The sequence below is a fragment of the Phyllobates terribilis genome, unplaced genomic scaffold (assembly GCF_046119375.1).
Source record: "Phyllobates terribilis strain yellow unplaced genomic scaffold, ASM4611937v1 Scaffold_1__5_contigs__length_1240528914, whole genome shotgun sequence".
In the NCBI taxonomy this organism is placed as follows: Eukaryota; Metazoa; Chordata; class Amphibia; order Anura; family Dendrobatidae; genus Phyllobates; species Phyllobates terribilis.
Window position 1 is genome coordinate 744,821,640 of NW_027362761.1, and position 71,472 is coordinate 744,893,111.

The 71,472-nt window shown below is 41.5% G+C and overlaps 13 non-coding genes across 13 annotated transcripts; all 13 read left to right on the forward strand.

Annotated features, from left to right (window-relative positions):
* The first annotated feature begins 7,703 nt into the window (after positions 1–7,703).
* On the forward strand, positions 7,704–7,789 carry TRNAR-UCU (transfer RNA arginine (anticodon UCU)). Its single transcript is given in 2 exon segments — positions 7,704–7,740; positions 7,754–7,789. It is a non-coding gene; the product is annotated as a tRNA-Arg (tRNA).
* Positions 7,790–9,446: 1,657 nt separating this feature from the next.
* On the forward strand, positions 9,447–9,532 carry TRNAR-UCU (transfer RNA arginine (anticodon UCU)). The gene is given in 2 exon segments: positions 9,447–9,483; positions 9,497–9,532. It is a non-coding gene; the product is annotated as a tRNA-Arg (tRNA).
* Positions 9,533–12,955: 3,423 nt separating this feature from the next.
* On the forward strand, positions 12,956–13,041 carry TRNAR-UCU (transfer RNA arginine (anticodon UCU)). Its single transcript is given in 2 exon segments — positions 12,956–12,992; positions 13,007–13,041. It is a non-coding gene; the product is annotated as a tRNA-Arg (tRNA).
* A 1,668-nt stretch (positions 13,042–14,709) lies between these two features.
* TRNAR-UCU (transfer RNA arginine (anticodon UCU)) lies at positions 14,710–14,795 on the forward strand. The gene is given in 2 exon segments: positions 14,710–14,746; positions 14,760–14,795. It is a non-coding gene; the product is annotated as a tRNA-Arg (tRNA).
* Positions 14,796–22,194: 7,399 nt separating this feature from the next.
* Positions 22,195–22,280, forward strand: TRNAR-UCU (transfer RNA arginine (anticodon UCU)). Its single transcript is given in 2 exon segments — positions 22,195–22,231; positions 22,245–22,280. It is a non-coding gene; the product is annotated as a tRNA-Arg (tRNA).
* Positions 22,281–23,951: 1,671 nt separating this feature from the next.
* TRNAR-UCU (transfer RNA arginine (anticodon UCU)) lies at positions 23,952–24,037 on the forward strand. The gene is given in 2 exon segments: positions 23,952–23,988; positions 24,002–24,037. It is a non-coding gene; the product is annotated as a tRNA-Arg (tRNA).
* Positions 24,038–27,450: 3,413 nt separating this feature from the next.
* Positions 27,451–27,536, forward strand: TRNAR-UCU (transfer RNA arginine (anticodon UCU)). The gene is given in 2 exon segments: positions 27,451–27,487; positions 27,501–27,536. It is a non-coding gene; the product is annotated as a tRNA-Arg (tRNA).
* Positions 27,537–30,949: 3,413 nt separating this feature from the next.
* TRNAR-UCU (transfer RNA arginine (anticodon UCU)) lies at positions 30,950–31,035 on the forward strand. Its single transcript is given in 2 exon segments — positions 30,950–30,986; positions 31,000–31,035. It is a non-coding gene; the product is annotated as a tRNA-Arg (tRNA).
* A 12,057-nt stretch (positions 31,036–43,092) lies between these two features.
* TRNAR-UCU (transfer RNA arginine (anticodon UCU)) lies at positions 43,093–43,178 on the forward strand. Its single transcript is given in 2 exon segments — positions 43,093–43,129; positions 43,143–43,178. It is a non-coding gene; the product is annotated as a tRNA-Arg (tRNA).
* A 3,412-nt stretch (positions 43,179–46,590) lies between these two features.
* Positions 46,591–46,676, forward strand: TRNAR-UCU (transfer RNA arginine (anticodon UCU)). Its single transcript is given in 2 exon segments — positions 46,591–46,627; positions 46,641–46,676. It is a non-coding gene; the product is annotated as a tRNA-Arg (tRNA).
* Positions 46,677–48,348: 1,672 nt separating this feature from the next.
* On the forward strand, positions 48,349–48,434 carry TRNAR-UCU (transfer RNA arginine (anticodon UCU)). Its single transcript is given in 2 exon segments — positions 48,349–48,385; positions 48,399–48,434. It is a non-coding gene; the product is annotated as a tRNA-Arg (tRNA).
* A 1,671-nt stretch (positions 48,435–50,105) lies between these two features.
* TRNAR-UCU (transfer RNA arginine (anticodon UCU)) lies at positions 50,106–50,191 on the forward strand. The gene is given in 2 exon segments: positions 50,106–50,142; positions 50,156–50,191. It is a non-coding gene; the product is annotated as a tRNA-Arg (tRNA).
* A 13,836-nt stretch (positions 50,192–64,027) lies between these two features.
* Positions 64,028–64,113, forward strand: TRNAR-UCU (transfer RNA arginine (anticodon UCU)). Its single transcript is given in 2 exon segments — positions 64,028–64,064; positions 64,078–64,113. It is a non-coding gene; the product is annotated as a tRNA-Arg (tRNA).
* The last annotated feature ends 7,359 nt before the right edge of the window (positions 64,114–71,472 follow it).

The window sequence follows — 71,472 nt, forward strand, 5'->3', positions numbered from 1 at the left end:
CTTATTTTGCATCCAGTTTAGAAATTCTTGATTTATGTATGTTATCAGTACATAAAAGAGAAATGACAAATACTCTTTAATGCTGAGTTTTTTTTCTGATGTCTCTATCAGAGTGAACTAACTGAGGCTATGGTTTAGGATTCCTGAACTTACAAATTGGAAGTCACATTTAGATTTGAGCTCAGCAAAGAACATAGAGGGAGCAGCTACTAACAGCTCCATGTCCCAAAGGATAGCAGATAGGGCACAATTTGTTATTGCCTATTTTTGGTCTAGTGTTTGATGTTCTGTTACTTGTTTTCACTAGTCCAAGATTCTTTTTTTAATTTGAACAATTTTAAAAATCTTTTTGTATGTATTTGCCTGATATTTCTTTATGATCTCTATTGTGGGTTGGATTTGGGGTTTCTAGATATTTTTGGCTGATTTATCAACTATTGCTTAAAAAAATGCAGAATTTGGTGCAAGCATACTCCAGTCCATCCGCAGAGTGATTATATGTATGCATGACTTCTGGTATAAATTTTGCACCATTATGTGAAACGTGGACATTTTTTTTGCTAAAAAGTCACCAAAAAGGTCAAAGATAAGAACAGAGTGATATCAGCTGGCTTGTCCTCATGAACACTTTCTCCTGAGCTAACGAGATCACTGAAATCATGTAATCAGGTCAATTTTTGGAGAGCTTAAATTCAGTGGAAATGAGGTTTTTGTGAATAAGTTAATTTTTATGGCAAGAAATGAGTTTGCAAATGTTCGCAGTTCGTTTGATCTCTATTCATAATAAACTAGAGTTACACAAATCACCACTGTTAATACTGAAGCAGTAAACTTTGTGGAAACTAAATTTTATATCAGTCTGAACACTTTGGGCCATTATTGTTGAGTCCTTGTTATTCTTTGAAAAACTGCAAAAGGAAAAAATGAGCAAAGGAAAAACATCTAATTAATGGTATAGGTGCCTGCTGAAATCAGGATATATAGCAGGAGCACTGCAGAAAATTTCCTAGCAATTATTTGGACTAAAACACATGTTTTCTGATAGTCTTTTCACATGGCTAAAATAATTTCTTTTGTATTGACTCCTATCCTTCCCAATCCAGTGGTCCATTAGCGTACAACGACACTTATGTTCTAAACAATTTTTCTTCCCATAAGTTCCAGAGGGCCAGTGGTTACTGCATTGAAGCAATAGAAATTAATAAAGCTGATCGCTTGAGAGATAGAAACCAAAAAAAGCTACCCCTTCCTTGGTCTTGCATACATTTCAATGCCACACTTTAGCAACACGGAACTAGCATTAATATGAATAGATCTTTTTTTTAAAACATTTGCATTTTCTTGTTGACAAGTTTTACTTTTACATATAAGAAGACTAAAGCAAAGTTTCAAAGAGAACAGGAATCTTACTGTTGTCAAGTCATCATCAGGAAAAAGGTTTGTCTAGACTAGACAGAACACCCACCTCATTCAGGAGACTTGTGGCTCTGTGGAGCAATGGATAGCGCATTGGACTTCTAGGGAACTGATGTGATTCAAAGGTTGTGGGTTTGAGTCTCACCAGAGTCCTATTTTGTAGCTTGCGTGACATTAATACTTTGTCTCAGTTGATGTTAGAAAGATGAAAAAGAAAAAAATTAGCAAATCTGGGCTTCATACTAACGTTTAGAGCATTGTTCCAGGACTGAAACTTCACTGGGGTCTACTTCCTACAGAAGACTAATAGGATGACTCAATTTTGTTGACTTTTAACCGGTTCCCGACCGCCCACTGTAGATAAACGTCGGCGCTTGCCGGGCTCTGTGCAGCGCCGACGTTTAAAAACGGTGGGTGGTCTCGCAGTGCTCAGGACCCCCAGGGTCATGCAAGCACTGCGATTCCGGTGCAGAGCGTTAGCTCTGACAGGGTACATCATCGAGATCTGATTAGATCAGGTCCCAGTGATGTTAACCCTTTGCTGTCTTCTATATGCTGTGATCTATAGTGATCGCGGCATATAGGAGACAGCAGGAAGAGAGGGGGTCGTCTTACTTACCTCGGAAGACCTCCGTTTCGTTTGAGGACCTGGGGTTGCTATGGCAGCTGGAGGTCACATGACCGCCTCCAGCTCTGCCATATATGGTGTCCTTCCTGTCTGGCTTCAGCCTGTATGTAGCTGATACCAGACAGGAGACTCTGACTGAAACAGTCAGGGAAGATCTCATGTAATGTAATATATGTCTATTACATTACATGAGATCAGTGATCAGAAAAATAAAAATTAATGTCCCATACAGGGACTAAGTAAAAATGTAAAAAAAAAGTAAAAAAAAAGTTTTTAAACTATTAAAAAAAAAATCACAAAATAAATAAAAATAAATAAATAAAATATTAAACCAATAAATCCGTAAATTATTACAAAACCAAAAAAAGTACACATATTTAGTATCGCCGCGTCCGAAACAACCCGAGCTATAAAACTGTCACACTAATTAACTCCTTCTGTGCACACCGTAATAAAAATAAATAAAAAACGAAGCAAAAAAATATGCTTTTTCATCATATCGCCAAACAAAAAGTGGAAAAATATGCGATCAAAAAGCAGAATAGAAATAAAAATGGTACCGCTGAAAACGTCATCTTGTTCCGCAAAGAAAAAGCCGCCATACAGCTCCATCTGCCGAAAAATAAAAAAGTTATAGCGCTCAGAATAAAGCAATGCAAAAAAAATATTTTTTTTCTATAAAATTGTTTTATTGTGTAAAAGCGCCAAAACATAAAAAAATACAGTAAGTGTAGTATCGCTGTAAACGTACTGACCCGAAGAATAACGCTGCCTGATCACTTTTACCACACGCAGAACGGCATAAAAAAAAACTCAAAAAACAATTCCTGAAGTGTTTGTTTTTGTTAACATTACCTCCCAAAAAACGGAATAGAAAGCGATCAAAAAATGTCACGTGCCCAAATATGGTTCCAATAAAATTGTCAACTCGTCCCGCAAAAAACAAGCCATCACATGACTCTATCGGCCGAAATATGGAAAAATTATAGCTCTCAAAATATGGTGATGCAAAAACTAGATTTTGCAAAAAAAGCGTATTTTAGTGTGTGACAGCTGTCAGTCATAAAAACCCGATATAAATCTGGTATCTCTGTAATCGCACCGACCCGAAGAATAAAGTAATCTAATCAGTTATATCACACGAGGAACGGCATAAAAAATAAATAAAACAAATATTATTCACCTGCTACTGATTTGTTTATTATGTCTCCCAAAGATCCCAGTAAGGCTCTGCTCACATTTATCCTGTGCTCTGCGCTGAGCACTTACACCAGAGTTTCCGTGTAAATCTCTGAAATACGTGATTCAGCCAGAACCCATGATGGAAGATTCCCTGTAATGAGGCAGATATAGGCCACTGTGGATGCCGTCTAGCCTGGGATCCCACGGTGTCATTTGTTTTAGGCGTGCATAAAAGTGCGGTTGGCCACAGTTTTGTGCACTTCTGAAAAAAAGGACACCACTAAACAGAGGCCAGACGGAGTCCAGAGTAACTCTGCTGCCTCATTACAGTGAATGGATCCCGCAGGGGTTTCATCTGAATTACACCACTTGGAAAATTAGATGGAAACCCCGATGTAAGTGCTCAGCCTAGAGCGCCGGATAAATGTTACGTAAAATGTTCCCAATAAAAGCTTCAACTCAGTCCTCAAAAAAAGCTAGTCCCCACTCAGGTCCATCATCTGTTAAAAATATAAGGGACTTCCAAGTTACTGGTAGCAGAAAGGCTCTGGAAAAGCAAAATGGTCCTTGCCCCCCAAAAGAAATTCAGAAAATTTTGTGCTCCCATATCCAAATGCCTATTCTACAATAATTTGTTCTCCAATTGTCAAATAGCGCTCCTTCCCCCTCAAATCTCACCGTATAGCTAAGTGGTACGATACAGCCACATATGGGGTATTGACACTTTTAGAAGAAATTGTGTGACACATTTCGGCACCATTTTTACCCATTGCCCTGTGTGAAAATGTAAAATCTGAAGGTAAAACATTTTTTTGTGGTAAAAATATAATTATGCTTTTTTCACTGCCCAATGGTATAAATTTAAAAATTAAAAAATGCTCACTACTTCCCTAGATGAATTCCTTGAGAGGTGTAGTTTACAAAATGGGGTCACTTGTGGGGGTTTCTGCTGTTTTGGCATGTCAGGGGCTCTCAAATGTGACATGGTGTCTGCTGCCTATCCCAGCCAACATAGCGCTTCTTTCTCTTCCGAACCCTGCCGTACACCAAAGCAGTGGTTTTCCCCCACATATGGGGTATCGGCGTACTCAGGAGAAATTGTACAACAAATTTCATGGTGCAATTTATCCTGTTACCCTTATGATAATGCAAAATTAGGGAATGAAAAACATTTTTTATGGGAAAAATGTGAAAATTTTATTTTTACGGCTCAATATTATAAACTTCTGTGAAGCAGCTGGGGGTGCAAGGTGCTCACCACACATCTAGATAAGTTCCCTAAGGGGTCTAGTTTCCAAAATGGTGGCACTTGTGGGGGGTTTCCACTGTTTAGGCACATTAGGGGCTCCCCAAATGTGACATGGCGTCCGCTAATTATTCAAACAAATTTTACATTCAAAAAGTCAAATGGCGCTCCTTCCCTTTCAAACCTTGCCATGTGCCCAAACAGTAATTTGCCTCCACATATGGGGTATCGGCGTGTTCAGGAGAAATTGCACAACAAATTTCGTGGTGCAATTTATCCTGTTACCCTTATGATAATACAAAATTAGGGAATGAAAAACATTTTTTGAGGGAAAAATGTGAAAATTTTATTTTTACGGCTCAATATTATAAACTTCTATGAAGCAGCTGGGGGTGCAAGGTGCTCACCACACATCTAGATAAGTTCCCTAAGGGGTCTAGTTTCCAAAATGGTGGCACTTGTGGGGGGTTTCCACTGTTTAGGCACATTAGGGGCTCCCCAAATGTGACATGGCGTCCGCTAATTATTCAAACAAATTTTACATTCAAAAAGTCAAATGGCGCTCCTTCCATTTCAAACCCTGCCATGTGCCCAAACAGTAATTTGCCTCCACATATGGGGTATCAGCGTGTTCAGGAGAAATTGCATAACAAATTTCATGGTGCAATTTATCCTATTACCCTTATGATAATGCAAAATTAAGGGATGAAAAACGGTTTTGTGGGAAAAATGTGAAAATTTTATTTTTACAGCTCAATATTATAAACTTCTGTGAAGCACCTTGGGGTTCAAGGTGCTCACCACACATCTAGATAAGTTCCCTAAGGGGTCTAGTTTCCAAAATGGTGTCACTTGTGGGGGGTTTCCATTGTTTAGGCACATCAGGAGCTCTCCAAACGCAACATGGCGTCCGCTAATTATTCAGACAAATTTTACATTCAAAAAGTCAAATGGCACTCCTTCCCTTCCAAACCCTGCCGTGCGCCCAAACAGTGGTTTTCCCTCACATATGGGGTATCAGCACGCTCAAGAGAAATTGCAAAAAAAAATTTGGGTTCCATTTTTTCATGTTACCCCTGTGAAAATAAAAAAATTGGGTCTAAAGTAACATTTTTGTGAAAAAAGTTAAATGTTAATTTTTTTCTTCCACATTCCAAAAATTCCTGTGAAGCACCTGAAGGGTTAATAAAGTTCTTGAATGTGGTTTTGAGCACCTTGAGGGGTGCAGTTTTTAGAATGGTGTCACTTTTGGGTATTTTCTGTCATAAAGACCCCTCAAAGTGACTTCAAATATGATGTGGTCCCTAAAAAAATGTTTTTGTAAATTTTGTTGGAAAAATGAGAAATCGCTGGTCAACTTTTAACCCTTATAGCTCCCTAACAAAAAAAAATTTGGGTTCCAAAATTGTGCTGATGTAAAGTAGACATGTGGGAAATGTTATTTATTAACTATTTTGTGTGACATAACTCTCTGATTTAAGGGCATGAAAATTCAAAGTTTGAAAATTGCAAAATTTTCAAAATTTTCGCCAAATTTCCGATTTTTTCACAAATAAACGCAAGTGATATCAAAGAAATTTTACAACTATCATGAAGTACAATATGTCACGAAAAAACAATCTCAGAATCAGGGGAATACGTTGAAGCGTTCCAGGGTAATTACTTCATAAACTGGCAGTGGTCAGAATTGAAAAAATTGTCCCGGTCACGAAGGTAAAAACAGGCTCTGGCGCGAAGTGGTTAAAATAACTTATTTTGCATCCAGTTTAGAAATTCTTGATTTATGTATGTTATCAGTACATAAAAGAGAAATGACACAAACTCTTTAATGCTGAGTTTTTTTTCTGATGTCTCTATCAGAGTGAACTAACTGAGGATATGGTTTAGGATTCCTGAACTTACAAATTGGAAGTCACATTTAGATTTGAGCTCAGCAAAGAATGTAGAGGGAGCAGCTACTAACAGCTCCATGTCCCAAAGTATAGCAGATAGGGCACAATTTGTTATTGCCTATTTTTGGTCTAGTGTCTGATGTTCTGTTACTTGTTTTCACTAGTCCAAGATTCTTTTTTTAATTTGAGCAATTTTAAAAATCTTTTTGTATGTATTTGCCTGATATTTCTTTATGATCTCTATTGTGGGTTGGATTTGGGGTTTCTAGATATTTTTGGCTGATTTATCAACTATTGCTTAAAAAAATGCAGAATTTGGTGCAAGCATACTCCAGTCCATCCGTAGAGTGATTATATGTATGAATGACTTCTGGTATAAATTTTGCACCATTATGTGAAACGTGGACATTTTTTTTGCTAAAAAGTCACCAAAAAGGTCAAAGATAAGAACAGAGTGATATCAGCTGGCTTGTCCTCATGAACACTTTCTCCTGAGCTAACGAGATCACTGAAAGCATGTAATCAGGTCAATTTTTGGAGAGCTTAAATTCAGTGGAAATGAGGTTTGTGTGAATAAGTTAATTTTCATGGCAAGAAATGAGTTTGCAAATGTTGGCAGTTTGTTTGATCTCTATTCATAATAAACTAGAGTTACATAAATCACCACTGTTAATACTGAAGCAGTAAACTTTGTGGAAACTAAATTTTATATCAGTCTGAACACTTTGGGCCATTATTGTTGAGTCCTAGTTATTCTTTGAAAAACTGCAAAAGGAAAAAATGAGCAAAGGAAAAACATCTAATTAATGGTATAGGTGCCTGCTGAAATCAGGATATATAGCAGGAGCACTACAGAAAATTTCCCAGCAATTATTTGGACTAAAACACATGTTTTCTGATAGTCTTTTCACATGGCTAAAATAATTTCTTTTGTTTTGACTCCTATCCTTCCCAATCCAGTGGTCCATTAGCACACAACGACACTTATGTTCTAAACAATTTTTCTTCCCATAAGTTCCAGAGTGCCAGTGGCTACTGCATTGAAGCAATAGAAATTAATAAAGCTAATTGCTTGAGAGATAGAAACCAAAAAAAGCGACCCCTTTCTTGGTCTTGCATACATTTCAATGCCACACTTTAGCAACACGGAATTAACATTAATATGAATAGATCTTTTTTTTAAAACATTGGCATTTTCTTGTTGACAAGTTTTACTTTTACATATAAGAAGACAAAAGCAAAGTTTCAAAGAGAACAGGAATCTTACTGTGTCAAGTCATCATCAGGAAAATGGTTTGTCTAGACTAGACAGAACACCCACCTTCTTCAGGAGACTTGTGGCTCTGTGGCGCAATGGATAGCGTATTGGACTTCTAGGGAACTGATGTGATTCAAAGGTTGTGGGTTCAAGTCCCACCAGAGTCATAGCTTGCGTGACATTAATACTTTGTCTCAGTTGATGTTAGAAAGATAAAAAATTATAAAAATGTGGGCTTCATACTAACATTTAGAGCATTGTTACGGGACCAAAACTTCACTGGGGTCTGCTTGCTACAGAAGACTAATAGGAAAACTCAATTTTGTTGACTTTTAAAAAAACTTATTTTGCATCCAGTTTAGAAATTCTTGATTTATGTATATTATCAGTACATAAAAGAGAAATGACAAAAACTCTTTAATGCTGAGTTTTTTTTCTGATGTCTCTATCAGAGTGAACTAACTGAGGCTATGGTTTAGGATTCCTGAACTTACAAATTGGAAGTCACATTTAGATTTAAGCTCAGCAAAGAACATAGAGGGAGCAGCTACTAATGGCTCAATGTACCAAAAGATAGCATATAGGGCACAATTTGTTATTGCCTATTTTTGGTCTAGTGTTTGATGTTCTGTTACTTGTTTTCACTAGTCCAAGATTCTTTTTTTAATTTGAGCATTTTTAAAAGTCTTTTTTGTATGTATTTGCCTGATATTTCTTTATGATCTCTATTGTGGGTTGGATTTGGGGTTTCTAGATATTTTTGGCTGATTTATCAACTATTGCTTAAAAAAATGCAGAATTTGGTGCAAGCATACTCCAGTCCATCCGTAGAGTGATTATATGTATGCATGACTTCTGGTATAAATTTTGCACCATTATGCGAAACGTGGACATTTTTTTTGCTAAAAAGTCACCAAAAAGGTCAAAGATAAGAACAGAGTGATATCAGCTGGCTTGTCCTCATGAACACTTTCTCCTGAGCTAACGAGATCAATGAAATCATGTAATCAGGTCATTTTTTGGAGAGCTTAAATTCAGTGGAAATGAGGTTTTTGTGAATAAGTTAATTTTCATAGCAAGAAATGAGTTTGCAAATGTTGGCAGTTCGTTTGATCTCTATTCATAATAAACTAGAGTTACACTAATTACCACTGTTAAAACTGAATCAGTAAACTTTGTGGAAACCAAATTTTATAACAGTTTGAACACTTTTGGCCATTATTGTTGAGTCCTAGTTATTCTTTGAAAAACTGCAAAAGGAAAAAATGAGCAAAGGAAAAACATCTAATTAATGATAAAGGTGCCTGCTGAAATCAGGATATTAGGAAGGAGCACTACAGAAAATTTCCCAGCAATTATTTGGACTAAAACACATGTTTTCTGATAGTCTTTTCACATGGCTAAAATAATTTCTTTTGTATTGACTCCTATCCTTCCCAATCCAGTGGTCCATTAGCGTACAACGACACTTATGTTCTAAACAATTTTTCTTCCCATAAGTTTCAGAGGGCCAGTGGTTACTGCATTGAAGCAATAGAAATTAATAAAGCTGATCGCTTGAGAGATAGAAACCAAAAAAAGCTACCCCTTTCTTGGTCTTGCATACATTTTAATGCCACACTTTAGCAACACGGAATTGACATTAATATGAATAGATCCTTTTTTTAAAACATTGGCATTTTCTTGTTGACAAGTTTTACTTTTACATATAAGAAGACAAAAGCAAAGTTTCAAAGAGAACAGGAATCTTACTGTGTCAAGTCATCATCAGGAAAATGGTTTGTCTAGACTAGACAGAACACCCAACTCAATCAGGAGACTTGTGGCTCTGTGGCGCCATGGATAGCGCATTGGACTTCTAGGGAATTGATGTGATCCAAAGGTTGTGGGTTCAAGTCCCACCAGAGTCGTATTTTGTAGCTTGCATGACATTAATACTTTGTCTCAGTTGATGTTAGAAAGATGAAAAAGAAAAAATTATAAAAATCTGGGCTTCATACTAATGTTTAGAGCATTGTTCCAGGACTAAAACTTCACTGGGGTCTACTTGCTACAGAAGACTAATAGGACGACTCAATTTTGTTGACTTTTAAAATAACTTATTTTGTATCCAGTTTAGAAATTCTTGATTTATATATGTTATCAGTACATAAAAGAGAAATGACAAAAACTCTTTAATGCTGAGTTTTTTTTCTGATGTCTCTATCAGAGTGAACTAACTGAGGCTATGGTTTAGGATTCCTGAACTTACAAATTGGAAGTCACATTTAGATTTGAGCTCAGCAAAGAACATAGAGGGAGCAGCTTCTAATGGCTCGATGTACCAAAAGATAGCAAATAGGGCACAATTTGTTATTGCCTATTTTTGGTCTAGTGTTTGATTTTCTGTTACTTGTTTTCACTAGTCCAAGATTCTTTTTTTAATTTGAGCAATTTTAAAAATCTTTTTGTATGTATTTGCCTGATATTTCTTTATGATCTCTATTGTGGGTTGGATTTGGGGTTTCTAGATATTTTTGGCTGATTTATCAACTATTGCTTAAAAAAATGCAGAATTTGGTGCAAGCATACTCCAGTCCATCCGTAGAGTGATTATATGTATGCATGACTTCTGGTATAAATTTTGCACCATTATGTGAAACGTGGACATTTTTTTGCTAAAAAGTCACCAAAAAGGTCAAAGATAAGAACAGAGTGATATCATCTGGCTTGTCCTCATGAACACTTTCTCCTGAGCTAATGAGATCACTGAAATCATGTAATCAGGTCAATTTTTGGAGAGCTTAAATTCAGTGGAAATGAGGTTTTTGTGAATAAGTTAATTTTCATGGCAAGAAATGAGTTTGCAAATGTTGGCAGTTCGTTTGATCTCTATTCATAATAAACTAGAGTTACACAAATCACCACTGTTAATACTGAAGCAGTAAACTTTGTGGAAACTAAATTTTATATCAGTCTGAGCACCTTGGGCCATTATTGTTGAGTCCTAGTTATTCTTTGAAAAACTGCAAAAGGAAAAAATAAGCAAAGGAAAAACATCTAATTAATGGTATAGGTTCCTGCTGAAATCAGGATATATAGCAGGAGCACTACAGAAAATTTCCCAGCAATTATTTGGACTAAAACACATGTTTTCTGATAGTCTTTTCACATGGCTAAAATAATTTCTTTTGTATTGACTTCTATCCTTCCCAATCCAGTGGTCCATTAGCGTACAACGACACTTATGTTCTAAACAATTTTTCTTCCCATAAGTTCCAGAGGGCCAGTGGTTACTGCATTGAAGCAATAGAAATTAATAAAGCTGATCGCTTGAGAGATAGAAACCAAAAAAAGCTACCCCTTTCTTGGTCTTGCATACATTTCAATGCCACACTTTAGCAACACGGAACTAACATTAATATGAATAGATCTTTTTTTTAAAACATTGGCATTTTCTTGTTGACAAGTTTTACTTTTACATATAAGAAGACAAAAGCAAAGTTTCAAAGAGAACAGGAATCTTACTGTGTCAAGTCATCAGGAAAATGGTTTGTCTAGACTAGACAGAACACCCACCTCATTCAGGAAACTTGTGGCTCTGTGGCGCAATGGATAGCGCATTGGGCTTCTAGAGAACTGATGTGATTCAAAGGTTGTGGTTTCGAGTCCCACCAGAGTTGTATTTTGTAGCTTGCGTGACATTAATACTTTGTCTCAGTTGATGTTAGAAAGATGAAAAAGAAAAAATTATAAAAATCTGGGCTTCATACTACCGTTTAGAGCATTGTTCCAGGACTAAAACTTCACTGGGGTCTACTTGCTACAGAAGACTAATAGGACGACTCAATTTTGTTGACTTTTAAAATAACTTATTTTGCATCCAGTTTAGAAATTCTTGATTTATGTATGTTATCAGTACATAAAAGAGAAATGACAAAAACTCTTTAATGCTGAGTTTTTTTTCTGATGTCTCTATCAGAGTGAACTAACTGAGGCTATGGTTTAGGATTCCTGAACTTACAAATTGGAAGTCACATTTAGATTTGAGCTCAGCAAAGAACATAGAGGGAGCAGATACTAATGGCTCGATGTACCAAAAGATAGCAGATAGGGCACAATTTGTTATTGCCTATTTTTGGTCTAGTGTTTGATGTTCTGTTACTTGTTTTCACTAGTCCAAGATTCTTTTTTTAATTTGAGCATTTTTAAAAGTCTTTTTTGTATGTATTTGCCTGATATTTCTTTATGATCTCTATTGTGGGTTGGATTTGGGGTTTCTAGATATTTTTGGCTGATTTATCAACTATTGCTTAAAAAAATGCAGAATTTGGTGCAAGCATACTCCAGTCCATCCGAAGAGTGATTATATGTATGCATGACTTCTGGTATAAATTTTGCACCATTATGCAAAACGTGGACATTTTTTTTGCTAAAAAGTCACCAAAAGGTCAAAGATAAGAACAGAGTGATATCAGCTGGCTTGTCCTCATGAATACTTTCTCCTGAGCTAACGAGATCAATGAAATCATGTAATCAGGTCATTTTTTGGAGAGCTTAAATTCAGTGGAAATGAGGTTTTTCTGAATAAGTTAATTTTCATGGCAAGAAATGAGTTTGCAAATGTTGGAAGTTCATTTGATCTCTATTCATAATAAACTAGAGTTACACTAATTACCACTGTTAAAACTGAAGCAGTAAACTTTGTGGAAACCAAATTTTATATCAGTTTGAACACTTTTGGCCATTATTGTTGAGTCCTAGTTATTCTTTGAAAAACTGCAAAAGGAAAAAATGAGGAAAGGAAAAACGTCTAATTAATGGTATAGGTTCCTGCTGAAATCAGGATATATAGCAGGAGCACAACAGAAAATTTCCCAGCAATTATTTGGACTAAAACACATGTTCTCTGATAGTCTTCTCACATGGCTAAAATAATTTCTTTTGTATTGACTCCTATCCTTCCCAATCCAGTGGTCCATTAGCGTACAATGACACTTATGTTCTAAACAATTTTTCTTCCCATAAGATCCAGAGGGCCAGTGGCTACTGCATTGAAGCAATAGAAATTAATAAAGCTGATCGCTTGAGAGATAGAAACCAAAAAAAGCTATCCCTTCCTTGGTCTTGCATACATTTCAATGCCACACTTTCGCAACACGGAACTAGCATTAATATGAATAGATCTTTTTTTTAAAACATTTGCATTTTCTTGTTGACAAGTTTTACTTTTACATATAAGAAGACTAAAGCAAAGTTTCAAAGAGAACAGGAATCTTACTGTTGTCAAGTCATCATCAGGAAAATGGTTTGTCTAGACTAGACAGAACACCCACCTCATTCAGGAGACTTGTGGCTCTGTGGCGCAATGGATAGCGCATTGGACTTCTAGGGAACTGATGTGATTCCAAGGTTGTGGGTTCGAGTCCCACCAGAGTCATATTTTGTAGCTTGCGTGACATTAATACTTTGTCTCAGTTGATGTTAGAAAGATGAAAAAGAAAAAATTATAAAAATCTGGGCTTCATACTACCGTTTAGAGCATTGTTCCAGGACTAAAACTTCACTGGGGTCTACTTGCTACAGAAGACTAATAGGACGACTCAATTTTGTTGACTTTTAAAATAACTTATTTTGCATCCAGTTTAGAAATTCTTGATTTATGTATGTTATCAGTACATAAAAGAGAAATGACAAAAACTCTTTAATGCTGAGTTTTTTTTCTGATGTCTCTATCAGAGTGAACTAACTGAGGCTATGGTTTAGGATTCCTGAACTTACAAATTGGAAGTCAAATTTAGACTTGAGCTCAGCAAAGAACATAGAGGGAGCAGCTACTAATGGCTCGATGTACCAAAAGATAGCAGATAGGGCACAATTTTTTATTGCCTATTTTTGGTCTAGTGTTTGATGTTCTGTTACTTGTTTTCACTAGTCCAAGATTCTTTTTTTAATTTGAGCATTTTTAAAAGTCTTTTTTGTATGTATTTGCCTGATATTTCTTTATGATCTCTATTGTGGGTTGGATTTGGGGTTTCTAGATATTTTTGGCTGATTTATCAACTATTGCTTAAAAAAATGCAGAATTTGGTGCAAGCATACTCCAGTCCATCCGTAGAGTGATTATATGTATGCATGACTTCTGGTATAAATTTTGCACCATTATGCGAAAAGTGGACATTTTTTTTGCTAAAAAGTCACCAAAAGGTCAAAGATAAGAACAGAGTGATATCAGCTGGCTTGTCCTCATGAACACTTTCTCCTGAGCTAACGAGATCAATGAAATCATGTAATCAGGTCATTTTTTGGAGAGCTTAAATTCAGTGGAAATGAGGATTTTCTGAATAAGTTAATTTTCATGGCAAGAAATGAGTTTGCAAATGTTGGCAGTTCATTTGATCTCTATTCATAATAAACTAGAGTTACACTAATTACCACTGTTAAAACTGAAGCAGTAAACTTTGTGGAAACCAAATTTTATATCAGTTTGAACACTTTTGGCCATTATTGTTGAGTCCTAGTTATTCTTTGAAAAACTGCAAAAGGAAAAAATGAGGAAAGGAAAAACGTCTAATTAATGGTATAGGTTCCTGCTGAAATCAGGATATATAGCAGGAGCACAACAGAAAATTTCCCAGCAATTATTTGGACTAAAACACATGTTCTCTGATAGTCTTCTCACATGTCTAAAATAATTTCTTTTCTATTGACTCCTATCCTTCCCAATCCAGTGGTCCATTAGCGTACAACGACACTTATGTTCTAAACAATTTTTCTTCCCATAAGATCCAGAGGGCCAGTGGCTACTGCATTGAAGCAATAGAAATTAATAAAGCTGATCGCTTGAGAGATAGAAACCAAAAAAAGCTACCCCTTCCTTGGTCTTGCATACATTTCAATGCCACACTTTAGCAACACGGAACTAGCATTAATATAAATAGATCTTTTTTTTAAAACATTTGCATTTTCTTGTTGACAAGTTTTACTTTTACATATAAGAAGACTAAAGCAAAGTTTCAAAGAGAACAGGAATCTTACTGTTGTCAAGTCATCAGGAAAATGATTTGTCTAGACTAGTCAGAATACCCACCTCATTCAGGAGACTTGTGGCTCTGTGGCGCAATGGATAGCGCATTGGACTTCTAGGGAACTGATGTGATTCAAAGGTTGTGGGTTCGAGTACCACCAGAGTCGTATTTTGTAGCTTGCGTGACATTAATTTCTTGCCTCAGTTGATGTTAGAAAGATGAAAAAGAAAAAATTATAAAAATCTGGGCTTCATACTAACGTTTAGAGCATTGTTCCAGGACTAAAACTTAATTGGGGTCTACTTGCTACAGAAGACTAATAGGACGACTCAATTTTGTTGACTTTTAAAATAACTTATTTTGCATCCAGTTTAGAAATTCTTGATTTATGTATGTTATCAGTACATAAAAGAGAAATGACAAAAACTCTTTAATGCTGAGTTTTTTTTCTGATGTCTCTATCAGAGTGAACTAACTGAGGCTATGGTTTAGGATTCCTGAACTTACAAATTGGAAGTCACATTTAGATTTGAGCTCAGCAAAGAACATAGAGGGAGCAGCTACTAATGGCTCGATGTACCAAAAGATAGCAGATAGGGCACAATTTTTTATTGCCTATTTTTGGTCTAGTGTTTGATGTTCTGTTACTTGTTTTCACTAGTCCAAGATTCTTTTTTTTAATTTGAGCATTTTTAAAAGTCTTTTTTGTATGTATTTGCCTGATATTTCTTTATGATCTCTATTGTGGGTTGTATTTGGGGTTTCTAGATATTTTTGGCTGATTTATCAACTATTGCTTAAAAAAATGCAGAATTTGGTGCAAGCATACTCCAGTCCATCCGTAGCGTGATTATATGTATGCATGACTTCTGGTATAAATTTTGCACCATTATGCGAAACGTGGACATTTTTTTTGCTAAAAAGTCACCAAAAGGTCAAAGATAAGAACAGATTGATATCAGCTGGCTTGTCCTCATGAACACTTTCTCCTGAGCTAACGAGATCAATGAAATCATGTAATCAGGTCATTTTTTGGAGAGCTTAAATTCAGTGGAAATGAGGTTTTTCTGAATAAGTTAATTTTCATGGCAAGAAATGAGTTTGCAAATGTTGGCAGTTCATTTGATCTCTATTCATAATAAACTAGAGTTACACTAATTACCACTGTTAAACTGAAGCAGTAAACTTTGTGGAAACCAAATTGTATATCAGTTTGAACACTTTTGGCCATTATTGTTGAGTCCTAGTTATTTTTTGAAAAACTGCAAAAGGAAAAAATGGGGAAAAGAAAAACGTCTAATTAATGGTATAGGTTCCTGCTGAAATCAGGATATATAGCAGGAGCACAACAGAAAATTTCCCAGCAATTATTTGGACTAAAACACATGTTCTCTGATAGTCTTCTCACATGGCTAAAATAATTTCTTTTGTATTGACTCCTATCCTTCCCAATCCAGTGGTCCATTAGCATACAACCACACTTATGTTCTAAACAATTTTTCTTGCCATAAGTTCCAGAGGGCCAGTGGCTACTGCATTGAAGCAATAGAAATTAATAAAGCTGATCGCTTGAGAGATAGAAACCAAAAAAAGCTACCCCTTTCTTGGTCTTGCATACATTTCAATGCCACACTTTAGCAACACGGAACTAACATTAATATGAATAGATCTTTTTTTTAAAACATTGACATTTTCTTGTTGACAAGTTTTTCTTTTACATATAAGAAGACTAAAGTAACGTTTCAAAGAGAACAGGAATCTTACTGTGTCAAGTCATCATCAGGAAAATGGTTTGTCTAGACTAGACAGAACACCCACCTCATTCAGGAGTAGTGTTGAGCCACCCCCGTAGTGTTCGGGTTCGGTTCGGTTCGTCGAACACCGGGATGTTCGAGGAACTGTTCGTCGAACTGTTCGTCGAACACCTTAGAACACCGTCGAACACCGTTAAAACCAATGGCAGGCAAACAAAAACACATAGAAACACATAGAAAACACGTGCAAAGGTGTCCAAAAGCTGACAAACTGCTCAGAAGACACTCTCTTTAAAAAAGCCGGCCGGCAAATTCAGCAGCGGCATACACCGGTACCCGACAATTTAGACAAGAAGGAATAGAGCATCACACATAGATTAGATAGATAGAAACATGTCAGTCACACATATAAGAAGCACAGTGACAGTTGGTTACTGCACTTGTCATTTAGTGTAAAGGATTTATTAAAAAAAATATTAGTGTTTTCATGCACCGTCTCTTTAAAAAAGCCGGCCGGCAATTCAGCATCTGTACCCGACAATTTAGAACAGAAAGAATAGAGCTTCACACATAGATTAGATAGATAGAAACATGTCAGTCACATATATAATAAGTACAGTGATAGTGTTGCTTACTGTACTTGTCATTTAGTGTAAAGGATTTATTTAAAAAAATAATAGTGTTTTCATGCACTGTCTCTTTAAAAAAGCCGGCCGGCAATTCAGCAGCGGTACCCGACAATTTAGAACAGAAAGATAGAGCATCACACATAGATTAGATAGATAGAAACATGTCAGTCACATATATATGAAGTACAGTGATAGTGTTGGTTACTGTACTTGTCATTTAGTATTAAAATAAAGGATTTATTATTAAAAAAATTGGCGTAGGGTTCCCCTTAATTTTAGGCTCTAGCGGAGGTTAAGCAGACGGCTGGGGCAGATGTTTGAAGCCTGGGAAGGGGGTAATACCCACGGAGCTTCCCAGGCTACTAATATCAGCCCCCAGCTGAATACATAGCCTTTACTAGCTATTAAAATGGGGGACCCCCCCAAAAAAAATGACGTGGGGTCCCCCCTAATTTAATAGCTAGCAAAGGCTAGGCAGACAGCTGGGGGCTGATATTAATAGCCCAGGAAGGGAGCCATGAATATTGGCCCCCTCCCAGGGTAGAAACACCAGCCGTCAGCCGCCCCAGAAATGGCGCATTCATAGGATGCGCCAATTCTGGCACTTAGCCTCGCTCTTCCACGCTGCCCTGGTGCGGTGGCAGGGGGTAATAGGGTTGGGGTTGATGTCAGCTTATAATGCCAGCTGACATCAAGCCCAGGTTAGTAATGGAGAGGCGTCTATAAGACACCCCCATTACTAACCCCATAGTCAAAGTTAAAAAAAACACAAACACCCAGAATAAAGTCCTTTAATTGAAATAAAGACACAATCCTTTATTGTTCTAAATTAAACCATACTTACCATCACGCCCATTCCAGCTGAAGCCAACGATCTCCTGCAATAAAAGAAAAATAATAAAGCAACCTCATCCTTACCTTTCCATGGTTCCCACGACAGCTTCAGCTCTGCTACATCGAGATGACAGGCTGGACCGCAGCAGAACGCTGCCATCCAGCCTGTCATCCCGCAGACACTGAGAAGCGCATGCTTGCTTGCGCTGCTCAGCGTCTCTCTGTGACGACATCCAGATGAGCCGAGTTCATGTCCAATGAACTCGGCTCACCTCATGCACGTCACTGACAGCGTGGGAAAATTCTCACGCTGAAGCGCTGATTGCAGGAGATTTTTCCCACGCTGTCAGTGACGTGCAGGAGGTGAGCTGAGTTCATTGGACATGAGCTCACCTCATGCACATCACTGACAGCGTGGGAGAATTCTCCTGCACTCAGCACTTCAGCGTGAGAATTTTCCCACGCTGTCAGTGACGTGCATGAGGTGAGCCGAGTTCATTGGACATGACCTCGGCTCATCTGGATGCCGTCACAGCGAGACAGTGAGGAGCGCAAGCATGCCTGCGCTTCTCAGTGTCTGCGGGATGACAGACTGGATGGCAGCGTTCTGCTGCGGTCCAGCCAGTCATCTCGATGTAGCAGAGCTGAAGCTGTCGTGGGAACCATGGAAAGGTAAGGATGAGGTTGGTTTATTATTTTTCTTTTATTGCAGGAGATCGTTGGCTTCAGCTGGAATGGGTTTGATGGTAAGTATGGTTTAATTTAGAACAATAAAGAATTGTGTCTTTATTTCAATTAAAGGACTTTATTCTGGGTGTTGTGTTTTTTTTAAATACTTTACTAGAAATTCATGGCGGTCATGTCTAATACTGGCGTGACCCCATGAATTTTGGGCTTGGGGCCAGCTGATAATACCAAGCTGGCCCTAACCCCTTTATTACCCAGTGAGCCACCGCACCAGGGCCCTGGATGAGTTGGGTACAGCGCCAGAAGATGGCGCTTCTATGAACGCGCCATTTTCCGGGGTGGCTGCGGACTGCAATTTGTAGCGGGGGGGGCCCAGAAAGCTTGGGCCTCCCTGCGCTGCAGATTCCAGCCCCCAGCTGCCTAGTTGTACCTGGCTGGACACAAAAATAGGGCGAAGCCCCACGTACTTTTTTTTAAATTATTTCATGAAATTCATGAAATAATTAAGAAAAAAAGGCCTTCCCTATATTGTTGTGTCCGGCCAGGTACAAATAGGCAGCTGGTGGTTGGGGGCAGCCCGTTCCTGCCTGCTGTACCTGGCTGGACACAAATATAGTGCGAAGCCCCACTTCAATTTTTTTTAATTATTTCATGAAATTCATGAAATAATTAAGAAAAAAAGGGCTTCCCTATATTGTTGTGTCCGGCCAGGTACAAATAGGCAGCTGGTGGATGGGGGCAGCCCGTTCCTGCCTGCTGTACCTGGCTGGACACAAATATAGTGCGAAGCCCCACTTCAATTTTTTTAAATTATTTCAGGAAATTCATGAAATAATTTAAAAAAAATTGACGTGGGGCTTCGCACTATATTTGTGTCCAGCCAGGTACAGCAGGCAGGAATGGGCTGCCCCCAACCACCAGCTGCCTATTTGTACCTGGCCGGACACAACAATATAGGGAAGCCCTTTTTTTCTTAATTATTTCATGAAATAATTTAAAGAAAATTGACGTGGGGCTTCGCCCTGTTTTTGTGTCCAGCCAGGTACAACTAGGCAGCTGGGGGCTGGAATCCGCAGCGCAGGGAGGCCCAAGCTTTCTGGGCCACCCCCGCTGCAAATTGCAGTCCGCAGCCACCCCGGAAAATGGCGCGTTCATAGAAGCGCCATTTTCTGGCGCTGTACCCAACTCATCCAGGGCCCTGATGCGGTGGCTCACTGGGTAATAAAGGGGTTAGGGCCAGCTTGGCATTATCAGCTGGCCCTAAGCCCGAAATTCATGGGGTCACGCCAATATTAGACATGACCACCATGAATTTCTAGTAAAGTATTTAAAAAAAACACAACACCCAGAAAAAAGTCCTTTAATTGAAATAAACACACAATTCTTTATTGTTCTAAATTAAACCATACTTACCATCACGCCCATTCCAGCTGAAGCCAACGATCTCCTGAAATAAAAGAAAAATAATAAAGCAACATCATCCTTACCTTTCCATGGTTCCCATGACAGCTTCAGCTCTGCTACATCGAGATGACAGGCTGGACCGCAGCAGAACGCTGCCATCCAGCCTGTCATCCCGCAGACACTGACAAGCGCAGGCTTGCTTGCGCTCCACAGTGTCTCTCTGTGAGGGCATCCAGATGAGCCGAGTTAATGTCCAATGAACTCGGCTCACCTCATGCACGTCACTGACAGCGTGGGAAAATTCTCCTGCACTCAGCGCTTCAGCGTGGGAGAATTCTCACACTGAAGCGCTGAGTGCAGGAGAATTCTCCCACGCTGTCAGTGACGTGCAGGAGGTGAGCTGAGTTCATTGGACATGAGCTCACCTTATGCACGTCACTGACAGCGTGGGAGAATTCTCCTGCACTCACCGCTTCAGCGTGAGAATTTTCCCACGCTGTCAGTGACGTGCATGAGGTGAGCCGAGTTCATTGGACATGAACTCGGCTCATCTGGATGTCGTCACAGAGAGACGCTGAGCAGCGCAAGCAAGCCTGCGCTTCTCAGTGTCTGCGGGATGAGAGGCTGGATGGCAGCGTTCTGCTGCGGTCCAGCCTGTCATCTCGATGTAGCAGAGCTGAAGCTGTCGTGGGAACCATGGAAAGGTAAGGATGAGGTTGCTTTATTATTTTTCTTTTATTGCAGGAGATCGTTGGCTTCAGCTGGAATGGGCGTGACGGTAAGTATGGTTTAATTTAGAACAATAAAGGATTGTGTCTTTATTTCAATTAAAGGATTTTATTCTGGGTGTTTGTGTTTTTTTTAACTTTGACTATGGGGCTAGTAATGGGGGTGTCTTATAGACGCCTCTCCATTACTAACCTGGGCTTGATGTCAGCTGGCATTATAAGCTGACATCAACCCCAACCCTATTACCCCCTGCCACCGCACCAGGGCAGCGTGGAAGAGCGAGGCTAAGTGCCAGAATTGGCGCATCCTATGAATGCGCCATTTCTGGGGCGGCTGACGGCTGGTGTTTCTAGCCTGGGAGGGGGCCAATATTCATGGCTCCCTTCCTGGGCTATTAATATCAGCCCCCAGCTGTCTGCCTAGCCTTTGCTAGCTATTAAATTAGGGGGGACCCCACGTCATTTTTTTGGGGGGGTCCCCCATTTTAATAGCTAGTAAAGGCTATGTATTCAGCTGGGGGCTGATATTAGTAGCCTGGGAAGCTCCGTGGGTATTACCCCCTTCCCAGGCTTCAAACATCTGCCCCAGCCGTCTGCTTAACCTCCGCTAAAGCCTAAAATTAAGGGGAACCCCACGCCAATTTTTTTAATAATAAATCCTTTATTTTAATACTAAATGACAAGTACAGTAACCAACACTATCACTGTACTTCATATATATGTGACTGACATGTTTCTATCTATCTAATCTATGTGTGAAGCTCTATTCTGTCTGTAATAAATTGTCGGGTACCGCTGCTGCATTGCCGGCCGGCTTTTTTAAAGAGACGGTGCATGAAAACACTATTATTTTTTTTGATAAATCCTTTACGCTAAATGACAAGTACAGTAAGCAACACTGTCACTGTACTTCGTATATATGTGGCTGACATGTTTCTATCTATCTAATCTATGTGTGAAGCTCTATTCTGTCTGTTATAAATTGTCGGGTACCGCTGCTGAATTGCCGGCCGGCTTTTTTAAAGAGACGGTGCATGAAAACACTATTATTTTTTTTGATAAATCCTTTACGCTAAATGACAAGTACAGTAAGCAGCACTTTCACTGTACTTCGTATAAATGTGGCTGACATGTTTATATCTATCTAATCTATGTGTGAAGCTCTATTCTTTCGGTTCTAAATTGTCGGGTACAGGTGTATGCCGCTGCTGAATTGCCGGCTTTTCATGTTTCACTGTTGGCACTGTTCCCATCGATTTGGGCAATCACTGTAATGCCACAACCACCATGGCTGTGGCATTACAGTGAGTGGCAGACAATCCCTGCATGACTGGTGCTCTAAATAGCGCCAGACATGCAGGACACGCTTTTGGTGCACGAACAGTTATCGAACATAACCTCGAACAGCCGAATTTTTTGCAAATCGTTCGGGTTCGTCGAACAACTCGAACACCGCCCAAAACAGCTCGAATTTGAGATTGGCGAACAGTTCTAGTCGAACACCGCTCATCTCTATTCAGGAGACTTGTGGCTCTGTGGTGCAATGGATAGCGCATTGGACTTCTAGGAAACTGATGTGATTCAAAGGTTGTGGGTTCGAGTCCCACCAGAATCATATTTTGTAGCTTGCGTGACATTATTACTTTGTCTCAGTTGATGTTAGAAAGATGAAAAAGAAAAAATTATAAAAATTTGGGCTTCATACTAACGTTTAGAGCATTGTTCCAGGACTAAAACTTCACTGGGGTCTACTTGCTACAGAAGACTAATAGGACAACTCAATTTTGTTGACTTTTAAAATAACTTATTTTGAATCCAGTTTAGAAATTCTTGATTTATGTATGTTATCAGTACATAAAAGAGAAATGACACAAACTCTTTAATGCTGAGTTTTTTTTCTGATGTCTCTATCAGAGTGAACTAACTGAGGCTATGGTTTAGGATTCCTGAACTTACAAATTGGAAGTCACATTTAGATTTGAGCTCAGCAAAGAACATAGAGGGAGCAGCTACTAATGGCTCGATGTACCAAAAGATAGCAGATAGGGCACAATTTGTTATTGCCTATTTTTGGTCTAGTGTTTGATGTTCTGTTACTTGTTTTCACTAGTCCAAGATTCTTTTTTTAATTTGAGCATTTTTAAAAGTCTTTTTTGTATGTATTTGCCTGATATTTCTTTATGATCTCTATTGTGGGTTGGATTTGGGGTTTCTAGATATTTTTGGCTGATTTATCAACTATTGCTTAAAAAAATGCAGAATTTGGTGCAAGCATACTCCAGTCCATCCGTAGAGTGATTATATGTATGCATGACTTCTGGTATAAATTTTGCACCATTATGCGAAACGTGGACATTTTTTTTGCTAAAAAGTCACCAAAAAGGTCAAAGATAAGAACAGAGTGATATCAGCTGGCTTGTCCTCATGAACACTTTCTCCTGAGCTAACGAGATCAATGAAATCATGTAATCAGGTCATTTTTTGGAGAGCTTAAATTCAGTGGAAATGAGGTTTTTCTGAATAAGTTAATTTTCATGGCAAGAAATGAGTTTGCAAATGTTGGCAGTTCATTTGATCTCTATTCATAATAAACTAGAGCTACACAAATCACCACTGTTAATACTGAAGCAGTAAACTTTGTGGAAACTAAATTTTATATCAGTCTGAACACTTTGGGCCATTATTGTTGAGTCCTAGTTATTCATTGAAAAACTGCAAAAGGAAAAAATGAGCAAAGGAAAAACATCTAATTAATGGTATAGGTGCCTACTGAAATCAGGATATATAGCAGGAGCACTACAGAAAATTTAACAGCAATTATTTGGACTAAAACACATGTTCTCTGATAGTCTTTTCACATGGTTAAAATAATTTCTTTTGTATTGACTCCTATCCTTCCCAATCCAGTGGTCCATTAGCATACAACCACACTTATGTTCTAAACAATTTTTCTTGCCATAAGTTTCAGAGGGCCAGTGGCTACTGCATTGAAGCAATAGAAATTAATAAAGCTAATTGCTTGAGAGATAGAAACCAAAAAAAGCTACCCCTTTCTTGGTCTTGCATACATTTCAATGCCACACTTTAGCAACACGGAACTAACATTAATATGAATAGATCTTTTTTTTAAAACATTGGCATTTTCTTGTTGACAAGTTTTTCTTTTACATATAAGAAGACTAAAGTAAAGTTTCAAAGAGAACAGGAATCTTACTGTGTCAAGTCATCATCAGGAAAATGGTTTGTCTAGACTAGACAGAACACCCACCTCATTCAGGAGACTTGTGGCTCTGTGGTGCAATGGATAGCGCATTGGACTTCTAGGGAACTGATGTGATTCAAAGATTGTGGGTTCGAGTCCCACCAGAGTCGTATTTTGTAGCTTGCGTGACATTAATACTTTGTCTCAGTTTATATTAGAAAGATGAAAAAGAAAAAATTATAAAAATCTGGGCTTCATACTAACGTTTAGAGCATTGTTCCAGGACTAAAACTTCACTGGTGTCTACTTGCTACAGAAGACTAATAGGACAACTCAATTTTGTTGACTTTTAAAATAACTTATTTTGAATCCAGTTTAGAAATTCTTGATTTATGTATGTTATCAGTACATAAAAGAGAAATGACACAAACTCTTTAATGCTGAGTTTTTTTTCTGATGTCTCTATCAGAGTGAACTAACTGAGGCTATGGTTTAGGATTCCTGAACTTACAAATTGGAAGTCACATTTAGATTTGAGCTCAGCAAAGAACATAGAGGGAGCAGCTACTAATGGCTCGATGTACCAAAAGATAGCAGATAGGGCACAATTTGTTATTGCCTATTTTTGGTCTAGTGTTTGATGTTCTGTTTCTTGTTTTCACTAGTCCAAGATTCTTTTTTTAATTTGAGAATTTTTAAAAGTCTTTTTTGTATGTATTTGCCTGATATTTCTTTATGATCTCTATTGTGGGTTGGATTTGGGGTTTCTAGATATTTTTGGCTGATTTATCAACTATTGCTTAAAAAAATGCAGAATTTGGTGCAAGCATACTCCAGTCCATCCGTAGAGTGATTATATGTATGCATGACTTCTGGTATAAATTTTGCACCATTATGCGAAACGTGGACATTTTTTTTGCTAAAAAGTCACCAAAAAGGTCAAAGATAAGAACAGAGTGATATCAGCTGGCTTGTCCTCATGAACACTTTCTCCTGAGCTAACGAGATCAATGAAATCATGTAATCAGGTCATTTTTTGGAGAGCTTAAATTCAGTGGAAATGAGGTTTTTCTGAATAAGTTAATTTTCATGGCAAGAAATGAGTTTGCAAATGTTGGCAGTTCATTTGATCTCTATTCATAATAAACTAGAGCTACACAAATCACCACTGTTAATACTGAAGCAGTAAACTTTGTGGAAACTAAATTTTATATCAGTCTGAACACTTTGGGCCATTATTGTTGAGTCCTAGTTATTCACTGAAAAACTGCAAAAGGAAAAAATGAGCAAAGGAAAAACATCTAATTAATGGTATAGGTGCCTACTGAAATCAGGATATATAGCAGGAGCACTACAGAAAATTCAACAGCAATTATTTGGACTAAAACACATGTTCTCTGATAGTCTTTTCACATGGTTAAAATAATTTCTTTTGTATTGACTCCTATCCTTCCCAATCCAGTGGTCCATTAGCATACAACCACACTTATGTTCTAAACAATTTTTCTTGCCATAAGTTTCAGAGGGCCAGTGGCTACTGCATTGAAGCAATAGAAATTAATAAAGCTAATTGCTTGAGAGATAGAAACCAAAAAAAGCTACCCCTTTCTTGGTCTTGCATACATTTCAATGCCACACTTTAGCAACACGGAACTAACATTAATATGAATAGATCTTTTTTTTAAAACATTGGCATTTTCTTGTTGACAAGTTTTTCTTTTACATATAAGAAGACTAAAGTAAAGTTTCAAAGAGAACAGGAATCTTACTGTGTCAAGTCATCATCAGGAAAATGGTTTGTCTAGACTAGACAGAACACCAACCTCATTCAGGAGACTTGTGGCTCTGTGGCGCAATGGAATTCTAGGGAACTGATGTATTCAAAGGTTGTGGGTTTTATTCCCTCCAGAGTCATATTTTGTAGCTTGCGTGACATTAATACTTTGTCTCAGTTGATGTTAGAAAGATGAAAAAGAAAAATTTAGCAAATCTGGGCTTCATACTAACGTTTAGAGCATTGTTCCAGGACTAAAACTTCACTGGCGTCTACTTCCTACAGAAGACTAATAGGACGACTCAATTTTGTTGACTTTTAAAATAACTTATTTTGCATCCAGTTTAGAAATTCTTGATTTATGTACGTTATCAGTACATAAAAGAGAAATAACACAAACTCTTTAATGCTGAGTTTTTTTTCTGATGTCTCTATCAGAGTGAACTAATTGAGGCTATGGTTTAGGATTCCTGAACTTACAAATTGGAAGTCACATTTAGATTTGAGCTCAGCAAAGAACATAGAGGGAGCAGCTACTAACAGCTCCATGTCCCAAAGGATAGCAGATAGGGCACAATTTGTTATTGCCTATTTTTGGTCTAGTGTTTGATGTTCTGTTACTTGTTTTCACTAGTCCAAGATTCTTTTTTTAATTTGAGCAATTTTAAAAATCTTTTTGTATGTATTTGCCTGATATTTCTTTATGATCTCTATTGTGGGTTGGATTTGGGGTTTCTAGATATTTTTGGCTGATTTATCAACTATTGCTTAAAAAAATGCAGAATTTGGTGCAAGCATAATCCAGTCCATCCGTAGAGTGATTATATGTATGCATGACTTCTGGTATAAATTTTGCACCATTATGTGAAACGTGGACATTTTTTTTGCTAAAAAGTCACCAAAAAGGTCAAAGATAAGAACAGAGTGATATCAGCTGGCTTGTCCTCATGAACACTTTCTCCTGAGCTAACGAGATCACTGAAATCATGTAATCAGGTCAATTTTTGGAGAGCTTAAATTCAGTGGAAATGAGGTTTTTGTGAATAAGTTAATTTTTATGGCAAGAAATGAGTTTGCAAATGTTGGCAGTTTGTTTGATCTCTATTCATAATAAACTAGAGTTACACAAATTACCACTGTTAATACTGAAGCAGTAAACTTTGTGGAAACTAAATTTTATATCAGTCTGAACACTTTGGGCCATTATTGTTGAGTCCTAGTTATTCTTTGAAAAACTGCAAAAGGAAGAAATGAGCAAAGGAAAAACATCTAATTAATGGTATAGGTGCCTACTGAAATCAGGATATATAGCAGGAGCACTACAGAAAATTTAACAGCAATTATTTGGACTAAAACACATGTTCTCTGATAGTCTTTTCACATGGTTAAAATAATTTCTTTTGTATTGACTCCTATCCTTCCCAATCCAGTGGTCCATTAGCATACAACCACACTTATGTTCTAAACAATTTTTCTTGCCATAAGTTTCAGAGGGCCAGTGGCTACTGCATTGAAGCAATAGAAATTAATAAAGCTAATTGCTTGAGAGATAGAAACCAAAAAAAGGTACCCCTTTCTTGGTCTTGCATACATTTCAATGCCACACTTTAGCAACACGGAACTAACATTAATATGAATAGATCTTTTTTTTAAAACATTGGCATTTTCTTGTTGACAAGTTTTTCTTTTACATATAAGAAGACTAAAGTAAAGTTTCAAAGAGAACAGGAATCTTACTGTGTCAAGTCATCATCAGGAAAATGGTTTGTCTAGACTAGACAGAACACCCACCTCATTCAGGAGACTTGTGGCTCTGTGGTGCAATGGATAGCGCATTGGACTTCTAGGGAACTGATGTGATTCAAAGATTGTGGGTTCGAGTCCCACCAGAGTCGTATTTTGTAGCTTGCGTGACATTAATACTTTGTCTCAGTTTATGTTAGAAAGATGAAAAAGAAAAAATTATAAAAATCTGGGCTTCATACTAACGTTTAGAGCATTGTTCCAGGACTAAAACTTCACTGGTGTCTACTTGCTACAGAAGACTAATAGGACGACTCAATTTTGTTGACTTTTAAAATAACTTATTTTGCATCCAGTTTAGAAATTCTTGATTTATGTATGTTATCAGTACATAAAAGAGAAATGACAAAAACTCTTTAATGCTGAGTTTTTTTTCTGATGTCTCTATCAGAGTGAACTAACTGAGGCTATGGTTTAGGATTCCTGAACTTACAAATTGGAAGTCACATTTAGATTTGAGCTCAGCAAAGAACATAGAGGGAGCAGCTACTAATGGCTCGATGTACCAAAAGATAGCAGATAGGGCACAATTTGTTATTGCCTATTTTTGGTCTAGTGTTTGATGTTCTGTTTCTTGTTTTCACTAGTCCAAGATTCTTTTTTTAATTTGAGAATTTTTAAAAGTCTTTTTTGTATGTATTTGCCTGATATTTCTTTATGATCTCTATTGTGGGTTGGATTTGGGGTTTCTAGATATTTTTGGCTGATTTATCAACTATTGCTTAAAAAAATGCAGAATTTGGTGCAAGCATACTCCAGTCCATCCGTAGAGTGATTATATGTATGCATGACTTCTGGTATAAATTTTGCACCATTATGCGAAACGTGGACATTTTTTTTGCTAAAAAGTCACCAAAAAGGTCAAAGATAAGAACAGAGTGATATCAGCTGGCTTGTCCTCATGAACACTTTCTCCTGAGCTAACGAGATCAATGAAATCATGTAATCAGGTCATTTTTTGGAGAGCTTAAATTCAGTGGAAATGAGGTTTTTCTGAATAAGTTAATTTTCATGGCAAGAAATGAGTTTGCAAATGTTGGCAGTTCATTTGATCTCTATTCATAATAAACTAGAGCTACACAAATCACCACTGTTAATACTGAAGCAGTAAACTTTGTGGAAACTAAATTTTATATCAGTCTGAACACTTTGGGCCATTATTGTTGAGTCCTAGTTATTCACTGAAAAACTGCAAAAGGAAAAAATGAGCAAAGGAAAAACATCTAATTAATGGTATAGGTGCCTACTGAAATCAGGATATATAGCAGGAGCACTACAGAAAATTCAACAGCAATTATTTGGACTAAAACACATGTTCTCTGATAGTCTTTTCACATGGTTAAAATAATTTCTTTTGTATTGACTCCTATCCTTCCCAATCCAGTGGTCCATTAGCATACAACCACACTTATGTTCCAAACAATTTTTCTTCCCATAAGTTTCAGAGGGCCAGTGGCTACTGCATTGAAGCAATAGAAATTAATAAAGCTAATCGCTTGAGAGATAGAAACCAAAAAAAGCTACCCCTTTCTTGGTCTTGCATACATTTCAATGCCACACTTTAGCAACACGGAACTAACATTAATATGAATAGATCTTTTTTTTAAAACATTGGCATTTTCTTGTTGACAAGTTTTTCTTTTACATATAAGAAGACTAAAGTAAAGTTTCAAAGAGAACAGGAATCTTACTGTGTCAAGTCATCATCAGGAAAATGGTTTGTCTAGACTAGACAGAACACCGACCTCATTCAGGAGACTTGTGGCTCTGTGGCGCAATGGAATTATAGGGAACTGATGTATTCAAAGGTTGTGGGTTTTATTCCCTCCAGAGTCATATTTTGTAGCTTGCGTGACATTAATACTTTGTCTCAGTTGATGTTAGAAAGATGAAAAAGAAAAATTTAGCAAATCTGGGCTTCATACTAACGTTTAGAGCATTGTTCCAGGACTAAAACTTCACTGGCGTCTACTTCCTACAGAAGACTAATAGGACGACTCAATTTTGTTGACTTTTAAAATAACTTATTTTGCATCCAGTTTAGAAATTCTTGATTTATGTACGTTATCAGTACATAAAAGAGAAATAACACAAACTCTTTAATGCTGAGTTTTTTTTCTGATGTCTCTATCAGAGTGAACTAATTGAGGCTATGGTTTAGGATTCCTGAACTTACAAATTGGAAGTCACATTTAGATTTGAGCTCAGCAAAGAACATAGAGGGAGCAGCTACTAACAGCTCCATGTCCCAAAGGATAGCAGATAGGGTACAATTTGTTATTGCCTATTTTTGGTCTAGTGTTTGATGTTCTGTTACTTGTTTTCACTAGTCCAAGATTCTTTTTTTAATTTGAGCAATTTTAAAAATCTTTTTGTATGTATTTGCCTGATATTTCTTTATGATCTCTATTGTGGGTTGGATTTGGGGTTTCTAGATATTTTTGGCTGATTTATCAACTATTGCTTAAAAAAATGCAGAATTTGGTGCAAGCATAATCCAGTCCATCCGTAGAGTGATTATATGTATGCATGACTTCTGGTATAAATTTTGCACCATTATGTGAAACGTGGACATTTTTTTTGCTAAAAAGTCACCAAAAAGGTCAAAGATAAGAACAGAGTGATATCAGCTGGCTTGTCCTCATGAACACTTTCTCCTGAGCTAACGAGATCACTGAAATCATGTAATCAGGTCAATTTTTGGAGAGCTTAAATTCAGTGGAAATGAGGTTTTTGTGAATAAGTTAATTTTTATGGCAAGAAATGAGTTTGCAAATGTTGGCAGTTTGTTTGATCTCTATTCATAATAAACTAGAGTTACACAAATTACCACTGTTAATACTGAAGCAGTAAACTTTGTGGAAACTAAATTTTATATCAGTCTGAACACTTTGGGCCATTATTGTTGAGTCCTAGTTATTCTTTGAAAAACTGCAAAAGGAAGAAATGAGCAAAGGAAAAACATCTAATTAATGGTATAGGTGCCTGCTGAAATCAGGATATATAGCAGGAGCACTACAGAAAATTTCCCAGCAATTATTTGGACTAAAACACATGTTTTCTGATAGTCTTTTCACATGGCTAAAATAATTTCTTTTGCATTGACTTCTATCCTTCCCAATCCAGTGGTCCATTAGCGTACAACGACACTTATGTTCTAAACAATTTTTCTTCCCATAAGTTCCAGAGGGCCAGTGGTTACTGCATTGAAGCAATAGAAATTAATAAAGCTGATCGCTTGAGAGATAGAAACCAAAAAAAGCTACCACTTTCTTGGTCTTGCATACATTTCAATGCCACACTTTAGCAACACGGAACTAACATTAATATGAATAGATCTTTTTTTTAAAACATTGGCATTTTCTTGTTGACAAGTTTTTCTTTTACATATAAGAAGACTAAAGTAAAGTTTCAAAGAGAACAGGAATCTTACTGTGTCAAGTCATCATCAGGAAAATGGTTTGTCTAGACTAGACAGAACACCCACCTCATTCAGGAGACTTGTGGCTCTGTGGTGCAATGGATAGCGCATTGGACTTCTAGGGAACTGATGTGATTCAAAGATTGTGGGTTCGAGTCCCACCAGAGTCGTATTTTGTAGCTTGCGTGACATTAATACTTTGTCTCAGTTTATATTAGAAAGATGAAAAAGAAAAAATTATAAAAATCTGGGCTTCATACTAACGTTTAGAGCATTGTTCCAGGACTAAAACTTCACTGGGGTCTACTTGCTACAGAAGACTAATAGGATGACTCAATTTTGTTGACTTTTAAAATAACTTATTTTGCATCCAGTTTAGAAATTCTTGATTTATGTATGTTATCAGTACATAAAAGAGAAATGACAAAAACTCTTTAATGCTGAGTTTTTTTTCTGATGTCTCTATCAGAGTGAACTAACTGAGGCTATGGTTTAGGATTCCTGAACTTACAAATTGGAAGTCACATTTAGATTTGAGCTCAGCAAAGAACATAGAGGGAGCAGCTACTAATGGCTCGATGTACCAAAAGATAGCAGATAGGGCACAATTTGTTATTGCCTATTTTTGGTCTAGTGTTTGATGTTCTGTTACTTGTTTTCACTAGTCCAAGATTCTTTTTTTAATTTGAGCATTTTTAAAAGTCTTTTTTGTATGTATTTGCCTGATATTTCTTTATGATCTCTATTGTGGGTTGGATTTGGGGTTTCTAGATATTTTTGGCTGATTTATCAACTATTGCTTAAAAAAATGCAGAATTTGGTGCAAGCATACTCCAGTCCATCCGTAGAGTGATTATATGTATGCATGACTTCTGGTATAAATTTTGCACCATTATGCGAAACGTGGACATTTTTTTTGCTAAAAAGTCACCAAAAAGGTCAAAGATAAGAACAGAGTGATATCAGCTGGCTTGTCCTCATGAACACTTTCTCCTGAGCTAACGAGATCAATGAAATCATGTAATCAGGTCATTTTTTGGAGAGCTTAAATTCAGTGGAAATGAGGTTTTTCTGAATAAGTTAATTTTCATGGCAAGAAATGAGTTTGCAAATGTTGGCAGTTCATTTGATCTCTATTCATAATAAACTAGAGCTACACAAATCACCACTGTTAATACTGAAGCAGTAAACTTTGTGGAAACTAAATTTTATATCAGTCTGAACACTTTGGGCCATTATTGTTGAGTCCTAGTTATTCATTGAAAAACTGCAAAAGGAAAAAATGAGCAAAGGAAAAACATCTAATTAATGGTATAGGTGCCTACTGAAATCAGGATATATAGCAGGAGCACTACAGAAAATTTAACAGCAATTATTTGGACTAAAACACATGTTCTCTGATAGTCTTTTCACATGGTTAAAATAATTTCTTTTGTATTGACTCCTATCCTTCCCAATCCAGTGGTCCATTAGCATACAACCACACTTATGTTCTAAACAATTTTTCTTGCCATAAGTTTCAGAGGGCCAGTGGCTACTGCATTGAAGCAATAGAAATTAATAAAGCTAATCGCTTGAGAGATAGAAACCAAAAAAAGCTACCCCTTTCTTGGTCTTGCATACATTTCAATGCCACACTTTAGCAACACGGAACTAACATTAATATGAATAGATCTTTTTTTTAAAACATTGGCATTTTCTTGTTGACAAGTTTTTCTTTTACATATAAGAAGACTAAAGTAAAGTTTCAAAGAGAACAGGAATCTTACTGTGTCAAGTCATCATCAGGAAAATGGTTTGTCTAGACTAGACAGAACACCCACCTCTTTCAGGAGACTTGTGGCTCTGTGGCGCAATGGAATTCTAGGGAACTGATGTATTCAAAGGTTGTGGGTTTTATTCCCTCCAGAGTCATATTTTGTAGCTTGCGTGACATTAATACTTTGTCTCAGTTGATGTTAGAAAGATGAAAAAGAAAAAATTAGCAAATCTGGGCTTCATACTAACGTTTAGAGCATTGTTCCAGGACTAAAACTTCACTGGGGTCTACTTCCTACAGAAGACTAATAGGACGACTCAATTTTGTTGACTTTTAAAATAACTTATTTTGCATCCAGTTTAGAAATTCTTGATTTATGTACGTTATCAGTACATAAAAGAGAAATGACACAAACTCTTTAATGCTGATTTTTTTTTCTGATGTCTCTATCAGAGTGAACTAACTGAGGCTATGGTTTAGGATTCCTGAACTTACAAATTGGAAGTCACATTTAGATTTTAGCTCAGCAAAGAACGTAGAGTGAGCAGCTACTAACAGCTCCATGTCCCAAAGGATAGCAGATAGGGTACAATTTGTTATTGCCTATTTTTGGTCTAGTGTTTGATGTTCTGTTACTTGTTTTCACTAGTCCAAGATTCTTTTTTTAATTTGAGCAATTTAAAAATCTTTTTGTATGTATTTGCCTGATATTTCTTTATGATCTCTATTGTGGGTTGGATTTGGGGTTTCTAGATATTTTTGGCTGATTTATCAACTATTGCTTAAAAAAATGCAGAATTTGGTGCAAGCATACTCCAGTCCATCCGTAGAGTGATTATATGTATGCATGACTTCTGGTCTAAATTTTGCACCATTATGTGAAACGTGGACATTTTTTTTGCTAAAAAGTCACCAAAAAGGTCAAAGATAAGAACAGAGTGATATCAGCTGGCTTGTCCTCATGAACACTTTCTCCTGAGCTAACGAGATCACTGAAATCATGTAATCAGGTCAATTTTTGGAGAGCTTAAATTCAGTGGAAATGAGGTTTTTGTGAATAAGTAAATTTTTATGGCAAGAAATGAGTTTGCAAATGTTGGCAGTTTGTTTGATCTCTATTCATAATAAACTAGAGTTACACAAATCACCACTGTTAATACTGAAGCAGTAAACTTTGTGGAAACTAAATTTTATATCAGTCTGAACACTTTGGGCCATTATTGTTGAGTCCTAGTTATTCTTTGAAAAACTGCAAAAGGAAGAAATGAGCAAAGGAAAAACATCTAATTAATGGTATAGGTGCCTGCTGAAATCAGGATATATAGCAGGAGCACTACAGAAAATTTCCCAGCAATTATTTGGACTAAAACACATGTTTTCTGATAGTCTTTTCACATGGCTAAAATAATTTCTTTTGTATTGACTTCTATCCTTCCCAATCCAGTGGTCCATTAGCGTACAACGACACTTATGTTCTAAACAATTTTTCTTCCCATAAGTTCCAGAGGGCCAGTGGTTACTGCATTGAAGCAATAGAAATTAATAAAGCTGATCGCTTGAGAGATAGAAACCAAAAAAAGCTACCACTTTCTTCCTCTTGCATATGTAGCACCCTGAGGATTCGGCTGCTACAGGGGTATTGCACCTCAACCCAGAGGTGTGATATTCCACTCCCGGGTAAGGATGGAGTGTGGACCTGAGCTCGGTAGGCTGCATGCACTACACACATCCCATTTCCGAGGAACAGACCAACGGTACTCCCACTTAGAAATGTGCAGGTACGACCGAGTCTGTTCCTGGCTGGAGTGGGAGGGGGGTGGTACATCCCAAGTAGTGTAGGGGCAGATAGGGGGAGCAGCCTGGGTAAAGATAGGAGCTCATTGGGTGCTGGTCACCTGAGCTCACACATAGAGGGTGTATATAAGGTGGGCACCATCAAAGATCAGGGTCAGTCTGTCAGAGTAAGAAGCAGAGGTCCAGATGAGCCTGCAGAGAGAGAGTGGAGCAGAGAAGGAAAGACCCAGAGGGGACAAAGAGAGGACTCTGAGAACCCAAATTCAATCCCCGGGTGAAGAGTCGGCAATAGGGTACCGGATCCCAAACTGGTGGGGGCAAAAGCACACCCTAGCCAGAGACCGGAGGCCGTGGGCAGGATCTGCCACGGCCACCCACCACATCCACCCCGAAGGCAAACCACGTGGAGGGTCAGGGAACCCAAGGCCAAGGGTCTCCCAACAGAAGGCCCGAGGGAGCTGGACCTAGGTGGATCACTAGTGGGGACGGCCAGAGGAAAGGACAGAAGGAGAGCTCAGGGTCACGCTCCGGACTTGTTTGGGGGTTTGCTGAATCCAGGACCTGGTGGACGCAGCACGGCTCGGGTGGTCACTTGAAGCTGGAGTGACCGGAACATCAGCAGTGAGTAAATACCCTAAACTGCACAACCCGACTCTGTCTTCACTTAACATCTATGCTGCACCACCACAACCCCCATCCTCTGCACCTGACCCCCTGAGGCTATACCCCACCCGTTGGGGGTTATACTACCAAAAGCTGCACCAACACCATCAGCCTCAGCGGACCCTGCTGCAGCGGCGGCCATAGTGACCGCAATACAACGGGTGGCGTAGTCGACATTAAGAACTTTGTAACATCTGTAGGACTGCCACATACTCTGAGCTTGACACCCTGGGCACGGACCGGGTCACAGCCACTCGGAAGACTACAACTCCCATCTGATCCGGCTCCGGATATTCCCCTAAAGAATATGGCCCAGGGGGCGCGTCAACTTTGGCGTAGTCGGCAGGATTACGTGCCCACAACAACCGGGTACTGCGTGCCTGAAGAAAAGAACGAAATTACCTCAAAAAGAAGTCTCCTGCCGGTTCCGGAGGGTCCCCGCCATCGGACTCCATCACAGATCGATTCCCGCCGGTTGTCCGCCATTAACAGCTTTTTCCCGCCATCTGCAGAGTTTCCCGCCACTGGGAGACGATTCCCGCCATTTCCAAAGGTTTCCCGCCTTGGAAGAGCGGACGCCATTATGGGCGTGCCAGAGGGTGGCGAGAGGCCACCTCCCATCGTGGGCCAGGACCGAAAATGGCGCCAAAAGTGGAAACCGCCCCCACCAACAGAGACTGTGATGCTAGAGGTGTCTGTCAGCGTGAAAGAACTGCCCCTGGAGCTGACAATCACCAAGTGGCCCCGGGACCGCCCTCGAAGTGGGAGGACTGAGAAGAAGAGAACAAAGATGGGTGTCGCCTGGAGCAGTCTGGAGCGAGCGCACCCGGAGGCAAGAAGCCTGGAGAAGAGTTTCGGAGGAGCTTACCCGGAGATGGCGAGAAAGCAGAGCAGCACCGGCCCGTTGGCCAGGAGCCTGCTAGAAACAGAGGAGGGAGAGCAGAGCAGCACCGGCCCGCTGGCCAGGAGCCTGCTGGAGACAACAGAAGGAGAGCAGAGCAGCACCGACCCGTTGGTCAGGAGCCTGCTGGAAACAACGACCCCACTAGGCCTAGTGGAGGTCCTAGCACAGCTCCCCCGAGACCGGGAGTGTGCACAGACCGCTCTGGAGGGCCTCGCAAGGAGGATGGCCCGGGTGCAGCGAGAGACGTTGGCAGAGTGGAGCCGTGAGATGGCCCAGCAGACCGAGACCTGTCAGCGGAGCACGCCACCCAAGACGAGGAGACAGACCGCCTCTGAGGATGGCGCGGGAGGACTGAAGGCCGGAGACGGCGCCGAGAAGGGAGCCGAACGAAAGGAGGCAGGTAAAGGGGACGTCTCTACCCCAAACCGGGAAACCGCGCACCTGCCCCAGCTCCCCGTCGCAGAGCCCGAAGTCTATCCTGCCGTGCCCGTCGCTGCAACGTCACCGCCGCAGACTAGGCCTCAAACGGGAGCCGTGACCCCTGTGACGTCACACGCCTCGACCCCGAGCGTGACCAAGCAGGAAGTACCACCAGCCTGGTCGCAAGGCCTAGTACCCCCGGGCGCCGCAATACCAACAGCGCCCCCTACCTCCGCGGAGCCCCCGGCCTGGTCGCAGGGCCAAGTAGCCCAGGGCGCCGCCGTCCTTACGGTGCCCTTCACCTTCCAGATACCCCAGGCCTGGCCGCAAGGCCCGGGCAACCCGGGCGCTAACACCACCGCGCCCATAAGACCAAGAGTGCCGCATCTGGGAGAGGACCTGTTTACCCAACACACGTGCCCGGATGGGCAGCCTTTCATCTGGCCCCAGGAATATCATGAACTGGAACGGCAGAGGAAGGCTGGGGCCATGTGTGCACCCCTGATCCCGGCTCCAAAGCCCGTAAAGAGGATCTCGCCCCCGCTAGAAGAGACCCAGTTTGAGTGGGACCCCACCGGAGAAGACCTCATGGGGTTCACTCAGGAGACTCGGGCAGCTGCAGCGGAGCGTGCTGAGTGCTGCCGCCAACAGCTCGAGGTCTTCGAGAGGGAGCGGAGAGAGAGGCGGGTCCGGGAACAGCAAGTTCAAGTAAGGAGCGCGGAGCAGAAGAGCCGGGCCAGGAGAGACCCCCGTGCAGCGCATAGTCCCCGCAACACCGGGACTGTGATCAAGTTTAACATGCAGCATGGGTGGGGCTTCATCCGAGACCACCGCACCCCAGGCGATGTCTTCGTGACCAGGAGAGACGTTGAGTCCCACCTACCGGAGGGACACAGAGGTCGTGACCTTTACATCGGGGACGAGGTCACCTTCACCCGGCACAAGTGTGCCAAAGGACCCTACGCCCTCCATGTGCATCGCCTGACGGAGGAAGAGCTGCGGTGTGAGGAGGAAGAACAAGAGGACCCGGACGGGTCTGAAGCTAAAGGAAACCATAAAGAAAGAGCAGGAGGACGTCATCGTTAAGTACAGCGAAGCAGAAGCTGTATATAGTTGCCCGTCGGGGCACCGTGAACTGTTACTGCTGCTATCATAGTCCCCGTTGGGACCAGCAAGTGTGAACTGTTTACCCGTTTAACCCTTAAATCCCACTGACCTAGGACTGAGAGCGGTCATTCCTCCCTTATACCTGGCCGAGGACTGAGAGCGGCCATATCCCTTGTAAATAGTTGCGCGTCCTAAAGCGCCCCCTACCGGTTTTATAGGAAAACCATTTTTCTAGAGAGACTGTCGCACTTTACCCGGTCACACGTTGCACAGTGACCGGAGGAGGAGCCAGAGGCGACGAGAATGTTTTATATGAAAAGTTTTATGATGCTGCTAATATATGTTGTTTTATATGTTTTTATTATGTTGTTTATATGAAAAAAAATTGTATGTTTTGTGGTGTTTTGTTCTTACAGCCCGAGGACGTGCTGTGGTTTACCAGGGGGGAATGTAGCACCCTGAGGATTCGGCTGCTACAGGGGTATTGCACCTCAACCCAGAGGTGTGATATTCCACTCCCGGGTAAGGATGGAGTGTGGACCTGAGCTCGGTAGGCTGCATGCACTACACACATCCCATTTCCGAGGAACAGACCAACGGTACTCCCACTTAGAAATGTGCAGGTACGACCGAGTCTGTTCCTGGCTGGAGTGGGAGGGGGGTGGTACATCCCAAGTAGTGTAGGGGCAGATAGGGGGAGCAGCCTGGGTAAAGATAGGAGCTCATTGGGTGCTGGTCACCTGAGCTCACACATAGAGGGTGTATATAAGGTGGGCACCATCAAAGATCAGGGTCAGTCTGTCAGAGTAAGAAGCAGAGGTCCAGATGAGCCTGCAGAGAGAGAGTGGAGCAGAGAAGGAAAGACCCAGAGGGGACAAAGAGAGGACTCTGAGAACCCAAATTCAATCCCCGGGTGAAGAGTCGGCAATAGGGTACCGGATCCCAAACTGGTGGGGGCAAAAGCACACCCTAGCCAGAGACCGGAGGCCGTGGGCAGGATCTGCCACGGCCACCCACCACATCCACCCCGAAGGCAAACCACGTGGAGGGTCAGGGAACCCAAGGCCAAGGGTCTCCCAACAGAAGGCCCGAGGGAGCTGGACCTAGGTGGATCACTAGTGGGGACGGCCAGAGGAAAGGACAGAAGGAGAGCTCAGGGTCACGCTCCGGACTTGTTTGGGGGTTTGCTGAATCCAGGACCTGGTGGACGCAGCACGGCTCGGGTGGTCACTTGAAGCTGGAGTGACCGGAACATCAGCAGTGAGTAAATACCCTAAACTGCACAACCCGACTCTGTCTTCACTTAACATCTATGCTGCACCACCACAACCCCCATCCTCTGCACCTGACCCCCTGAGGCTATACCCCACCCGTTGGGGGTTATACTACCAAAAGCTGCACCAACACCATCAGCCTCAGCGGACCCTGCTGCAGCGGCGGCCATAGTGACCGCAATACAACGGGTGGCGTAGTCGACATTAAGAACTTTGTAACATCTGTAGGACTGCCACATACTCTGAGCTTGACACCCTGGGCACGGACCGGGTCACAGCCACTCGGAAGACTACAACTCCCATCTGATCCGGCTCCGGATATTCCCCTAAAGAATATGGCCCAGGGGGCGCGTCAACTTTGGCGTAGTCGGCAGGATTACGTGCCCACAACAACCGGGTACTGCGTGCCTGAAGAAAAGAACGAAATTACCTCAAAAAGAAGTCTCCTGCCGGTTCCGGAGGGTCCCCGCCATCGGACTCCATCACAGATCGATTCCCGCCGGTTGTCCGCCATTAACAGCTTTTTCCCGCCATCTGCAGAGTTTCCCGCCACTGGGAGACGATTCCCGCCATTTCCAAAGGTTTCCCGCCTTGGAAGAGCGGACGCCATTATGGGCGTGCCAGAGGGTGGCGAGAGGCCACCTCCCATCGTGGGCCAGGACCGAAAATGGCGCCAAAAGTGGAAACCGCCCCCACCAACAGAGACTGTGATGCTAGAGGTGTCTGTCAGCGTGAAAGAACTGCCCCTGGAGCTGACAATCACCAAGTGGCCCCGGGACCGCCCTCGAAGTGGGAGGACTGAGAAGAAGAGAACAAAGATGGGTGTCGCCTGGAGCAGTCTGGAGCGAGCGCACCCGGAGGCAAGAAGCCTGGAGAAGAGTTTCGGAGGAGCTTACCCGGAGATGGCGAGAAAGCAGAGCAGCACCGGCCCGTTGGCCAGGAGCCTGCTAGAAACAGAGGAGGGAGAGCAGAGCAGCACCGGCCCGCTGGCCAGGAGCCTGCTGGAGACAACAGAAGGAGAGCAGAGCAGCACCGACCCGTTGGTCAGGAGCCTGCTGGAAACAACGACCCCACTAGGCCTAGTGGAGGTCCTAGCACAGCTCCCCCGAGACCGGGAGTGTGCACAGACCGCTCTGGAGGGCCTCGCAAGGAGGATGGCCCGGGTGCAGCGAGAGACGTTGGCAGAGTGGAGCCGTGAGATGGCCCAGCAGACCGAGACCTGTCAGCGGAGCACGCCACCCAAGACGAGGAGACAGACCGCCTCTGAGGATGGCGCGGGAGGACTGAAGGCCGGAGACGGCGCCGAGAAGGGAGCCGAACGAAAGGAGGCAGGTAAAGGGGACGTCTCTACCCCAAACCGGGAAACCGCGCACCTGCCCCAGCTCCCCGTCGCAGAGCCCGAAGTCTATCCTGCCGTGCCCGTCGCTGCAACGTCACCGCCGCAGACTAGGCCTCAAACGGGAGCCGTGACCCCTGTGACGTCACACGCCTCGACCCCGAGCGTGACCAAGCAGGAAGTACCACCAGCCTGGTCGCAAGGCCTAGTACCCCCGGGCGCCGCAATACCAACAGCGCCCCCTACCTCCGCGGAGCCCCCGGCCTGGTCGCAGGGCCAAGTAGCCCAGGGCGCCGCCGTCCTTACGGTGCCCTTCACCTTCCAGATACCCCAGGCCTGGCCGCAAGGCCCGGGCAACCCGGGCGCTAACACCACCGCGCCCATAAGACCAAGAGTGCCGCATCTGGGAGAGGACCTGTTTACCCAACACACGTGCCCGGATGGGCAGCCTTTCATCTGGCCCCAGGAATATCATGAACTGGAACGGCAGAGGAAGGCTGGGGCCATGTGTGCACCCCTGATCCCGGCTCCAAAGCCCGTAAAGAGGATCTCGCCCCCGCTAGAAGAGACCCAGTTTGAGTGGGACCCCACCGGAGAAGACCTCATGGGGTTCACTCAGGAGACTCGGGCAGCTGCAGCGGAGCGTGCTGAGTGCTGCCGCCAACAGCTCGAGGTCTTCGAGAGGGAGCGGAGAGAGAGGCGGGTCCGGGAACAGCAAGTTCAAGTAAGGAGCGCGGAGCAGAAGAGCCGGGCCAGGAGAGACCCCCGTGCAGCGCATAGTCCCCGCAACACCGGGACTGTGATCAAGTTTAACATGCAGCATGGGTGGGGCTTCATCCGAGACCACCGCACCCCAGGCGATGTCTTCGTGACCAGGAGAGACGTTGAGTCCCACCTACCGGAGGGACACAGAGGTCGTGACCTTTACATCGGGGACGAGGTCACCTTCACCCGGCACAAGTGTGCCAAAGGACCCTACGCCCTCCATGTGCATCGCCTGACGGAGGAAGAGCTGCGGTGTGAGGAGGAAGAACAAGAGGACCCGGACGGGTCTGAAGCTAAAGGAAACCATAAAGAAAGAGCAGGAGGACGTCATCGTTAAGTACAGCGAAGCAGAAGCTGTATATAGTTGCCCGTCGGGGCACCGTGAACTGTTACTGCTGCTATCATAGTCCCCGTTGGGACCAGCAAGTGTGAACTGTTTACCCGTTTAACCCTTAAATCCCACTGACCTAGGACTGAGAGCGGTCATTCCTCCCTTATACCTGGCCGAGGACTGAGAGCGGCCATATCCCTTGTAAATAGTTGCGCGTCCTAAAGCGCCCCCTACCGGTTTTATAGGAAAACCATTTTTCTAGAGAGACTGTCGCACTTTACCCGGTCACACGTTGCACAGTGACCGGAGGAGGAGCCAGAGGCGACGAGAATGTTTTATATGAAAAGTTTTATGATGCTGCTAATATATGTTGTTTTATATGTTTTTATTATGTTGTTTATATGAAAAAAAATTGTATGTTTTGTGGTGTTTTGTTCTTACAGCCCGAGGACGTGCTGTGGTTTACCAGGGGGGAATGTAGCACCCTGAGGATTCGGCTGCTACAGGGGTATTGCACCTCAACCCAGAGGTGTGATATTCCACTCCCGGGTAAGGATGGAGTGTGGACCTGAGCTCGGTAGGCTGCATGCACTACACACATCCCATTTCCGAGGAACAGACCAACGGTACTCCCACTTAGAAATGTGCAGGTACGACCGAGTCTGTTCCTGGCTGGAGTGGGAGGGGGGTGGTACATCCCAAGTAGTGTAGGGGCAGATAGGGGGAGCAGCCTGGGTAAAGATAGGAGCTCATTGGGTGCTGGTCACCTGAGCTCACACATAGAGGGTGTATATAAGGTGGGCACCATCAAAGATCAGGGTCAGTCTGTCAGAGTAAGAAGCAGAGGTCCAGATGAGCCTGCAGAGAGAGAGTGGAGCAGAGAAGGAAAGACCCAGAGGGGACAAAGAGAGGACTCTGAGAACCCAAATTCAATCCCCGGGTGAAGAGTCGGCAATAGGGTACCGGATCCCAAACTGGTGGGGGCAAAAGCACACCCTAGCCAGAGACCGGAGGCCGTGGGCAGGATCTGCCACGGCCACCCACCACATCCACCCCGAAGGCAAACCACGTGGAGGGTCAGGGAACCCAAGGCCAAGGGTCTCCCAACAGAAGGCCCGAGGGAGCTGGACCTAGGTGGATCACTAGTGGGGACGGCCAGAGGAAAGGACAGAAGGAGAGCTCAGGGTCATGCTCCGGACTTGTTTGGGGGTTTGCTGAATCCAGGACCTGGTGGACGCAGCACGGCTCGGGTGGTCACTTGAAGCTGGAGTGACCGGAACATCAGCAGTGAGTAAATACCCTAAACTGCACAACCCGACTCTGTCTTCACTTAACATCTATGCTGCACCACCACAACCCCCATCCTCTGCACCTGACCCCCTGAGGCTATACCCCACCCGTTGGGGGTTATACTACCAAAAGCTGCACCAACACCATCAGCCTCAGCGGACCCTGCTGCAGCGGCGGCCATAGTGACCGCAATACAACGGGTGGCGTAGTCGACATTAAGAACTTTGTAACATCTGTAGGACTGCCACATACTCTGAGCTTGACACCCTGGGCACGGACCGGGTCACAGCCACTCGGAAGACTACAACTCCCATCTGATCCGGCTCCGGATATTCCCCTAAAGAATATGGCCCAGGGGGCGCGTCACATACATTTCAATGCCACACTTTAGCAACACGGACCTAACATTAATATGAATAGATCTTTTTTTTAAAACATTGGCATTTTCTTGTTGACAAGTTTTACTTTTACATATAAGAAGACAAAAGCAAAGTTTCAAAGAGAACAGGTATCTTAGTGTCAAGTCATCAGGAAAATGGTTTGTCTAGACTAGACAGAACACCCACCTCATTCAGGAGACTTGTGGCTCTGTGGCGCAATGGATAGCGCATTGGACTTCTAGAGAACTGATGTGATTCAAAGGTTGTGGGTTCAAGTCCCACCAGAGTTGTGTTTTGTAGCTTGCGTGACATTAATACTTTGTCTCAGTTGATGTTAGAAAGATGAAAAAGAAAAAATTATAAAAATCTGGGCTTCATACTAACTTTTAAAGCATTGTTCCAGGACTAAAACTTCACTGGGGTCTACTTGCTACAGAAGACTAATAGGACGACTCAATTTTGTTGACTTTTAAAATAACTTATTTTGTATCCAGTTTAGAAATTCTTGATTTATGTATGTTATCAGTACATAAAAGAGAAATGACAAAAACTCTTTAATGCTGAGTTTTTTTTCTGATGTCTCTATCAGAGTGAACTAATTGAGGCTATGGTTTAGGATTCCTGAACTTACAAATTGGAAGTCACATTTAGATTTGAGCTCAGCAAAGAACGTAGAGGGAGCAGCTACTAATGGCTCGATGTACCAAAAGATAGCAGATAGGGCACAATTTGTTATTGCCTTTTTTTGGTCTAGTGTTTGATGTTCTGTTACTTGTTTTCACTAGTCCAAGATTCTTTTTTTAATTTGAGCATTTTTAAAAGTCTTTTTTGTATGTATTTGTCTGATATTTCTTTATGATCTCTATTGTGGGTTGGATTTGGGGTTTCTAGATATTTTTGGCTGATTTATCAACTATTGCTTAAAAAAATGCAGAATTTGGTGCAAGCATACTCCAGTCCATCTGTAGAGTGATTATATGTATGCATGACTTCTGGTATAAATTTTGCACCATTATGCGAAACGTGGACATTTTTTTTGCTAAAAAGTCACCAAAAAGGTCAAAGATAAGAACAGAGTGATATCAGCTGGCTTGTCCTCATGAACACTTTCTCCTGAGCTAACGAGATCAATGAAATCATGTAATCAGGTCATTTTTTGGAGAGCTTAAATTCATTGGAAATGAGGTTTTTCTGAATAAGTTAATTTTCATGGCAAGAAATGAGTTTGAAAATGTTGGCAGTTCATTTGATCTCTATTCATAATAAACTAGAGCTACACAAATCACCACTGTTAATACTGAAGCAGTAAACTTTGTGGAAACTAAATTTTATATCAGTCTGAACACTTTGGGCCATTATTGTTGAGTCCTAGTTATTCATTGAAAAACTGCAAAAGGAAAAAATGAGCAAAGGAAAAACATCTAATTAATGGTATAGGTGCCTACTGAAATCAGGATATATAGCAGGAGCACTACAGAAAATTTAACAGCAATTATTTGGACTAAAACACATGTTCTCTGATAGTCTTTTCACATGGTTAAAATAATTTCTTTTGTATTGACTCCTATCCTTCCCAGTCCAGTGGTCCATTAGCATACAACCACACTTATGTTCTAAACAATTTTTCTTGCCATAAGTTTCAGAGGGCCAGTGGCTACTGCATTGAAGCAATAGAAATTAATAAAGCTAATCGCTTGAGAGATAGAAACCAAAAAAAGCTACCCCTTTCTTGGTCTTGCATAAATTTCAATGCCACACTTTAGCAACACGGAACTAACATTAATATGAATAGATCTTTTTTTTAAAACATTGGCATTTTCTTGTTAACAAGTTTTTCTTTTACATATAAGAAGACTAAAGTAAAGTTTCAAAGAGAACAGGAATCTTACTGTGTCAAGTCATCATCAGGAAAATGGTTTGTCTAGACTAGACAGAACACCCACCTCATTCAGGAGACTTGTGGCTCTGTGGCGCAATGGAATTCTAGGGAACTGATGTATTCAAAGGTTGTGGGTTTTATTCCCTCCAGAGTCATATTTTGTAGCTTGCGTGACATTAATACTTTGTCTCAGTTGATGTTAGAAAGATGAAAAAGAAAAAATTAGCAAATCTGGGCTTCATACTAACGTTTAGAGCATTGTTCCAGGACTAAAACTTCACTGGGGTCTACTTCCTACAGAAGACTAATAGGACGACTCAATTTTGTTGACTTTTAAAATAACTTATTTTGCATCCAGTTTAGAAATTCTTGATTTATGTATGTTATCAGTACCTGAAAGAGAAATGACACAAACTCTTTAATGCTGAGTTTTTTTTCTGATGTCTCTATCAGAGTGAAATAACTGAGGCTATGGTTTAGGATTCCTGAACTTACAAATTGGAAGTCACATTTTAATTTGAGCTCAGCAAAGAACGTAGAGGGAGCAGCTACTAACAGCTCCATGTCCCAAAGGATAGCAGATAGGGCACAATTTGTTATTGCCTATTTTTGGTCTAGTGTTTGATGTTCTGTTACTTGTTTTCACTAGTCCAAGATTCTTTTTTTAATTTGAGCAATTTTAAAAATCTTTTTGTATGTATTTGCCTGATATTTCTTTATGATCTCTATTGTGGGTTGGATTTGGGGTTTCTAGATATTTTTGGCTGATTTATCAACTATTGCTTAAAAAAATGCAGAATTTGGTGCAAGCATACTCCAGTCCATCCGTAGCGTGATTATATGTATGCATGAATTCTGGTATAAATTTTGCACCATTATGCGAAACGTGGACATTTTTTTTGCTAAAAAGTCACCAAAAGGTCAAAGATAAGAACAGATTGATATCAGCTGGCTTGTCCTCATGAACACTTTCTCCTGAGCTAACGAGATCAATGAAATCATGTAATCAGGTCATTTTTTGGAGAGCTTAAATTCAGTGGAAATGAGGTTTTTCTGAATAAGTTAATTTTCATGGCAAGAAATGAGTTTGCAAATGTTGGCAGTTCATTTGATCTCTATTCATAATAAACTAGAGTTACACTAATTACCACTGTTAAACTGAAGCAGTAAACTTTGTGGAAACCAAATTTTATATCAGTTTCAACACTTTTGGCCATTATTGTTGAGTCCTAGTTATTCTTTGAAAAACTGCAAAAGGAAAAAATGAGGAAAGGAAAAACGTCTAATTAATGGTATAGGTTCCTGCTGAAATCAGGATATATAGCAGGAGCACAACAGAAAATTTCCCAGCAATTATTTGGACTAAAACACATGTTCTCTGAGAGTCTTCTCACATGGCTAAAATAATTTCTTTTGTATTGACTCCTATCCTTCCCAATCCAGTGGTCCATTAGCGTACAACGACACTTATGTTCTAAACAATTTTTCTTCCCATAAGATCCAGAGGGCCAGTGGCTACTGCATTGAAGCAATAGAAATTAATAAAGCTGATCGCTTGAGAGATAGAAACCAAAAAAAGCTACCCCTTCCTTGGTCTTGCATACATTTCAATGCCACACTTTCGCAACACGGAACTAGCATTAATATGAATAGATCATTTTTTTAAAACATTTGCATTTTCTTGTTGACAAGTTTTACTTTTACATATAAGAAGACTAAAGCAAAGTTTCAAAGAGAACAGGAATCTTACTGTTGTCAAGTCATCATCAGGAAAATGGTTTGTCTATACTAGACAGAACACCCACCTCATTCAGAAGACTTGTGGCTCTGTGGCGCAATGGATAGCGCGTTGGACTTCTAGAGAACTGATGTGATTCAAAGGTTGTGGGTTCAAGTCCCACCAGATTCATATTTTGTAGCTTGAGTGACATTAATACTTTGCCTCAGTTGATGTTAGAAAGATGAAAAAGAAAAAATTATAAAAATCTGGGCTTCATACTAACGTTTAGAGCATTGTTCCAGGACTAAAACTTAACTGGGGTCTACTTGCTACAGAAGACTAATAGGACGACTCAATTTTGTTGACTTTTAAAATAACTTATTTTGCATCCAGTTTAGAAATTCTTGATTTATGTATGTTATCAGTACATAAAAGAGAAATGACAAAAACTCTTTAATGCTGAGTTTTTTTTCTGATGTCTCTATCAGAGTGAACTAACTGAGGCTATGGTTTAGGATTCCTGAACTTACAAATTGGAAGTCACATTTAGATTTGAGCTCAGCAAAGAACGTAGAGGGAGCAGATACTAATGGCTCGGTGTACCAAAAGATAGCAGATACGGCACAATTTGTTATTGCCTATTTTTGGTCTAGTGTTTGATGTTCTGTTACTTGTTTTCACTAGTCCAAGATTCTTTTTTTAATTTGAGCATTTTTAAAAGTCTTTTTGTATGTATTTGCCTGATATTTCTTTATGATCTCTATTGTGGGTTGGATTTGGGGTTTCTAGATATTTTTGGCTGATTTATCAACTATTGCTTAAAAAAATGCAGAATTTGGTGCAAGCATACTCCAGTCCATCCGTAGCGTGATTATATGTATGCATGACTTCTGGTATAAATTTTGCACCATTATGCGAAACGTGGACATTTTTTTTGCTAAAAAGTCACCAAAAGGTCAAAGATAAGAACAGATTGATATCAGCTGGCTTGTCCTCATGAACACTTTCTCCTGAGCTAACGAGATCAATGAAATCATGTAATCAGGTCATTTTTTGGAGAGCTTAAATTCAGTGGAAATGAGGTTTTTCTGAATAAGTTAATTTTCATGGAAAGAAATGAGTTTGCAAATGTTGGCAGTTCATTTGATCTCTATTCATAATAAACTAGAGTTACACTAATTACCACTGTTAAAACTGAAGCAGTAAACTTTGTGGAAACCAAATTTTATATCAGTTTGAACACTTTTGGCCATTATTGTTGAGTCCTAGTTATTCTTTGAAAAACTGCAAAAGGAAAAAAGGAGGTAAGGAAAAATGTCTAATTAATGGTATAGGTTCCTGCTGAAATCAGGATATATAGTAGCAGGAGCACAACAGAAAATTTCCCAGCAATTATTTGGACTAAAACACATGTTCTCTGATAGTCTTCTCACATGGCTAAAATAATTTCTTTTGTATTGACTCCTATCCTTCCCAATCCAGTGGTCCATTAGCGTACAACGACACTTATGTTCTAAACAATTTTTCTTCCCATAAGATCCAGAGGGCCAGTGGCTACTGCATTGAAGCAATAGAAATTAATAAAGCTGATCGCTTGAGAGATAGAAACCAAAAAAAGCTACCCCTTCCTTGGTCTTGCATACATTTCAATGCCACACTTTAGCAACACGGAACTAGCATTAATATGAATAGATCTTTTTTTTAAAACATTTGCATCTTCTTGTTGACAAGTTTTACTTTTACATATAAGAAGACTAAAGCAAAGTTTCAAAGAGAACAGGACTCTTACTGTGTCAAGTCATCATCAGGAAAATGGTTTGTCTAGACTAGACAGAACACCCACCTCATTCAGGAGACTTGTGGCTCTGTGGCGCAATGGATAGCGCATTGGACTTCTAGGGAACTGATGTGATTCAAAGGTTGTGGGTTCGAGTCCCACCAGAGTCATGTTTTGTAGTTTGCGTGACATTAATACTTTGTCTCAGTTGATGTTAGAAAGATGAAAAAGAAAAAATTATAAAAATCTGTGCTTCATACTAACGTTTAGATCATTGTTCCAGGACTAAAATTTCACTGGGGTCTACTTCCTACAGAAGACTAATAGGACAACTCAATTTAGTTGAATTTTAAAATAAATTATTTTGCATCCAGTTTAGAAATTCTTGATTTATGTATGTTATCAGTACATAAAAGAGAAATGACACAAACACTTTAATGCTGAGTTTTTTTTCTGATGTCTCTATCAGAGTGAACTAACTGAGGCTATGGTTTAGGATTCCTGAACTTATAAATTGGAAGTCACATTTAGATTTGAGCTCAGCAAAGAACATATAGGGAGCAGTTACTAACAGCTCCATGTCCCAAAGGATAGCAGATAGGGCACAATTTGTTATTGCCTATTTTTGGTCTAGTGTTTGATGTTCTGTTACTTGTTTTCACTAGTCCAAGATTCTTTTTTTAATTTGAGCAATTTTAAAAATCTTTTTGTATGTATTTGCCTGATATTTCTTTATGATCTCTATTGTGGGTTGGATTTGGGGTTTCTAGATATTTTTGGCTGATTCATCAACTATTGCTTAAAAAAATGCAGAATTTGGTGCAAGCATACTCCAGTACATCCGTAGAGTGATTATATGTATGCATGACTTCTGGTATAAATTTTGCACCATTATGTGAAACGTGGACATTTTTTTTGCTAAAAAGTCACCAAAAAGGTCAAAGATAAGAACAGAGTGATATCAGCTGGCTTGTCCTCATGAACACTTTCTCCTGAGCTAACGAGATCACTGAAATCATGTAATCAGGTCAATTTTTGGAGAGCTTAAATTCAGTGGAAATGAGGTTTTTGTGAATAAGTTAATTTTCATGGCAAGAAATGAGTTTGCAAATGTTGGCAGTTCGTTTGATCTCTATTCATAATAAACTAGAGTTACACAAATCACCACTGTTAATACTGAAGCAGTAAACTTTGTGGAAACTAAATTTTATATCAGTCTGAACACTTTGGGCCATTATTGTTGAGTCCTAGTTATTCTTTGAAAAACTGCAAAAGGAAAAAATGTGCAAAGGAAAAACATCTAATTAATGGTATAGGTGCCTGCTGAAATCAGGATATATAGCAGGAGGACTACAGAAAATTTCCCAGCAATTATTTGGACTAAAACACATGTTCTCTGATAATCTTTTCACATAGCTAAAATAATTTCTTTTGTATTGACTCCTATCCTTCCCAATCCTGTGGTCCATTAGCGTACAACGACACTTATGTTCAAAACAATTTTTCTTCCCATAAGTTCCAGAGGGCCAGTGGCTACTGCATTGAAGCAATAGAAATTAATAAAGCTGATCGCTTGAGAGATAGAAACCAAAAAAAGCTACCCCTTTCTTGGTCTTGCATACATTTCAATGCCATACTTTAGCAACACGGAACTAACATTAATATGAATAGATCTTTTTTTTAAAACATTTGCATTTTCTTGTTGACAAGTTTTACTTTTACATATAAGAAGACTAAAGCAAAGTTTCAAAGAGAACAGGAATCTTACTGTTGTCAAGTCATCATCAGGAAAATGATTTGTCTAGATTAGACAGAACACCCACCTCATTCAGGAGACTTGTGGCTCTGTGGCGCAATGGATAGCGCATTGGATTTCTAGGGAACTGATGTGATTCAAAGGTTGTGGGTTCGAGTCCCACCAGAGTCATATTTTGTAGCTTGCGTGACATTAATACTTTGTCTCAGTTGATGTTAGAAAGATGAAAAAGAAAAATTAGCAAATCTGGGCTTCATACTAACGTTTAGAGCATTGTTCCAGGACTAAAACTTCACTGGAGTCTACTTGCTACAGAAGACTAATAGGATGATTCAATTTAGTTGACTTTTAAAATAACTTATTTTGCATCCAGTTTAGAAATTCTTGATTTATGTATGTTATCAGTACATAAAAGAGAAATGACAAAAACTCTTTAATGCTGAGTTTTTTTTCTGATGTCTCTATCAGAGTGAACTAACTGAGGCTATGGTTTAGGATTCCTGAACTTACAAATTGGAAGTCACATTTAGATTTGAGCTCAGCAAAGAACATAGAGGGAGCAGCTACTAATGGCTCGATGTACCAAAAGATAGCAGATAGGGCACAATTTGTTATTGCCTATTTTTGGTCTAGTGTTTGATGTTCTGTTACTTGTTTTCACTAGTCCAAGATTCTTTTTTTAATTTGAGCATTTTTAAAAGTCTTTTTTGTATGCATTTGCCTGATATTTCTTTATGATCTCTATTGTGGGTTGGATTTGGGGTTTCTAGATATTTTTGGCTGATTTATCAACTATTGCTTAAAAAAATGCAGAATTTGGTGCAAGCATACTCCAGTCCATCCGTAGAGTGATTATATGTATGCATGACTTCTGGTATAAATTTTGCACCATTATGCGAAACGTGGACATTTTTTTTTGCTAAAAAGTCACCAAAAAGGTCAAAGATAAGAACAGAGTGAAATCAGCTGGCTTGTCCTCATGAACACTTTCTCCTGAGCTAACGAGATCAATGAAATCATGTAATCAGGTCATTTTTTGGAGAGCTTAAATTCAGTGGAAATGAGGTTTTTCTGAAAAAGTTAATTTTCATGGCAAGAAATGAGTTTGCAAATGTTGGCAGTTCATTTGATCTCTATTCATAATAAACTAGAGTTACACTAATTACCACTGTTAAAACTGAAGCAGTAAACTTTGTGAAAACCAAATTTTATATCAGTTTGAACACTTTTGGCCATTATTGTTGAGTCCTAGCTATTCTTTGAAAAACTGCAAAAGGAAAAAATGAGCAAAGGAAAAACGTCTAATTAATGGTATAGGTTCCTGCTGAAATCAGGATATATAGCAGGAGCACTACAGAAAATTTCCCAGCAATTATTTGGACTAAAACACATGTTCTCTGATAGTCTTTTCACATGGCTAAAATAATTTCTTTTGTATTGACTCCTATCCTTCCCAATCCAGTAGTCCATTAGTGTACAACGACACTTATGTTCTAAACAATTTTTCTTCCCATAAGTTACAGAGGGCCAGTGGCTACTGCATTGAAGCAATAGAATTTAATAAAGCTGATCGCTTGAGAGATAGAAACCAAAAAAAGCTACCCCTTTCTTGGTCTTGCACACATTTCAATGCCACACTTTAGCAACACGGAACTAGCATTAATATGAAAAGATCTTTTTTTTAAAACATTTGCATTTTCTTGTTGACAAGTTTTACTTTTACATATAAGAAGATTAAAGCAAAGTTTCAAAGAGAACAGGAATCTTACTGCTGTCAAGTCATCATCAGGAAAATGGTTTGTCTAGACTAGACAGAACACCCACCTCATTCTGGAGACTTGTGGCTCTGTGGCGCAATGGATAGCGCATTGAACGTCTAGGGAACTGATGTGATTAAAAGGTTGTGGGTTCGAGTCCCACCAGAGTCATATTTTGTAGCTTGCGTGACATTAATATTTTGTCTCAGTTGATGTTAGAAAGATGAAAAAGAAAAAATTATAAAAATCTGGGCTTCATACTAACGTTTAGAGCATTGTTCCAGAACTAAAACTTCACTGGTGTCTACTTGCTACAGAAGACTTATAGGATGACTCAATTTTGTTGACTTTTAAAATAACTTATTTTGCATCCAGTTTAGAAATTCTTGATTTATGTATGTTATCAGTACATAAAAGAGAAATGACAAAAACTCTTTAATGCTGAGTTTTTTTTCTGATGTCTCTATCAGAGTGAACTAACTGAGGCTATGGTTTAGGATTCCTGAATAGTGTTGAGCCACCCCCGTAGTGTTCGAGTTCGGTTCGGTTCGTCGAACACCCGTGTGTTCGCCGAACTGTTCGTCGAACTGTTCGTCGAACACCTTCGAACACCGTTAAAACCAATGGCAGGCAAACAAAAACACATAGAAACACATAGAAAACACCTTCAAAGGTGTCCAAAAGCTGACAAACTGCTCAGAAGACACAACTAACACATGGAAAAGTGACAAGTACATATAGTCATGCGAAAAGAAAAGAGGTGGAGGAGTAAAAGGAGGGGGAGACACAGATATAGGCATGTCATGCCCTTCTAAAATCCAAAAAGTGAGAAGCCGACACATTCAGTCCGCTCCTGCCCGTGCCACCTCCGTGTCGCCGGGTTTGTGCCAGAGCCACGGTGAACCCTGACGGCCAGCCCCCCTCTCCCAATACTGGTGCCTGTCCGCTGGTGGGTCGACGAGCCCCCCTGTGGTGGAGGCAGCTCTAAGCTTTTTAATTTAAATTGTCTCTCTAACTTGAATAAATACACTTTAAATCCATTTACAAGGATCTATTGGAGGGCAAGTCTCATGCCAGCAGCCGCGTAATTCCAGCTCCAGTAGCGTCCACTAAAGCTGCTGCAGTTAAAAAGCTTTTATAAGGATCGAACTCGGCTGTCCACCGCAAGGCATCCTACTGCCAGTCCGAGCCCCTATGCCTTGGGGTGCCTCCTGATGCTCTTCACTGAGTATCCCGTGGTCCCGAAGCATTTCCTTTGAAAAAATGAAGTGTCCAAACTACAGGTGGTGTAGCTTGCTTAACAGCCGGGATAATCCGCTGACTAGCAGACCCTGCTACTAGGCACAAAGTATTTCCTGGGCTAGATGCAGTTAAAAATTTGTAATTAGATACTCTCGTTGGATGCTGAGAAAGCATTCCATAGAGTCTCCTGGCACGCCATATATGATTCTCTTAAAAAGCTTGGGGTAGGGGTCTAGGGGACCCTTTTATAGCCAAAATCACGGCCCTGTATCGCAATACGTCACCTAGGCTGAAGATAAATGGAACTGTAGCACCCTGAGGGCTCGGTTGCTACAGAGGTATTGCACCTCACCCAGAGGTGTGATATCTCACTCTCAGGTAAGGATGTAGTGTGGATCAGGACCCGACACCTGCATGCATTACACCACATTGCTGTGGGGCAGGGCGACCAATATGCCCCTGAGATGGGCACGACAGTCCCTGTCCCTGGCTGGAGTGGGGGGAGGGAACACTGAGGAAGGGGAACCCTGTAGTGTAGGAGCAGGGAGGAAGCAGTTCCTGGGTGCATTGAGAAGGGAGTATAAAAGGTGGGCACCATCTTAGTTCAGTGCAGAGAAGTCTGAGCAGAAGTGGCAGGGAGCAGGGGCTCTGCATGAGCTCTGCTCCGGAGGCGGGCCTAGTAACAGAGGCCCAGGCCTGGAAGAGGGAGAAGGAAGGAAGAGGAGCGGAGAAGGCTCCAGGAACGAGGAACGAAGGGATCTCAGGGGTGCGGACTGGCGAGTCGCCACCGCACGCCCGAATCCACCTGCGTGGAGGGGTCAGGCCAAAGGGGGAGACCGGTCCCCGAAACTAGTGGAGGCAGGAAACGACCCTCAGCTAGAAACAGGAGGCTGTGACATTTTATGTGGCGCAGCCCCTCGCTACACCCGCTAGGAAGGCACCACATAGGGTCAGGGAAACTGGCGCCAAGTTTACCAAGAGGAGGCCCGAGGCAGCCGGACAGAAGGGTTGGTAAGAAAGGCCAGACAAAGGACACACAAAGGGGGTCCTGTGAAGCACTCCAAAGTTATCTGGGAGTTATCTGAGCCCCTCACCTGGTGAGCACAGTACGACGTGGGCAGCCGTTACCTGCAGATGTGGTCTGGATAATAAGAACTGTGAGTAAAGGCCCTGGACTGCATCACTGACTCCGTGTCATTACTGCTGCTGCCCTGCACCATCACCCCCATCCTCCGCATACACTGCCCTGAGGCTATACTCCTCCCGTGGGGAGTTATGCTACGCTCTGCTGCACCCACAACACCAGCCTCAGCGGTCTGCCCTGGAGCGGCGGTTCACTCTGACCGCAATCCACGGGTGGCGTAGTCGGACATTTAAACATCAAAACCACATAAATAGTTCCGCCACTGGTTTGACCACCCTGAGCCATGGAACCGGGTTGCCGCCACGGAGACTACAACCACCAGCATCCACCAAAAAGGGTCCGGCTCCGGGTGTCCCAAGGCCCAGGGGGCGCGTCAGAACATTTTCATCACCTTTCACAATCACCAATGGGACAAGGCAGGGATGTTCTCTGTCCCCTCTCTTATACATCCTAGTGACGGAGCACCTGCTCTCATCAATTCGCCATAACCCCAATATTAGGTGGATTGAGGTGGGAGGCACCGAGTACAAGTGCTCTCTATTTGCTGATGATGTCCTAGTATATATCACTCAATCACATATATCCATCCATGCTGTTATGGCTGAAATAGATCACTTTGTTACATGGTCAAATTTTAAAATCAATGCAGCGAAGTCTGAGGCCCTCGATGTCTCCCTCCCCAAATCCATATAGGATTCCATCCAGTCCAACTTTCCCTTTGCCTGGCCCTCACAGGGTATCAAATACTTAGGAATTCCTATTCATAGAGACCTCTCCCATCTATGTTATCTTAATTTTGGGCCCTTTATTGAACAACTCCATACAGACCACGGTTGGCAAGTTAGAACTGTAAGATTCACTACGTGAACCACTGGTGTTTTGTGGAAAAGCACATGTACACTGTGTTCCAAATTATTATGCAAAAAGTGTTTAGGAGTGATAAGGGAAGAATTTGTTTGTTTGTCAGTTAAACTCATTGATGGTGATGTGTGTCAGGGCTCTTTATATCACTGTAAGCAATTGCAGACACCTGTGCTAATTAGTTTGGCAGGTGTGTCCAATGAAAGGCAAGACTACTTAAGAAGGCTGTCTCACATTATTAAGCAGCCTACATTTTCTGCCAAAATGGGAAAGAAAAAGGATGTGTCGGCTGCTGAGAAGCAACAAATTATGGAGTGTTTAGGTCAAGGCATGACTACAATCAACATTGTGCGATGATCAGGATGAAGTGTCTTGGCAATCAAGAAGTATGTAGCTGATTCACAGTACACACGTGTGCGTGCTGATAAGGGCAAATTGAGGACTCTTTCCTACAGGCAATTACGTCAGGTTGAAAGAGCAGCGGCAAAAAAGCCTTGTCATAGCAGCAGACAAGTTTTTGAAGCTGCTTGTGCCTCCAACGTCCCCCGAACAACAAGATGCAGGGTCCTTCAGAGGTTTGCAGCTGTGCATACGCCATCCTGTCGACCTCCCCTATCCACTTCACACAAGCAGAAACGGCTCCAGTGGGCCAAACATTACATGAAGACTAATTTCAAAACTGTTTTGTTCACGGATGAGTGCCGTGCAGCGCTCGATGGTCCAGATGGATGGAGTGGAGGATGGCTGGTTGATGGACACCCCACGCAAACACGGCTACAGCGCCAACAAGGAGGAGGTGGAGTAATGTTTTGGGCTGGAATCATGGGGAGAGAGATTGTCGGCCCCTTTAGGATCCCTGAAGGCGCTAAAGATGAACTCCATAATGTATGTGGATTTTCTCAAACAGCACTTCCTGCCATGGTTCAAGAAGAAGAACCGTGTATTTCACAGCAAGATCATTTTTCTGCATGATAATGCACCATCTCATGCTGCACATAAAACATCTGCATCTCTTGCTGATATGGGCATAAAAGGGGACAAACTTATGGTGTGACCCCCATGCTCCCCTGACCTCTACCCCATTCAGAACCTTTGGAGCATCATTAAAAGGAGTGTCTATGATGGCGGGAGGCAGTTCACATCTAAGCAACAGCTCTGGGAGGGTATTCTGTCCTCATGCAAAACAATTGAAGCAGAAACCATCCAAAACCTGACAAATTCAATGGACGAGAGAGTTCAGAAGCTCCTTTCGAACAAGGGGTCCTATGTGAAAATGTAACATCACCTAGAATAAAGTTTTGAGTTGAAAACTGTTTGATTTCAGTTTCTAACAACCTGCTAATGCTTATAATTTCAAAAATGACCATTTTTTTGGTCTTTATTAAAATGAAAAGGTTGATCGAAAAGTTTGGGGGATCTAAGAGTGTGGCAACCCAGTAGTCATGATTACTTCGAATTCTGACAATATGAGGGTCATGCTGCAGGTAGTGCAGCAAGAAGGCACTTATGTGTCTTGCGCATCTCGGAGCCCCAAAATTATTTTCCGGGCTAGATGCAGCTAAAAATTATTATTAATTTTAAATCTGGTGAAGCTTTAGTATAGATGGCCTAATAGGATCAGTGCTGCACACTGTTACAAAGCCCAAATTATTTTCCAGTCAAGATACAGATAAACATGATTAGTAATTTTAAATCTGGTGGAGCTTATTATAGATGGCCTAATAGAATCAGTGCTGAACACTGCTACAAAGCCCAAATTATTTTCCAGCCAAGATACAGATAAACATGATTAGTAATTTGAAAGCTTAAAACGGTTGGTAGGGTGATTTTAACCAATCATCAAGCTTTTACTCTCCCCAGGATGACACAGGGGTAGAAAAGTCATTTCGGATCCATGATTTGTTCATCTTTATGAACGTGAGTCTGTCTACATTATCAGTGGAGAGCCGCGTGCGCTTATCTGTCAGCACACCACCAGCAGCGCTGAACACACGTTCAGACAGAACGCTGGCTGCGGGGCATGACAAGATCTCCAAGGCGTAAGTGGCTAGCTCCGGCCATTTATCCAGATTGGAAGCCCAAAAAGAGCAAGGGTCCAGTGACACAGTCGTGGCTTCAATGTTTACTTGGAGATACTCCTGTACCATCGTGTCTAGGCGTTGACTATGTGTCAGACTTCTTGTCTCCTGTGGCCTTGCAAAGGATGGGCTAAAAAAGTGGTGAAATGATTCCGCAAAATTGATGTTACCAGCAGATACTGTGGTTCTGTTACGGTTTGAGTGCTGAACACTTGACGGTCCCACGGTTGGCATTTTGGAACTGTGAGATTCATTACGTGCACCACTGGTATTTTGTGGAAAAGCACATGTAAGATTCTGCAACAGTCTCTGCTGATACTCCTGCATGCGTGCATCCCTTTCTATGGCAGGAATAATTTCTGCAAATTTACTTTTGTACCGGGGATCTAACAGTGTGGCAACCCAGTAGTCAGGATTATTTCTAATTCTCACAATTCGAGGGTCATGTTGCAGGTAGTGCAGCAAGAAGGCACTCATGTGTGTTGCGCATCCAGGAGCACCAAGTCCCTGTTGTGTTGGTGGCGAGGTGGCGAGGTAACAATCATGCTTCCTTCCTCTGTCCTCTCCCCCCAACCTCGCACAACGGCGAAAGTGAGCACACAGCGACCGTGCCCTCTGCAGAAGGCCATCTAGTCTGGGATAGTGGGCTAAAAATTGCTGGACAACCAGGTTCAACACGTGAGCCATACAAGGCACGTGTGTGACATTGCCCCGGCGAAGGGCCGCACCCAGGTTTGCAGCATTGTCGCACACGGCCTTCCCTGGTTTCAGGTCCAGTGGAGACAACCATTCATGAAATTGGTTCTCCAGAGCTGACCACAACTCCTCAGCTGTGTGACTCACATTTCCCAGACCCAGACATTTCAATGTAAAAACCGCCTGATGACGTTGAGCCCTACTGCCAGCATAGTAAGGAGGTGTGCAGGATCCCTTCTGCGCAGTTAGAAAGCTTGTGGCATGACCAGACAGGCTTTGGGTGCAGGTGGAAGACCGAGAGGAGATTGAGGAGGCAGAAGCAGTGGAGGAACTTTGACATAAAGAGGATTGACGCACAACTCGTGGGGACGGCAAGACTTGGACAGCAGCCCCTTGTCCTGCTGTCACCATAGTTACCCAGTGCCCAGTCAGCGACATGTAACGCCCCTGTCCATGCCTACTCGTCCAAGTGTCTGTGGTGAAATGCACCCTGTCACACACAGAGTTTCTCAAAGAAGCGGTGATGTTGTGTGCGACATGCTGGTGGAGCGCAGGCACACCTTTCTTTGAGAAGTAGTGCCGACTGGGCATCTGGTACTGGGGCACTGCGACGGACATAAGGTCTCGAAAATCCTCTGTGTCCACCAGGCGGAAAGGCAGCATTTCTGTAGCCAAGAACTTGCAGATGGTGAAATTCAACCTCTTAGCTTTCTCATGGCTAGGAGGAAATGGTCTTTTACTTGTCCACATCTGAGGGACCGAGGGCTGGCTATTGTGCTTAGACGGGTTTGATAAGGGTGTCCCCGGCAAACTGCCGGTCTGTGAGGAAGATGCAGGCAGACATGTTAGGTTGCCTTGATCCAAAGGTGGTGCTATCGATGTCGGACAGCGCTCAACACCAGCTGGTGTTACCACCTCCAAAGAAAATGATGACCTGCCAATCACGCTGGCTGTTGCGGGTAAAGAGGTGGCAGGTCTGTGCCCCAAAACAGGTGTGACTGCTGTCCCCCCAGTCACAGAGGATGAAGAGGCCGCGGATGCACAAGATATGGCAGACGGCGGTTGGCCCGGCCGGCTAGGCCGCATTGTAGCACACTGAGCTTCCCACTGCAACTTATGCTTCATGTCCATGTGCCGGTTCATGCATGAAGTACTCAAACTATGTATTTTTTGGCCTCTACTTAGCTTTTGCTGACAAATGTTACAGATAACACGAGTTGGGTCATCTTTATCGATCTGAAAAAATGCCCAGGCTATGCAAGGCTTAGCACCCATGCGACCTGAAGAGCCACCACGACTTATGGTGAGAGGCAGAGTTGTGTTTGAGGATGCAGTTGTTGACGTGCTTCCAGTACTACGTCTCTGTCCAGGAAGGCGCAACCTGACCTCGTCGTCACTAGCATCTTCCTCCACCTCCTCTGCTGACCTCATCTCTTGGCTGACTGTGGGTTGACAGTAAGTGGGATCTCCAACCTCATCATCATCACCCTGTGCGTTATCACACCCGTCGTCCTCAGAGCCAACCTGTTCCTGTCCTGACAAAAAACTAAAGTTGTCGCTCCAATCAGGTATTTGAGTCTCATCATCGTCTTCCTCATTGTCTCCACCAACAGGAGTTACAGTTTGGGAATGAGGGTCTACATTATGGTCAGAACCTTCTGCGTCTGGTCCTGGATCCGACTCATAAAGATTCTGGGCATCAGTGCAGATCATTTCCTCGTCTGGATTCACAGAAGCGCTGGAGTCGACCTCTGAATCCCAGGCTATAGTATGAGTAAACAGCTCTGCAGACTCAACCATCTGTTCTACCTCATACTCAGACGGGCAGCTGGAGATTTGGGAGCTGTGAGGAAGCAAGTGCGATTGGGGTGACACCTTTGAGGACTGGAGTATTTGTGATGTTGAAGTTGATGTGGAGGAGAGCCCACTTAAAGGAGCACTTGATATCCGTTGAAGCACCTGCTGTTTTTGTGCCTCATCTGGAATTTGTAGCGATTGGCGTGGCCGTAAGAAAGGGATCTTATCACAATGTCCGCTAAAAGAAGTAGACATTTTAGTTTTGCTGGAAGATGGTCTTTCTTCTGCAGATGTTACTGTTGCTTTAACACCTACCCCACGGACACAACCTTTTTTCCCCTTCCCAACACGCCTATTCCCCTTTCCACCAGCAGCAGGCCTTTTTCCACTCATTTTGGTGGTTAACTAATTAACAACTCTGGAGTTGTTTGCACAAAAAAACAATGGATGGGAACCGAGCAGAGCTGAGTGGCCAAACTGTGGTATTAGGCCGAAAAACTTATATTCAATTTGCAACCTGATGGAGGTCAGTATAGATGGACTAACAGAGAAAGTCCCACACACTGCTAGAAGGCCAAATATTTTTTCAGAGCTAGATGCAGAAAAAAATATATTCAGTTTGCAACCTGATGGAGGTCTGTATAGATGGATTAATAGAACAAGTCCCACACACAGCTAGAAGCCCAATATTTTTTCAGAGCTAGATGCAGAAAAAAATATATTCAGTTTGCAACCTGATGGAGGTCAGTATAGATGGACTAATACAACAAGTCCCACACACAGCTAGAAGCCCAATATTTTTTCAGAGGTAGATGCAGAAAAAAATATATTCAGTTTGCAACCTGATGGAGGTCTGTATAGATGGATTAATAGAACAAGTCCCACACACAGCTAGAAGCCCAATATTTTTTCAGAGGTAGATGCAGAAAAAAATATATTCAGTTTGCAACCTGATGGAGGTCAGTATAGATGGACTAATACAACAAGTCCCACACACAGCTAGAAGCCCAATATTTTTTCAGAGGTAGATGCAGAAAAAAATATATTCAGTTTGCAACCTGATGGAGGTCTGTATAGATGGATTAATAGAACAAGTCCCACACACAGCTAGAAGCCCAATATTTTTTCAGAGGTAGATGAAGAAAAAAATATATTCAGTTTGCAACCTGATGGAGGTCTGTATAGATGGATTAATAGAACAAGTCCCACACACAGCTAGAAGCCCAATATTTTTTCAGAGGTAGATGCAGAAAAAAATATATTCAGTTTGCAACCTGATAGAGGTCAGTATAGATGGACTAATACAACAAGTCCCACACACAGCTAGAAGCCCAATATTTTTTCAGAGGTAGATGCAGAAAAAAATATATTCAGTTTGCAACCTGATGGAGGTCTGTATAGATGGACTAATACAACAAGTCCCACACACAGCTAGAAGCCCAATATTTTTTCAGAGGTAGATGCAGAAAAAAATATATTCAGTTTGCAACCTGATGGAGGTCAGTATAGATGGACTAATACAACAAGTCCCACACACAGCTAGAAGCCCAATATTTTTTCAGAGGTAGATGCAGAAAAAAATATATTCAGTTTGCAACCTGATGGAGGTCTGTATAGATGGATTAATAGAACAAGTCCCACACACAGCTAGAAGCCCAATATTTTTTCAGAGGTAGATGCAGAAAAAAATATATTCAGTTTGCAACCTGATGGAGGTCAGTATAGATGGATTAATACAACAAGTCCCACACACAGCTAGAAGCCCAATATTTTTTCAGAGGTAGATGCAGAAAAAAATATATTCAGTTTGCAAAATGATGGAGGTCTGTATAGATGGATTAATAGAACAAGTCCCACACACAGCTAGAAGCCTAATATTTTTTCAGAGGTAGATGCAGAAAAAAATATATTCAGTTTGCAACCTGATGGAGGTCTGTATAGATGGATTAATAGAACAAGTCCCACACACAGCTAGAAGCCCAATATTTTTTCAGAGGTAGATGAAGAAAAAAATATATGCAGTTTGCAACCTGATGGAGGTCAGTATAGATGGACTAATACAACAAGTCCCACACACAGCTAGAAGCCCAATATTTTTTCAGAGCTAGATGCAGAAAAAAATTATATTTAATTTGCAACCTGATGGAGGTCAGTATAGATGGACTAATAGAATGATGCTATGCCCAAAAGATTTTACTTCACTAGGTGCAGTAAAAAAATTGGTATTCTATACACAGGTGGTATATCTTGCAACACAGATAGGCTACTCCACTGACTAACACACTCTGCAATAGGCCAAAAAGGATTAGCTTTGCTAGATTCAGCCAAATGCTGTGAAAAAAACTTGCACAGCACTGGCACAGACCTGCCTGGCAAAAACTGATAGGAACTCATGTAACCTAGTCCTGAAAAGGACTCCAATTACAATTAGTCTTTACTCCCACAATCTATCTATTTAAGAGCACAGACCTGCCTGATAAAAGTCGTAGGAAATGCTGTAACCTAGTCCTTAAAAGGACTGCAATCACAACTATTCCCTACTCCCAAGCTATCTGTAGATTTGTGCGAAAATTGGCTTGAAATTAACAAGGTATAGCGCACACAGCAACAGCGGTGCCGTCTAACACGCAGCTGCAGCAGTGAGAAAATGGTGGCGACGGGGAAAATGGCTTGTTCTTATAGGGCAAGGACATGTGACATACACTGCCAATGACACATGCCCTTGCTTGTGTGAAAAAAAGCACTTCGCTCCGTGTGTGCGCTGCTGATAGGCTGACAGATTGCACCTCCCCACTGTAAATGCGGGAAAGAGAAAAAAAAAATGGAGATCTTCATTGTTCCTGCAGAGATCCATCCCCTGCCCCTCCCCCCACCACGCTGTACACTCAAAATGCGTATTAACATTAATTTTCATCATTACTGAGAAAAAATCCAGTTATGATTTTGGTGCACGAACAGTTATCGAACATAACCTCGAACAGCCGAATTTTTCTCAAATTGTTCGTGTTCGCCGAACGGCTCGAACACCGCCCAAAACAGCTCGAATTTGAGATTGGCGAACAGTTCGAGTAGAACAACGCTCATCTCTATTCCTGAACTTACAAATTGGAAGTCACATTTAGATTTGAGCTCAGCAAAGAACATAGAGGGAGCAGCTACTAATGGCTCGATGTACCAAAAGATAGCAGATAGGGCACAATTTGTTATTGCCTATTTTTGGTCTAGTGTTTGATGTTCTGTTACTTGTTTTCACTAGTCCAAGATTCTTTTTTTAATTTGAGCATTTTTAAAAGTCTTTTTTGTATGTATTTGTCTGATATTTCTTTATGATCTCTACTGTGGGTTGGATTTGGGGTTTCTAGATATTTTTGGCTGATTTATCAACTATTGCTTAAAAAAATGCAGAATTTGGTGCAAGCATACTCCAGTCCATCCGTAGAGTGATTATATGTATACATGACTTCTGGTATAAATTTTGCACCATTATGCGAAACGTGGACATTTTTTTTGCTAAAAAGTCACCAAAAGGTCAAAGATAAGAACAGAGTGATATCAGCTGGCTTGTCCTCATGAACACTTTCTCCTGAGCTAACGAGATCAATGAAATCATGTAATCAGGTCATTTTTTGGAGAGCTTAAATTCAGTGGAAATGAGGTTTTTCTGAATAAGTTAATTTTCATGGCAAGAAATGAGTTTGCAAATGTTGGCAGTTCATTTGATCTCTATTCATAATAAACTAGAGTTACACTAATTACCACTGTTAAAACTGAAGCAGTAAACTTTGTGGAAACCAAATTTTATATCAGTTTGAACACTTTTGGCCATTATTGTTGAGTTCTGGTTATACTTTGAAAAACTGCAAAAGGAAAAAATGAGGAAAGGAAAAACGTCTAATTAACGGTATAAGTTCCTGCTGAAATCAGGATATATAGCAGGAGCACAACAGAAAATTTCCCAGCAATTATTTGGACTAAAACACATGTTCTCTGATAGTCTTCTCACATGGCTAAAATAATTTCTTTTGTATTGACTCCTATCCTTCCCAATCCAGTGGTCCATTAGCGTACAACGACACTTATGTTCTAAACAATTTTTCTTCCCATAAGATCTAGAGGGCCAGTGGCTACTGCATTGAAGCAATAGAAATTAATAAAGCTGATCGCTTGAGAGATAGAAACCAAAAAATGCTACCCCTTCCTTGGTCTTGCATACATTTCAATGCCACACTTTAGCAACACGGAACTAGCATTAATATGAATAGATCTTTTTTTTAAAACATTTGCATTTTCTTGTTGACAAGTTTTACTTTTACATATAAGAAGACTAAAGCAAAGTTTCAAAGAGAACAGGAATCTTACTGTTGTCAAGTCATCATCAGGAAAATGGTTTGTCTAGACTAGACAGAACACCCACCCCATTCAGGAGACTTGTGGCTCTGTGGCGCAATGGATAGCGTATTGGACTTCTAGGGAACTGATGTGATTCAAAGGTTGTGGGTTTGAGTCCCACCAGAGTCATATTTTGTAGCTTGCGTGACATTAATACTTTGTCTCAGTTGATGATAGAAAGATGAAAAAGAAAAAATTAGCAAATCTGGGCTTCATACTGACGTTTAGAGCATTGTTCCAGGACTAAAACTTCATTGGGTCTACTTCCTACAGAAGACTAATAGGACGACTCAATTTTGTTGACTTTTAAAATAACTTATTTTGCATCCAGTTTAGAAATTCTTGATTTATGTACGTTAGCAGTACATAAAAAAGAAATGACACAAACTCTTTAATGCTGAGTTTTTTTTCTGATGTCTCTATCAGAGTGAACTAACTGAGGCTATGGTTTAGGACTCCTGAACTTACAAATTGGAAGTCACATTTAGATTTGAGCTCAGCAAAGAACGTAGAGGGAGCAGCTACTAACAGCTCCATGTCCCAAAGGATAGCAGATAGGGCACAATTTGTTATTGCCTATTTTTGGTCTAGTGTTTGATGTTCTGTTACTTGTTTTCACTAGTCCAAGATTCTTTTTTTAATTTGAGCAATTTTAAAAATCTTTTTGTATGTATTTGCCTGATATTTCTTTATGATCTCTATTGTGGGTTGGATTTGGGGTTTCTAGATATTTTTGGCTGATTTATCAACTATTGCTTAAAAAAATGCAGAATTTGGTGCAAGCATACTCCAGTCCATCCGTTGAGTGATTATATGTATGCATGACTTCTGGTATAAATTTTGCACCATTATGTGAAACGTGGACATTTTTTTTGCTAAAAAGTCACCAAAAGGTCAAAGATAAGAACAGAGTGATATCAGCTGGCTTGTCCTCATGAACACTTTCTCCTGAGCTAACGAGATCAATGAAATCATGTAATCAGGTCATTTTTTGGAGAGCTTAAATTCAGTGGAAATTAGGTTTTTGTGAATAAGTTAATTTTTATGGCAAGAAATGAGTTTGCAAATGTTGGCAGTTCGTTTGATCTCTATTCATAATAAATTAGAGTTACACAAATTACCACTGTTAATACTGAAGCAGTAAACTTTGTGGAAACCAAATTTTATATCAGTCTGAACACTTTGGGCCATTATTGTTGAGTCCTAGTTATTCTTTGAAAAACTGCAAAAGGAAAAAATGAGCAAAGGAAAAACATCTAATTAATGGTATAGGTGCCTGCTGAAATCAGGATATATAGCAGGAGCACTACAGAAAATTTCCCAGCAATTATTTGGACTAAAACACATGTTTTCTGATAGTCTTCTCACATGGCTAAAATAATTTCTTTTGTATTGACTCCTATCCTTCCCAATCCAGTGGTCCATTAGCGTACAACGACACTTATGTTCTAAACAATTTTTCTTCCCATAAGATCCAGAGGGCCAGTGGCTACTGCATTGAAGCAATAGAAATTAATAAAGCTGATCGCTTGAGAGATAGAAACCAAAAAAAGCTACCCCTTCCTTGGTCTTGCATACATTTCAATGCCACACTTTAGCAACACGGAACTAACATTAATATGAATAGATCTTTTTATTAAAACATTGGCATTTTCTTGTTGACAAGTTTTACTTTTACATATAAGAAGACTAAAGCAAAGTTTCAAAGAGAACAGGAATCTTACTGTTGTCAAGTCATCATCAGAAAAATGGTTTGTCTAGACTAGACAGAACACCCACCTCATTCAGGAGACTTGTGGCTCTGTGGCACAATGGATAGCACATTGGACTTCTAGGGAACTGATGTGATTCAAAGGTTGTGGGTTTGAGTCCCACCAGAGTCATATTTTGTAGCTTGCGTGACATTAATACTTTGTCTCAGTTGATGTTAGAAAGATGAAAAAGAAAAAAATAGCAAATCTGGGCTTCATACTAACGTTTAGAGCATTGTTCCAGGACTAAAACTTCACTGGGGTCTACTTCCTACAGAAGACTAATAATTATAATAATAATTTTTATTTATATAGCGCCAACATATTCCGCAGCACTTTACAATTAAGCGGGGACATGTACAAACAATAAATTCAATACAAGGTGAGACAGTTTAACAGTTACATCAGGAGTGAGGTCCCTGCTCGCAAGCTTACAATCTACATGGAAATGGGGGGACACAATAGGTGGAAAGTGCTTGTTATTTCAGGTCTGGCAATTATAATAAGTCGGGATTATCATATAAAGCTGTATGATCCGGTCATCAGCCTGTATGTTAAAGTGCAATACTCAACTACCGAGTGCAGTTATCGAGTGCATGGAGGGTGTAGAAACAGATGAACAGTAGGGTGCAGATTCTGAATAGTATTTAGGAGGGAACAGGGGAAAGTTAGTTTACTGAGTAGTTGAGGTGGTAGGCTTGTTTAAAGAGATGGGTTTTTAAAGCGCGCTTGAAGACATCGGGGCTAGGCATCAATCGGATCGTCTGGGGTAGAGCATTCCAGAGAACTGGTGCAGCACGAGAGAAGTCTTGGAGACGGAGGTGTGAGGTTCGGATTATGGGGGATGTTAGCCTTAGGTCATTTGTGGAACGGAGGGCACGTGTAGGACGATAGACTGAGATGAGAGAGGAGATATAAGGTGGTGCAGAACTGTAGAGAGCTTTGTGGGTGAGAGCAATGAGTTTATATTGGACCCTGTAGTGAATGGGTAACCAGTGTAATGACTGGCACAAGGTGGAGGCATCGGTGAAGCGGCTGGACATAAATACGACCCTGGCTGCCGCATTCAGGACAGATTGGAGAGGGGAAATTTTGGTAAGAGGGAGACCGATCAGAAGAGAGTTGCAGTAGTCCAGACGAGAGTGAATAAGAGCGACAGTAAGAGTTTTAGCAGTTTCCAAAGTGAGAAAAGGTCGGATTCTGGAGATGTTTTTAAGATGCAGGTGACAAGAGCGAGTGAGTGATCGGATAAGGGGAGTAAAGGAAAGGTTAGTGTCGAATATGACCCCAAGGCAGCGGGCGTGCTGCTTGGGAGTTATGGTTGACCCCTCCAAGGTAATTTCAATATTAGGTAGAGTTAGGTTACTAGAGGGGGGAAACACAAGAAGTTCAGTTTTGGAGAGATTCAATTTGAGATAGAGGGAGGACATGATGCTAGACACAGCAGATAAACAATCCTTGGTGTTTTGTATTAGGGTAGGGGTGATGTCAGGGGAAGAAGTGTATAGTTGGGTGTCGTCAGCATAGAGATGATACTGGAACCCAAATCTGCTGATTGTTTGTCCAATAGGGGCAGTGTATAGAGAGAAGAGGAGGGGGCCTAGGACTGAGCCCTGAGGAACCCCGATAGTAAGGGGATGAGGAGGGGAAGTGGAGCCGGCAAAAGATACAGTGAAGGAGCGGTCAGAGAGGTAGGAGGAGAACCAGGAGAGAACGGTTTCCTTGAGGCCTATAGAGCGGAGCATAGTGAGGAGGAGCTGGTGATCCACAGTGTCAAATGCTGCAGAGAGATCCAGGAGAATCAGCAGGGAGCAGTGACCTTTGGATTTGGCTGTTAGTAGATCGTTAGAGACTTTAGTGAGGGCAGTTTCAGTGGAGTGTAAGGAGCGGAAACCAGATTGTAGAGGGTCGAGGAGAGAGTTATCTGAGAGATAGCGGATTAGACGGGAGTGGACCAAGCGTTCCAGGAGTTTAGAGATGAAGGGAAGATTAGAGACAGGTCTATAGTTAGCAGTGCAGTTCTGGTCCAGGGATGGCTTTTTAAGTAAAGGGGTTATGATGGCATGTTTAAATGAGGAGGGAAATATACCTGACGAAAGAGAGAGGTTAAATATTTTAGTCAGGTGAGTGGTGACCACCGGTGAGAGGGACTGCAGGAGATGTGAAGGAATGGGGTCACTGTTGCAGGTTGTAGGCCGAGAAGAAGCGAGGAGCTGGGTAACCTCTTCTTCTGTGACAGGCTCAAAGATGGCTAGTGAGCTTGAAGTGCAGTAGGGAAGGGGATCCAGGCACTGAGGAGATTGGGCTGAGATGTCCTGATGGATGTGGTTGATTTTTTCCAAGAAATAAGTGGCCAGATCCTCACTGCTGAGATTGGTGGTGGGGGCCTGTGCTTTAGGTTTCAGGAGGGAGTTTAAGGTTTCGAAAAGTCGCTTTGGGTTGTTGGACATTGAAGTGATGAGGGTGGTGAAGTAGGATTGTTTGGCCAGATGAAGGGCAGAGTTATAGGTTTTGAGCATGAATTTATAGTGGATGAAGTCCTCTGCTAAAAGAGATTTTCTCCACTGACGCTCAGCACACCTCGAGCAACGTTGAAGAAAGCGTGTTTGCATCGTGTGCCAGGGCTGCCGTTGTCTGTGTCAGATCTTTCTGCGAGTAGAAGGAGCTGCTTCATCTAGGGCGCTCTTCAGTGTATTGTTGTAGTGTGACAATGCCAAGTCTGGACAGGAGAAGGAGGAGATGGGGGCTAAAGATGTGTGGAGATTGTCCATAAGCTGCTGGGTATTAATGGTACGTGTATTCCTATAAGTGTGGTAAGTGGGGGTGTCCCGGGTGAGGAGACAATTCTTAACAGAGAAGGAGAGAAGGTTGTGGTCCGAGAGCGGGAGAGGGAAGTTGGTAAAGTCATCCAGCAAGCAGAGACTGGAAAAAACCAGGTCCAGAGTGTTCCCGTCTTCATGGGTAGGAGAATTCGTAAACTGTGAGAGACGGAATGAAGAAGTTAGAGAAAGTAGATGAGAGGCAGATTGGGAGAGGGGGTCATCGATGGGGATGTTAAAGTCGCCCATGATGAGGGTGGGGATGTCACAGGATAGAAAGTGAGGAAGCCAGGTGGCAAAGTGATCCAAGAACTGGCGGGCGGAGCCTGGAGGGCGATACACGACTGCCACTCGCAGGGAGAAGGGTTTAAAGAGTCTGATGTTGTGGACTTCAAAGGAAGGAAACATAAGTGAGGGAACCGGGGGGATGACCTGGAAAGCACATTGTGAGGAAAGGAGCAGACCAACACCTCCACCCTGTCTGTTGCCATGTCTGGCGGTATGTGAAAATTTCAGCCCACCAAACGAGAGAGCAGCAGCAGCGGTGGTGTCTAGCTGCTGAATCCAGGTTTCTGTGATAGCCAGAAGGTTAAGAGAATTAGAGAGGAAAAAATCATGGATGTAAGTTAGTTTGTTACACACAGACCGTGCGTTCCAGAGAGCGCAATGGAAATCAATAGGAGAGGGCATGCACTGAACGTTAATAAGATTAGAAGGGTTTCTATATGCAGCTGGAGGAGAGTGGTGTACGCTAGTGGAGGGGGGCCCAGGGTTGGGGGAGATGTCGCCTGCGACTAGTAAAAGGAGAAAGAAGAGAAAGATCAGGTGGTCTAATGATTTGTATGAACGTTTTGAATGCTGTATGGAGGTAGAGGATGGATTGCAGTGGGTGAGGAATGTCAGTAGAGCCTCAGAGTTATACATGGGAGAGGGGAGAAGGGAGGGGCTGATATAGAGAGAGTGCACAGAATGTTTTGAAGGGCGGGTGAGTTGTGAGAAAGCAGAAGTGAAAACAAATAAAAAGCAGATTGATAAGACTAATGCATAATGCACTATGACTGACCAAGAAGCATGTTTGTATGAAAATTTTATGCACCTTACCTGTCTCCTGCCCTGTCCAACTGCCATGGTCTAACTGCACTTGTAATTATTGCACTTAAAATCTATTGCACGCGTGACCCAGCACGCGTGCTGTTCCCAGCCAGAGCTGAATATATATGAAATGAAAATAGGATGACTCAATTTTGTTGACTTTTAAAATAACTTATTTTGCATCCAGTTTAGAAATTCTTGATTTATGTACGTTATCAGTACATAAAAGAGAAATGACACAAACTCTTTAATGCTGAGTTTTTTTTCTGATGTCTCTATCAGAGTGAACTAACTGAGGCTATGGTTTAGGATTCCTGAATAGTGTTGAGCCACCCCCGTAGTGTTCGAGTTCGGTTCGGTTCGTCGAACACCCGTGTGTTCGCCGAACTGTTCGTCGAACTGTTCGTCGAACACCTTCGAACACCGTTAAAACCAATGGCAGGCAAACAAAAACACATAGAAACACATAGAAAACACCTTCAAAGGTGTCCAAAAGCTGACAAACTGCTCAGAAGACACAACTAACACATGGAAAAGTGACAAGTACATATAGTCATGCGAAAAGAAAAGAGGTGGAGGAGTAAAAGGAGGGGGAGACACAGATATAGGCATGTCATGCCCTTCTAAAATCCAAAAAGTGAGAAGCCGACACGTTCAGTCCGCTCCTGCCCGTGCCACCTCCGTGTCGCCGGGTTTGTGCCAGAGCCGCGGTGAACCCTGATGGCCAGCCCCCCTCTCCCAATACTGGTGCCTGTCCGCTGGTGGGTCGAGCGAGCCCCCCTGTGGTGGAGGCAGCTCTAAGCTTTTTAATTTAAATTGTCTCTCTAATTTGAATAAATACACTTTAAATCCATTTACAAGGATCTATTGGAGGGCAAGTCTCATGCCAGCAGCCGCGTAATTCCAGCTCCAGTAGCATCCACTAAAGCTGCTGCAGTTAAAAAGCTTTTATAAGGATCGAGCTCGGCTGTCCACCGCAAGGCATCCTACTGCCAGTCCGAGCCCCTATGCCTTGGGGTGCCTCCTGATGCTCTTCACTGAGTATCCCATGGTCCCGAAGCATTTCCTTTGAAAAAATGAAGTGTCCAAACTACAGGTGGTGTAGCTTGCTTAACAGCCGGGATAATCCGCTGACTAGCAGACCCTGCTACTAGGCACAAAGTATTTCCTGGGCTAGATGCAGTTAAAAATGTGTAATTAGATACTCTCGTTGGATGCTGAGAAAGCATTCCATAGAGTCTCCTGGCACGCCATATATGATTCTCTTAAAAAGCTTGGGGTAGGGGTCTAGGGGACCCTTTTATAGCCAAAATCACAGCCCTGTATCGCAATACGTCACCTAGGCTGAAGATAAATGGAACTGTAGCACCCTGAGGGCTCGGTTGCTACAGAGGTATTGCACCTCACCCAGAGGTGTGATATCTCACTCTCAGGTAAGGATGTAGTGTGGATCAGGACCCGACACCTGCATGCATTACACCACATTGCCGTGGGGCAGGGCGACCAATATGCCCCTGAGATGGGCACGACAGTCCCTGTCCCTGGCTGGAGTGGGGGGAGGGAACACTGAGGAAGGGGAACCCTGTAGTGCAGGAGCAGGGAGGAAGCAGTTCCTGGGTGCATTGAGAAGGGAGGTGGGCACCATTTTAGTTCAGTGCAGAGAAGTCTGAGCAGAAGTGGCAGGAGCAGGGGCTCTGCATGAGCTCTGCTCCGGAGGCGGGCCTAGTAACAGAGGCCCAGGCCTGGAAGAGGGAGAAGGAAGGAAGAGGAGCGGAGAAGGCTCCAGGAACGAGGAACGAAGGGATCTCAGGGGTGCGGACGGGCGA